This window comes from Cupressus sempervirens, chromosome 7 (assembly GCF_028749045.1).
Source record: "Cupressus sempervirens isolate cs-2001-9-10 chromosome 7, ASM2874904v1, whole genome shotgun sequence".
Classification (NCBI taxonomy): Eukaryota; Viridiplantae; Streptophyta; class Pinopsida; order Cupressales; family Cupressaceae; genus Cupressus; species Cupressus sempervirens.
Window position 1 is genome coordinate 463,026,813 of NC_143124.1, and position 72,089 is coordinate 463,098,901.

Below are 72,089 nucleotides of genomic sequence, written 5' to 3' on the forward strand. Positions count from 1 at the left end.
TATATATATGATTCATTTATGGGTTATTCTTAGTGCGAGTTTAATTTTCCAATGATGAGTAAATGTTTACTTCTTGCTTATTATTTATGAAACTCCGCTATGTTGAAGTAATTAGATATTTACATTATATTTATGTATATGTTTATACTAACATGCATGCAGATGGATTATGCTCTTATATCAGTTTGTATTGAGCCCCCTTGCTGTGTTGTGTTTTGTTATTGTATGTTTTCTAGGTGCTTCGAGTTTTCAAGTAGCTAAAGATGCTTATTGAAGTTCTTCTTGAATCATTATTCATTTGCTTGTAGGCTCCATATTTTTGGACATAGGCATTTAAGGATGAGATTGTACTTCATGATTGTACTAAACTCAATATGTTTTAGAATCTTTATGGAATCATATTTGGATGATGTTTACTTGTATTTTGAGGTTTTTAGATTGAGAATGGTTCAATCTGTGTACTTGTACTTGTATTAAGTGGAGTTAAATAATAATAAAATATTGCATACTTTGTACTTGTTTTTGGATTCTTTAATTTTGTTATTGTTAGTAATAGTGTTACATATTTCATTATAAATTGAGAAATCCTAAAGGCACACTCAATACTTATTTTAGGATAAGGTAAAAAAGAAAATACCATTTCCATGTGGTAAATCATTAGTTAGATCACTTTTGTGGTGATGTGAACTTGGACACAAATTTTATTTGATCATGGAAAATATTAATGTTGAGGGTTTAATGTGAGTTTCAAAGGAATAGTATTAAAAAAAATCTATTTAGTCAGTTCAAGAACCTGGATAGATTATCTTGATGATTGGTTTTTGAGGAAAATTTGAGGATATTTTAATAATGTTCAGTTTTTCTCCTTTTGACTCCTAATAGGATTCAAATAGAATTAAAATCTTCTAAAAAGGATTCAAATTCTCCTAACAGAGTCCATGCTTTCACTAGCCACTTTTATATATTTACATCATCTTATGACCATCATTCCTAATAGAGTTTTCCCTCTAAAAAAAGGATTCCAAGTTAACATATCTATTGTTATTATTCATTGCTATCTTTTAATGGTGGTTGTATATATTTTTTACATGTTTTATTACTAATAAACATATTGAGAATTATTTTGGATGCATAACTTATTTACCAACCCACCCACCCTCTTCTAGTTATCTTGCTAGACTATAGATTATAAGAATTGGTATCAGAGCATTAGGTCCATTAAACATAAGTTTAGTAGATTCAAGAGATCCATGACTTCTTATTTTAGCAAACAAAGTCTGTGGTTTGATGGAATCAACAATGAAATCTTGAAGGAGAGGAAGAAGAATCACTTTTTGTGCATGGGTCTATAATATTGGCTACTTACATTGAATAAAAAAAAAATTGATAGGTCAAGATAAAATTTACTCTAGTGAATAGGGTTAAAAATATCTATTCTACAGAATATGGGTTCTAGAGAAGAACTTTTATCATCTCTTCCTAAAAGGGGTAAAATCTTTAAGAGTTGTACATGAAGTTTGGATTACTTTAAATATGATATGTGAAAGTGATGAACATGCTAAAAAGGATAGATTACATAGTTTTATATGTTATTTGAAGATGTTAAAATGTCAAAAGATGAAACCACAAGAACTTATTTTAGTATAATGTCAAAAATTATTGCTACGATCAAAAGTTATGGAGGTGAAAATATATAAAATGAAATTGCATGGAAGATATTGAACTCCTTGGAACTTGATTTTCATCAGGGGGTCTAGATGATTGTGTTAGCATGAATTTTGATGATATTCCTTTGGGGAAGTATCCTAAGAAATTGAGAGTATTGATATGTTGCATTCATGATTGTTTTTGTCATTGATGTCAACATAGCAATAAGTCTGTAATGATTGATAGAGTAGAAGACAAAGATATTAGTTGTATAGGAATTTTTTTGATTATCTAGTGATGAGCATCCATGGACACTTTTGGTATAGTGTTTTGATGTGAATTTTCAATGGACAACATGTAAGTCGAAGATGTATGAAAGTTGTACCTAATTTACAGAGAGCAGTAGAGAGACAGAGTGCCTGAGAAGTGGTTTCTAATGTTTTCATTATATTTTTTGGTAGTGATATAATTTTTTGATGCACGAGTAGTTAGTGACTTATGATAGTCCGATGATGACATCAATGAATGTGCAAGTCCTAGTGTCACACTTGTGAGAAGTTGTATAGACTATGAGCCAAAAGTGTTATTTTGTAATTGTAAATTTATTAATTATCTTATTATAATTAATTGAGAAAGCCTCAAGGCTAACTTAAGGAATTATTTTAAAGATATGTGTTATAAGGGAAAGATTTTTTTCCTTTTTTGTAATGTGTAAGAAAGATTGAAGTGTATGTGAACTCTGAAAAGGAGCTAATTGTTTGTTGAATTTGAGTAAGTTGTCCAAGGCATTATTGGATGTGAGATTTGTGATCTAGTTACAAGATCAGAAGGAGTAGAAGTGTTATTGATAGGACAAGAAAATAAAAAAGTAGTATTATTCATTTCCATGAATATTCTACAAGGAATAATACATAGATCATTTGGTTAGGGGCTTCATTGACCTTTCCCTTGAAGTTGTTTGGGCAATGGATTCAATTGTGTTACACAACTCCTAATAGGGCTGGTACAACTCCTAAAAAGGGTTGGAATATCCTAAGAAGGATTCAAAGTCTCCTAGTAGGGATTGATGTATATTGAATGTTTTTATTGACTCCTAATAGGGTCCATCATCTTGTGGGTACCATCCCCACTAGGATTTTCACACTAATCAAGGGTTTTTCTATTTAACATATCTGGTGTCATTGTGCATGAGTATCTTGTTGTATTTTCTGATTATATTACTTATACTATTAAATTTTAATAAGGTTGATAATTTTGATATAAGTTGGATATTTGATTCACCCCCACCCACTCTTAGTTATATTGGTAGACTATATATTCTAACAATTAGTACCATATAATCATGTCCTTGAAGGATAAAATGAACAACTTTGAAAGATCAAAGTTTAACCTTTTCATAAAGGAGAGTCCTAGATTTGATGGGGCTAACTATGATAGCTGCAAGGAGAAGATGAAGATGCATCTGCTATGTGTGCGTTCAAGTTATTAGCTTTTCACTAAAATTGAAAAGACAATTGTAGAAGAAGGGATTCTTAAATAATGTAGTGAAGTTGAGAGAGATATCTTCATGTGCAAGATCATATCTAGAGAAAATTTACAATCATCTCTTATAGAGAATGATTATAGTTAGGTAAAGTCAATTTAAACATCTCATAAGATTTCGATAACTTTACAATTCATTTTTGAAGGTGATATAGATACAAAAAGAGTAAGATTATAGAATTGGAGATGTGCATTTTAGGATGGTAAAATTTTGGAAGATGAATCCGTAAGAAGCTATATTGGTACTATATCATAAATTATTGTAGGAATTAAGTCATATGATGGAACCAAGGAATAAGATGAAGTGGTGTGGAAGATTTTGAAAACATAAACACTGCCATTCAAGCAAGTAGCTCATATGATTGAACTACTAATCCTTTGTAATAAGGAGTTTTCTAGAGGAGACATTTCTTGGAATATTGGAAGAAATAGAAGTATGTTTGGAAAAATCAAGAGATCTAACTGGAATTGAAACAACCTTCAGTGCCCTAAATGTTTGGTCAAGCCTAGCTAGAAGTGTAAGTGCACATGGAGATTTTTCTAGAACTAGTAGAACCAGATCTAATGAAGACAAGAAGATTGAAGAAGGTATAGAACTTCTTGTGAGAAGAGAAAAAGATGGTACGAATACCTTTAAATGTTGGACTTGTAATGAGTTTGTTCATTATGCATCTAAATGTCCTAAAAGAGAGAAAAAGTATAAAGGAAAGTTCAATCCTAGGAGACCTAGGAATTGCTTATATGTTAATGAAGGAGAAGAATCTAATGAAAAAGTTTAGAGTGAAAGTGATGATGAGATAGGATTTTTAGATATTAAGGAAGACAATCTTTATAGAGACATTAGAGAAGAAAAGTCTCTAGTTTCCCAAGTTGAAAAGAAATCTAATTGGATAATAAACTATGGTTGTTCACATCACATGACTAGTGGTATAAACAAGTTATTTAAATACAAGAACTATGATGGAGGTATTGTTAGAGTTGGTAGCAATGCAACTTGTCATATTTCAAGGATTGGATCCATTACTTTAGATGGAAGAACTGACACTGACTATGTTAATTTTGTTAATGGATTAAAGCATAATTTGTTAAGTATTGGACAATTGATGGAAAATGGGTATCAATTGCAATTCACAAAAAAATACTTGCACTATTAAGGATAAATATGGTAACATGATTCGAAATAGAGCTAGGTCTAGAGGTGATGTATTTTAGTTGAATCTCATTGAAATTGCATGTTTGGTATCTAAAGTGGATAAAACATTATTATCACATAGGAGATTTTGTCATATAAATGTTGATAATATTGTGAAACTTAGTAGCATGTTCATAGTTAGAGACTTTCCTAAAATAATAAATCCTACTAATGTTGTTTGAAAAAAATGTATTTTGGCTAAGTAGATGAAGGTATCATTTCCTATCAATAATTTTAAAACCACAGAGAAGCTCAAATTTGTTTACACATATCTGAGTGGTCCCTCTAGAACAAGAGGATTCTATGGTGAAAGGTATTTACTGATTATTGTTGATGATTTCACTAGAATGACATGGGCAACATTTATCAAAGAGAAGTTTGAAGCTTTTGTGAAGTTTAATATATTTAAGAATAGATTTGAGAATGGATCTGGTGTTAAGATAAAATGATTGAGATCAAATAGAGGAGGAGAATTCACCTCTAGGGAGAGTTTAATATGTTTTGTGAAGAGAATAGAATCAAGAGACAATTATCTTCACCTAAGATAATTCAATATAATGGGATTGGAGAAAGAAGAAATAGATCAATAGTAGATGAATCAATAATGATATTTTTTGAAAATGATGTATCCAAGACATTTTGGAGAGAAGGATTCAATGCACCAATATAAATTTTGAACAAAATATAGATAAAAAAAGTTATGCACAAGACCCCTTATGAATTATGGTTTGGTTATTCACCATTAGTTAAGTATTTCAGAATATTTAGAAGTGAGTGTTATATTAAGAGAGATGATGATATTAATAAGTTTGATGCATGAAGTGACGAAGGTATGTTTCTTGGCTATTCATTGAAATGAAAAGTATATAGATGTTTTAATCATAGAATCAAGACAATAGTTGAATGTGAAAATGTAAAGATTGATGAAAATTTTGGAGCTAAGGAAAGGATATTAGATTACAATTTTGATGAATAAGAAGATAATTATGGTATTGTTAGAAAAAATATAGATGTTTTCTTTAAGACTAACAATGATCTATAGAATGATGTGCAAACTATTGAGCAAAGAGGAGAATAAAGATCTGAACCAAGAGATGATATAAGAGTACAGTTGGAAACTCCTACCTCTAATAGAAAAATGACGAAGACTCACCCTCTAGAGAAAATAATTTCAAGAAAAGACAAAGTCATGATGACAAGAAAATCGAGTTAATAAGGAGATATGTTTGATTTCTCAAGTTGAACCTAAAAATGTAGATGAATCCTATAAAGATGATCATTGGATTTAAACAATGAAAGAAGAACAAGATCAAATTGTGAAGAATGAAACATGGGAGTTAGTTCCTAGACCTAAAGATAAGAATGTTATAGGAATCAAATGGGTATTCATAAATAAGATGAGTGGACAAGGTGAAGTTGTCAAAAACAAGGCTAGACTTGTATGAAAAGGTTACTCATAGCAAGAAGGCATAGACTATGAGGAGACATATACCCCTATATCTAGAATAGAAGCATTAAGAATGTTCTTGTTTTATGCAGTGAATAAGAAGTTCAAATTATATAATATGTATGTTAAATTAGCTTTCCTAAATGGAGAACATGAAGAAGAAGTATATATTGAGTAGCCTAAAGGTTTTCCTCTAAAAAAAGATACGTATATGCTATGTATCATAAAGAAGGCTCTATATGGACTAAAGTAAGCACTTAGAAGCTAGTACACAAGGTTGTATAACTTTTTTCAAAAATTGGATTTCCTAAAGGTATGATGGATAGTAACTTTTATTTGAAAGAAATTGAGAATGATTTTTTCATAATAGAAATATTTATTGATGATATCATATTTGGAGGTAATGATGAACCAAGTGGTAGGTTTTCTAAAGAGGTGAAGAACAAGTTTGAAATGAGTATGATAGGAGAAATGAAGTTTTTCTTAGGATTGTAGATTATGCAAAATAGAGATGGAATTTTCATTTCACAAGCTAAGTACTTGAAGGACTTGTTGAAGAGATTTGGATTGGAAAGTTGTAATCCTTTTAGTACACCTATAATAATTGGTCACAAGTTATCGAGAAAACATGAGAAACTTACAACTGAGTAGAAGAATAACATATCCATGATTGGAGGTTTGCAATATTTGACTCAAACTAGACCAAATATAGAAAATATAGTTAAGATTGTAGCTAGATTTCAAGATGTTCTTAAAGAGTATGATCATGGAATAATAAAGAGGATATTCAAGTATTTGGAAGGAACATCTAACTATAGAATTTTGTATGTTAGATTGAGTGATTTAAGTCTATATGCATATATTGATGCGGATTGGGAAGGAAGCATGGATTAAAGATAGAGTACTAGTGGTGTAGCATTTTTTTTTGGAGGAAGATTGGTTTCTTGGCTGAGAAAGAAACAAGATTGTATCTCACAGAGTACAATAGAAGGAGAGTATGTAGTAGTGATAACTAACTACAATCAAGTTATGTGGATGAAGTAGATGCTAAAATATATTGGAATAAAATTTAGAGAACATATTACCATATGCTATGATAAACAAGTACTATAATTATGTCTAAGAATCATGTATTGCATTCTAAGACTTACTATATATCTATTAAGTATCATGTCTTGAGAGAATAGATAGTAGAAAAAGAGACTAAATTGAAGTATGTGAGTACTAAATATTAGATTGTACATATATTTATGAATCACTTACCTAAAGATACTTTTGAGTACTTGAGAGGTATGTTTGGGGTTATGCCCCTACCTACTTTTGAGTAGATGATGTAGAGATTGCATTAGTGTAGTAGCATAAAGCACTATTGTTAGAATGGATTGAATGTTGATGCTTCTTGTATGGGGGAGTGACATATGAAGGGATGAGATAACTAGGGCCAATGGCACACCTAGCTATTCAACCACTTGCAAGAATAAACATAGGGGAAACATACACCAAATAACAACACACTCGAGATATAGAGGAACAAATGGTTTCACATATTAATTCAAATAAATAGATGCATGCCCATTTCTAAGGCTTTATGGATTACGGTCATGTTACAATCAAAATTAAACATCAAATCTCAAACTTCACGTCTTAGCTTTCTTCTACTTCTATTATGCTTCTACCTTCTAAATTTTATTTACCTAAAATACTACTAAAGACCTCTTTAAATACATGCACATCCATAAGTTGACATGTTGCAATACAACAAAAAAACTCTCAAATTAAATGCTAGAATAAGGCACAAGTTGAATCTCAACAAATACCTATAAAAAATAAATGCAAATATTGGCTCCAAAAAGAAACCACACATAGGGAACTTGGCAAATAAAGAGAAAGAAAAATATTGCAATTTGGCAAAAACAACAATGTTCAAGAACCAAAGGAACTTGGTACCCAAACAAGCTTAGCAACTAAATGAACTTGGTACCTAAATAAACTTGGTGACCAAAAGAAAATTCAGCAACCAAGGAGACCTTAGAAAGAAAAGAATGCACAAAAACCATAGGATGACTCGAAAAGCAAAGAGCACTTGGTAACAACTACACCTGAAATCAAGCAGAAAGCTCAACGTCCACTATATGCTTGGTAACAACCATGAACTCGGCAATTCAAGACATTGAAACTTGGTAGAAACTAAGAAAGGGAGAAAACATGTAGGACAGCTATGCAACCTAGGATACTCCTGCATCAGAGAACTAAGGTTGAGAGAAATGATTCTCTTGAGTCATTGAGATGTCACAACCTGAGCCAAATCCAACTAAGTTTGGGAAATTTGTGTAGCATATTCCATTAGTTTATTTGTCCTCTTTATCAAATACTTAGAGTAATCATTTCATCCTGTTCTTTTACTAAAACTTTGACCCAACATTTTTTCAATCTCTCCAATCTTATTCTTTGGATAATCATTTGATATAGAAAATTCATCATCTACCTCATGATACTTGTATAAATTAGAAACACTAGATATAGGAGATATATCCATGTCATCAGGTAACTCGACTTCATAAGCATTACCACTATAAAAACTCTTCAATATTTTACATGGTCCAAACTTCTTCATCTTCAACTTACTGTATGTTCCAACAAGAAATCTTCCTTTCTCACCAACTTCAAAAATATGATTTCTTCTAGATTTATCATCATTCTCCTTATCCTTTTGATTACTTTGATCCAAATTTAGCTTCACTTCCTTATTCAAAGGCTCCATGAAATTAGCAAACTCTTCCCTTGCTTCACTTCTCTTTTCTTCACTAGCAATATCCCTGAAATTTGATACTTCTCTAGGCTGCATTCTACTAAAAATATTAAAAGGTGTCTTCCCTATTCTCCTATTCATGGAATTATTATATGCAAACTCAATATGTGCTAATATTGTCTCTCAATTATATGATTCATTTACAACTAAGCATCTCAAAAAATTACCCAAGCTTCTATTCACAACCTCTATCTTTCCATCTATCCATGGTTGGAAAGTAGAACTATACTTCAACTCAGTTCCATCTTCTTCCATAGAGTCTTCCATAAATAATCAACAAACTTACTATCTCTGTCAGAAATAATACTTTTTGGTAATCTATGCAATCTCACAATCTCCTTAAGGAAAATATCAAGAACATGCTCAACCTTTGATGTGTTCTTACAAGGTATGAAATGAGCCATCTTAAAAAATCTACGCACCAAAAAAAATATAGAATCATACCCCTTCACTCTTTTAAGCAATCCAAGAACAAAATCCATACTAATGTCACCCCAAGGTTTCTTAGGAATAGTAATAGGTGTATACAAACCAATATTTTTACTTACTCCTTTTGCAAATTGACAAACTCCACAACCTTTACAAACCTATGAACATATTTGTACATCTACACGAAATGATACCTTTCTTGTAACAAAATCAATGTCTTATCAATTCCAAAATGTCCACCCAAACCACTACTATGTTTTTCCTTAATCAAACTCCACCTCACTAAAATTTTAGGAATACACGACCGAATACTTTATTGAATAAAATATTCATCATACATACTTATGTGATCTATTACATTTGGTACTCTACACTCTCTCCATGCGTCAAAAAAACTAGAGTTAGTATTGTACAGCTCTTTCATTTCGTCAAAAACAAGAACTTCAACTTTTATCTATGTCATCATAAAATTTCTTCTACTCAATGTATCAACAACTTAGTTAGTGACTCCACTCTTATGCTTAATCAAAATTGTAAAACTCTACAAATACTCAACCCACTTCATATGTCTTTGATATAACTTATGTTGACTTCCCAAGTACTGTAAAGCTTTATGATTAGTATACAACACAAAGTCCTTAGGAATCAAATAATGTCTCCATTTCTTCAATGCTTGAACAATAGCATTAAACTATTGATTGTACATAAGATACTTCTTTTTAACTCATTGAACTTTTCCCTAAAGAAAGAAATAGGTTTACCTTCTTGACTTAATATAGCTCCCATTGCACTACCACTTGCATCACATTCAACTTGAAATAGCTTATTGAAATTAGGCAAAGCTAATACAAGTAACTTAGCAACCTTTTATTTCAAAGTCTCAAAACTATTATTGGCTTCATGTGTCCATTTGAATTTATTTTTATCTCCTCTCATTGTCTTAGTCCTAGCATTGTAAAGAAAACTAAAATTCCTTATAAACTTTTTGTAAAAACTAGTCAAACCATGAAATGACCTTACCTCTCCCACATTCTAAGGTCTGTGCCATTTCAAAATTTCTTTAAAATTCTCAAGGTCCATCTTTAAATATTTAGCTAAAATCACAAATCCCAAATGCACAATCTCCTCTTGCATAAAAGAACACCTTTTTAGATAAATCATCAATTTCTCATCTTTCAATCTCTGCTATACTTGTCTAACATGCTCAAGATGTTCTTCCTTAGTCTTACTAAATCTTAGAATAGCATCCAAATAAACAATCACAAACCTACCCAATAATATTTTTAGAACTTCATTCATCAACCTCATGAAAGTACTATATGCATTAGCCAAACCAAAAGGCATTACCAACCATTCATACAAACCATCTTTTGTCTTAAAAGTAGGCTTTCATTCATCACTTTCTCTGATTTTAATCTAATGATAGCCACTCTTCAAATCAATCATTGTAAAATAGTTTTCTCCACTCAAAAAATCCATTATTTCATCCATCCTTGGCATAGGAAACCTATATTTCATTGTGATCTATTAATAACTCTACAATTAGTACAAATTCTCCATTCTTCATTCTTCTTAGGTGCTAACATGGTAGGTACAACACATGGACTTAAACTTTCAACTTTCTTTGATCAAACCTTTCTCTGACAACTCATGCACTTGTTTGTTAATTTCTTAATTCTCTATAGGTGTCAATCTATATGGTACTTTATTCAAAAAACTAGCTCCAAGAATCAAATCCATACAATGACTTATACTTCTCATTTGAGATAAACTATTAGTTATATCCTCTGCAACAATGTCCTTATACTCATTCAAAAATTCTACAATTTCTATTGGTACTCAATCAATACTACTAGTTTTTTCTATCACTCAGTCACTATTGACTAGCACTCAGTTAGCACAATTTTCTGCTACTTAGTTTCTTTTGGCATAACTTGGTCTCCTAGGTATTATAGAAAAATAGATGTGATTCATCTTCATTTCCATTTCAAATTATTTTCCATTAACCATGGAAATTCTCATAGAAACACACCTATCCTCATTTGGATTTCAATCAAAGGCAACAACATTTTCTTGTTCTCATTCAGCCAACAAGATATGACAAGAATCCATAGGCATAATATATCAAAGTAAAGTCAAATTCTAAACTTCACAATACATTGTTCACCTACCAATATCTTATTCTAATCTTTGATTCATGAAACATGATAGGGTTTAGGATGCTCCAACCCTTGCAACTACAACTTTGTAACCAATTTTTTTGATGCCAAATTTGTAGAACTTCCACTATCAATGATCACCTTGCAACATTTTCCAACCATCTTACATCTAGTATTGTAAATACTTCTCCTTAAGATAGGTTTCCTCATCATTTCCCTCATTACATAGGGTTATCCTTATCATTATATTTTCTCCAGCCTTGTGTACACTCAGTGAACCCTTGATGTCTCCTTGTACCACAACATTTCTATTACCTTTCCCACTTTCAAAAGTTCTACACTCAAAAGATCTATGTCTCTCTTTACCACATCTAAAACAATTGCCATGAAAACCACCTCTCAAGTAAGAATTACCTCTTCCATGGTAAGAACTAGTACCTCCTTGGTAGGAATCATGTCCTTTCCACTTAGTCTTATGTTTATCATCATTATTTCATTGAGATTTTCCCTTATCTTGCACATAATGGTCTGATTTGCCACCTTATCCATAGGATCTACCTCTACCTCTTTGATTTTGTTCATGCTTATTTATCAAGATCTCCTCAACTTTCAAGGCATATTGATATGCTTCCTCCACACTTTCCAATTTCACAAAACTTATCTCATCTTGAATTATAGATCTTAATCCATTTATGTATCTTGTAATTTTCTCAACATCATCATCCATATGTTTGGATCTAATGTCTAATATATAGAATTCCTCAGCATACTCCTTCCCAGTCATGTCTCTTTCTCTAAAATTATGCATTTTTCTCAACAAAGTAACTTGGTAATTAGTAGGAAGAACCTTACTCTTTACCTTGTCCACCATCTTTTCCCAAGTCATGACATTTTCATTTCTTCTCCTTTGTTTATTAGTTTGGAAATGCCCCCACCACAGTAAGGCATTTCCTTTCAACCTTGTAACTTTAATCTCCACCATCATATTATTAGGAGTGTTTTTATACTCAAAGAACTCCATTTTTGAGATCTAATCTAGCACAACATCGGTATCCAATTTTCCATCATAAGGAACAACTACAATAGAAAGCTTTGAATTTTCCCTAGACAACACTCTCAACAACCTTTCCTTATCTTGATCTTCTTCATGTCCTAGAAAGAAAATTGGTGCTACTACTTCATCATCACTCACATCATCAAGATTCACTCCTCTCCTATAGGTTGTCTCTAAAACATCCAATCCAGTTGCAATTTGTCTCAATGTATCCAACATGACACTGTCATCATTTCTTTGATCTCAAACCATCTTTACAATCAAGTTCCTATAAGATCATAACCCTCTGCAAGTTATAGGTCTAATTCTTAGATCTGGAGCCTTACAACCAAAATTAACTTAGGATACTATATGATCCAATCTCCACAAGGAAAAAATTTTAGTTCTTATACCACCTAACATAGGGAGGTATGAGATAACTAGGGCCAATGGCACACCTAACTCTTCAACTACCTGTGAGAGTAAACACAATGGAAACATACCAAATAACAAAAAACTATGGAGATAGAGGAACAAATGCTTTCACATATTCATTCAAATAAATTGAGACATGTCCGCTTGTATGACCTTCTAGATTACGACCACATTACAATAAAAATAGAACTTCAAATCTCAAACTTTGCATCTTAGCTTGCTTCCAATTCTATTACACTTCTACCTTCTAAATTCTATCTCTCTAAAAATCAACCAAAGACCTCTTTAAATACATGCATGGCCAAAAGTTGGCCTATAGAAATACAACCAAAATAAAATCTCATATTAAATGCTAGAACAAGCCACAAGTTAGCTCGCAACAAATACCTATCACAAAATTAAATGCAAAGGTTGGCTCCAATAAGAAACTGCACACAAACAACTTTAAAATGAAGACCAAGCAAAATACTGCAATTTGGTGAACTCAACAATTCTTGAAAACCAAAGGCATTTAGTACCCAAACAAGCTTACCAACCGAATGAACTCAGAAACCAAATGAACTTGGCAACCAAAAGATAACTCAATAGCCAATGAGAGCTCAACAACTAAATAACTCTTGGTAACCACAGGATGACTCGACAACCAAAGAACACTTGGCAACAACTTTGAGCTCGACATCCACCAAAAATATTGGCATCCAATATATGCTTAGCAACAATTGTGAACTAAAAAATGGAAGATATTCAAACTTGATAGAAACTTAGAAAGAGAGAAAATCTATAGGATAGCTATGCAACCTAGGATCCTCCTACATCAAGAAGTATCTGTGATGAGTTGCGTAATTAGGGAGTCTTGGTATTTGGTCTTGAAAAGTGTCTTTGGACACTTGAGCAGTTTGAAGACTTGGAGTAGAAAATTTACATAATGAAGCCTTTGTCATTGATATCAATAGGGGAGAATATGCAAGAAAAACACCTCCTTAGTAAAGAAGGAGGAATATCTCTGTAGCGGATATATGCAAGATAAGGAATGCTTTTGTATGGTGAGTTGTTTAGTGTGAACAACTATTGCAGATCATAAAGGAGAATAGGAAAAAAGAAGTGTTACAGAGGATTTTACATTTGATCGATGAAGAGGATTTGAAATGATCACAAAAATAGTAGCAACAACAACATGGTGTTATTTTGTGTTCTTGGAAGTTAGATGTTTTTCATCTATGTTGTCATCAATGCCAAAGGGGTAGATTGTTAGCATGAATACTAATGATATTCCTTTGGGCAAGTATCTTAAGCGTTGGAGGGGATTGACAAGTTGCATTCATGACTATTTTTTTCATTGGTTTCAACATAGCAATAAGCCTTTAAAGATTGATAGAGTAGAAGACAAAGATTTTAGTTGTATGGAAAATGTTTTGATTGTCTAGTGATGTGCATTTATGGACATGTTTGGTACAATGTCCTGATGTGAAGTTTTAATGCCTGACATGTAAGATGAAGAACATATGGAGGTTGTATCTAATTTATAGATAGTAGTATAGAGAGAGTACCCAAGAAGAAGTTTCAAAATATTTTGATGTGTGATTATGACTTATGATAGCTTGTTGATGATGTCAACAAATGTACAACTCTTAGTGTTGCATGTATAAGAAGTTGTATAGACTCTGAGATGACGGTGCAATTATTATTGTAAATTAATTATTTATCATATTATAATTAATTAAGAAAGCCTCAAGACTAACTCAATGAATAATTTTGAAGATATGTTATAAAGGAAATATTTTTTCCTTATTTGTAATGTATAAGAAAGATTGAGGTGTATATGAAGTGGGAAAAGGAGTAGAGTGTTTACTGAATGCAAGCAGAAGGAATATAAGTCTGATTGATAGAACAAGAAGAGGAAGAAGTAATAATAATAATTTCTATTATTTTGAAAGGAATAATGTAGATATTTAGATAGTAGGTTAATTGATATTTCTCTTGAAGTTGTTTGGATAGTAGATCTAGCTATCTTCCACAACTCCTAATCGGGTTAGAATCTCCTAACATGGATTTAAAGTCCCCTAACAGGGATTGATGTGTACTAAATATTGTTATTGACTCCCACTAGTGTCCATCCTCTAAGAAGGAATATTTATATAAGTAAATTATCATGTGGATACCATTCCCACTAGGGTTTTCTCTTTGATCAAGGGTTTCCCTAGTGAAAATATCTAGTATCATTATGCATGAGTATCTTGTTGTGGTTTTTGATTATATTTCTCATATGGTTAAAGTTTAATAAGGTTGATAATTGTGATAATAGTTGGATAGCTAATTCATGCCACCCCTCCCCCCACCCCCAACCCACTAGTTATATTGGTGGACTATATATTGTAATAGATTGAACAAGTTATTCCTTATACACCTAATTTTACAAGAGATACTCTTCTTGCAAGGATGCATACATATAAATTGTTGATAAAATAATATGAAAAATGATGTAGAGTAGAAACTTGCTCCAGCATACAAAGAGACAAACTGATATTGACATGAAGTTTGAGTACAAGTGGATATTATGCTCATAGTAACCAATAAGAAAAACAAGAAGAAGATTTTAAATATTTATGAAGGAATTTGCTTGCTTATAAAGATAGAACCTAAAGGTAACAAAATTCTTGGTTTTTGTACATGTAAAGAACTTGGTCATTATTTTTCTAAGTTTCCTAAGAGAGTAAATAATTTTAAGCCTAGAAAGCCTTACAAGTCAAGATTATCTAAGGATTTCTTCTTTGCTATTGAAGATGATGAAATTGATTTTAATATGGTAAATTTATTAGATGATAGTGATGATGAAGATGATGAGATATACTTTTTTCATATTAAAGTGTAAAGAATTGAGTAGAAAATAAAAGAGGAAGTAAAAGAAGAATAATAGATTGAAAAGAAAAACCTTTATAGGATTATAACATATGACTACAGATATGAATAAATTTCCCAAGTTCAATAAATATTATAGAAGTATACCTAAAGTTTGAAATAATAAAATATATTACATAAAAGTAAAATAATATATTACTCTTAATCGAAAGGTCAAAACTAAGGTTGCTAACTTTGTATATGGACTAAAAAAAAATATTTTGAATGTTCAATAACTTGTTGACAAGGAATATAAATTGCAACTCAAAGAGAAGGTGTGCATTATCAATAACAAGAAGGGTACATTAATTTGTACTAGTACACGAATAAGAGGTAATGTATTTTAGTTGAACCCTATTGAAATGAGATGTATTTTTGCTAAAGAAGATGATAGTTTGTTACTGTTAGGATAAACTATGGAAAGAAATAAAAACTACATGAAAATATAACCAATAACAAAAAAAATAATAGATCACACAGAAATGAACACAAGGCACCAAGATTCAATGTGGTTCACCCAATCCCTGGGCTACATCCACCAAACAGCAAGTCTAATCTTATTACAATCTAGTGATTACAACTTGATTATAATCCATAATCCCTTACAGCTCAATACCACCGCAAGAACCAATTTCACATCATAACATAATAAAAAATACCTAACCTTAAACCCTTTTATACAAGTATTTTATTCATTTTAGGGTTACAACATGTCAGCCATATGTCGGCCATAATATGTCAGCTACATTGTCGGCCACAGTCCAAATTTTGTTTAACAATCTCCCACTTGGGGACTGATCAGGCTCCACACTAAACAACAATCTCCCCCTTGGAGATTGATCCTGTACCAATACCACTACCACATGGGGCTCCCACTGGATCAAACCACCCTAGACTCTATTGTTCTTTTATTCATGGTCAATCTAAAAGACCAACTGAAGCTGAAGAGGAGTTTAGCTTCTCCCTTGTTACAACCTTTGTCAACATATCTGTTGGATTGTCATTGGTATGTATCTTCTCTAGCTTTAACTGTCCATCCACCAAAACTGATCGAATGAAATGGTACCGCAACTATATGTGTTTGGACTTAGAATGCAGAGCTGAATTCTTAGCAAGACGAATGGCACTCTGACTATCTGTGAACAAATAATTATCCTTCTAAGGATGTCCCAATTCTTCCAAGAAGAACTGAAGCCATATCATCTCCTTGGCTACCTCTGTAGGAGCAACATACTCTACCGTTGTAGTGGATAGAGCATTAATCTTTTGTAACCTAGAAACCTAGCTCACAGCTGCCCCACCAATAATAAAGACATAACCTGTAGTACTCTATCTGGTATTAATATCCCCTGCCAAATCTGAGTCAACATAGCCTTGTAAATTAGTAATAGAGCCCCCAAAGTGTAAACACATATTGGATGTTCCTCTGAAATATCAAAGAATCCACTTGATAGCATTCCAATGCTCAAATCCTTGATGACTCATATACCTGCTAATGACTCCCACTGCATGTGCAATATCTGGCCTAGTGCATACCATAGCATACATCAAGCTTCCTACAGCTGAAGCATAGGGTACCTTGGACATCTTATCCTCCTCTTCTTGTGTCTTGGGACACATCTCCTTAGTCAATTTCAAATGACCATGTAAAGGTGTGCTGACAACTTTAGCATTCTCCATAGAGAAATGTTGCAACACCTTCTCAACATAATCAGCCAGAGATAGCATCAAGGTTCTGTTCTTCCTATCTCTACAAATCTTCATACCAAGGATTTATTTTTTTGCCCCCAAATCCTTCATAGTAAATTCATGTGCTAACTGGCATTTCAGCCCCTTAATATGATCCATGTTAGACCCAGCTACAAGCATATCATCAACATATAGACATAAAATAATGTAGCTATCATCATCCAACCTCTTAAAATAAACACAATAATCTAAATGACACCTATTATAGCCATGCTCATGCATAAACCTGTCAAATTTTAGATACCATTGATGAGGTGCTTGCTTCAAGCCATATAAACTTTTCTTCAATTTGCACACTAAATTCTCCTTACCGTTGACCCCAAATCCCCATGGCTAGGCCATATATATTTCTTCATCCAAATCACCATGAAGAAAGGTTGTTTTAATATCCAATCGCTCTAAATGAAAATCTTCAGTAGCCACAAGACTTAAAACATTATGGATAGAAGTCATTTTAACAATAGGAGAAAATATCTCATCAAAATCAATTCCCTTTTTATGTGCAAATCCTTTTACAGCTAACCTGGCCTTAAATATTTTCTTACCTCCTTCCTCTTCTTTCAACTTGTAAACCCACTTATTCTGTAAAGCCTTTTTACTTGCAGGAAACTTACACAAATCCCATGTCTTATTTTTTAGCAAAGAGTCCATTTCATCTTTCATTGCAGACTCTCACTGAATCTTAGTATCCACCTACACAGCTTCATCATAACTTTCAGGTTCACCAGCATTAGTAAGTAAAATAGAATACAAAGAGGGAGAAAACCTTTGTGTAGGTCTAATTTGCCTCGTTGACCATCTAACATTTACTAGTGTGTGTGGTATTTTTTTTTGCAGTTGTTGCACATCATGAGAAATGGCTGGAACATCAGCTTTTGGAGTATCATCCAGCACTACATAATCATCTTCTTTCTTCTAATGTTGCTGCAACAAATCTTTGTACAACACTTTCTCATTGAATATGACATCCCGACTTCTAAAAATTTTAAGATTTTCAAAATCCCAAAGCCTATAACCAAATTCATTAATGCCATATCCAACAAAGACACATTTCTTTGATTTAGCTTCTAGATTAGTTCTATTTTCAGAGTCTATATGAGAAAAAGCTTCACAACCGAAGGTCATTTGAAAAGAATAACTCACCTTCTTACCAGTCCATGCTTCCTCTAGAATACCACAGCCCAAAGGAGTAGAGGGACCTCTATTAATCAAATATACTACAGTATTGATAGCCTCCACCCACATGTGTAAGGGAAACCCAACATGCAACCTCATGCTCCTTGCGCGCTCTATTATAGTCCTATTCATCCGTTCAGCCACTCCATTTTCCTATGGAGTCCTTGGAACAATTTTCTATCTACAAATACCATTAGTGGAGCAATAATCTTCAAATTCATGACTACAATACTCACCACCATTATCAGATCTAAGACATTTTAATTTCTTACTAGTCTCATTTTCAACCAAGCATTTCCATTTCTTAAAAGTTTCAAATACATCAGAGCCACCAAGGGAAGATACCTGAGCTGGTCCCCATACATCTATATCCACAAGCTCTAATTTCTCCTATTTGTTTTCCTTCCCAGTCTTTACAAAACTCACTCTCTTTTGTTTTCCATACACAAAACTTTCATAGAAATCCATATTCACATATTTGAGACCTGGTAAAATTTTCTTTGAATGAAGTACTTTCATACCTTTCTCACTCATGTGCCCAAGTCTATTGTGCCACAATGTTGTATTAGAATCTACAGCAGCTATTTGTTCTCCCTGCTCAATTGCAGTAATTGTTCCTAAACATTCATTTTTCTCTTAAACAATCAAAGTAGAAGGAATAATATGACCTATACAAAGATATAAGGTGCCTACTTTCACACCTTTTGCTACAATAAGGGAAAATTTTGAAACCTTCCAATTTTTATCATTAAAAGTAACTACACAACCCTCATCACCAAGTTGCTTGGCTAAAATTAAATTTCTACTCAGCCTTGGAACATATCTTACCTCATGTAGTAGCCAATAATTCCCATTCTGCAACTTAACCTTAATTTTTCCCTTTTCAACAATCTGACAGGGTTCATTATCCCCCAAATAAAAAAGCCCAAAATCCCCTTGGACATAATCAATGAAATAACCTCTATGAGGTGTAGCATGAAATGAAGCACCAGAATCTAAAACCCATGAATCATCAACACTCTCTTAAGATAGAAGCAAAGCATCCTCTTCAGATTTGTTACTTACCATATTTTCCTCCTTGTCTCCATCTAATTTATCTCCTTCATTTTTCTTTCGATTCCAACAATCTTTCTTTTTGTGCCCTGGTTTCCCACAGTACCAGCAATCATTTGGTCCTCTCAATTGAGACCTCCTCCCCTTTGACTTTTCTCTTGATTTCCCATGATTTCCAGAGTTACTTCCTCTTTCAGTCTTTTTGCCCCTGATTTGTGCATTCAAAGCACTTCCTGATGTAGATCCACCTGAGGATTTCCTATGAGTTTCCTCACTCAAAAAAACACCGATCACATCATCATATTTTAGGGTACTAGATCCAGGAACAAAATTACTCACTACCATTACCAAACCATTCTAGCTTTCAGGCAAAGAACAAAAAATCAAGAGAGCCCTAATTTCTTCATCAAAATTGATACCCACAGAAGATAACTGACTAGTAATAGTATTAAACTCATTTAAATGATCTGCAACAAATCCACCTTCTACATTTTTCATATTAAATAAATGCTTCATGAGAAATACATTGTTTGAAGTGGAGGGTTTTTCATACAGTGTCGCTAGGTTTTTCATTAAAATCTTCTGTCATCTTTGCTTTTGTAATATTAAATGCCACCGATGGTGCCAAGCATAACCGAATGAGCTCCGAGTGCCTTTCTATCCAAAAGATCCCATTTAGCCTCTGACATAGTTCCCTGATTCTTGGCTTTCCCTTCCAATGGCTTCCATAAATCCTTCTGATATAGATAGTCTTCCATTTGCATCTTCCATAACTGGAAGTTTTGCCCATTAAACCTGTCATACCTCAGCTTACCCTCATCTGCCATCTCTCCCACTCAACTGTGAGACTCCCACTTAACCGTGAGACTTTCTTGCAGAGGATAACTGAAAGACAACCTCGCTTTGATACCACTTGTTAGGATAAACTACGGACAAAAATAAAAACTACATGCAAATATAACCAATAATAGAAAATATAATAGATCACACAAAAATGAACACAAGGCACCAAGATTTAATGTGGTTCACCCAATCCCTGGGCTACGTCCACCAAACAGCAAGTTCAATCTTATTACAATCCAGTGATTACAACCTGATTATAATCTATAATCCCTTACAGCTCAATACTGCTACAAGAACCAATTTTGCATCATAACATAATAAAAAATACCTAACCCTAAACCCTTTTATACAAGTATTTTATTCATTTTAGGGTTACAACATGTCAGCAATATGTTGGCCATAATATGTCGGCTACCATGTTGGCCACTATTTATGAAGTATGTATAGTACTTTCCTGATCAGTCATCATAATCTAATAGTTATGGCATATCAAATTTTGTCATATCAACTTTGATAATATTGTAAAGGTTAGTACTAAATTTGTAGTTAAGGATTTTCCTAAGAATGCGAAACCTACTAATATGATATGTAAAGTGTAATGCTACTCTAAACAAAACAATAACTAGAAAACCAAGAACAAGCATAATGCATGAAAGAAAATTTTTATTTATTTATTAAATCAACATATTACAAGAACAAGTATAGTGATTGAATTATTTTCAATTCATAGACCTCAAAATATAACTATATATCATCTAAAAAAATTTCCATAATGATGTTAATACATAATGAGTTCTATACAATAATGAAGAACAATATTATTCAAAGATGCCTAAGTCCAACATATGTACTTTACAATTATCAAATTCAGTTTCAAGAAGTAACTTCAATAGTCTTCCTTAGCACTAGTTATTCAGCTTGAATACCTGAAACATACACAAAGAGGTCTCAGTACACACTGAGTTAAAAAGCATAGTCCTCTTACATACATGTCAGAATAAACATATATAAAACCATAATGCAGATATTTGAACCACATAACATAGTGCAATTCTAAAATTTATTATGCAAGAAGTAACATCTTCTTAACAATGCAAAATTAGACTCGCACTAAGAATAATTAGTTAATGAACCATATATATACTGAGGTGTCATCACTATGGTGCTAAGATACTGCATCTATATATGGTAAGCCCATAGACAACACATAGTGGGATTCTCTATAGTACTCATGAAATGATGCAATAGAAACTTGCCTTGTTCTCCGTACTTAACCTTACTGGTTTAATTCATAGGTAAGGCCAATTATCTTTTAATTATAATTAACCCTCCAAATTCATCTTAAAATTATCACTGAATTAATTAACTGAATTGGATAAATTGATATTCAGCCACCTCGATATACGTTCATTATAGCTATCCTTAAAATACACATCAATCAAATATTCTAAGAATGCACATTCAATGAATATAGTCAGATTTCACATGACATTACATTCTTCATCTTTTAATATCTCATCTTCTACTACCAAAATTTGAAAGTAAACTCAGGTTATTATAACAATAGAAATAAATACTATAATATTACGATCTTATAAATATAATTAAACTATTACATCAGTTTAACGATACTTACCAGTCGTAGTACTATACTACTTATCTCTACTTTTATAACAAACTAAGCTATTCCTTCAAATTGGTCAAGATAATTTAAAAAAACACATGATATTCTTAAATTAATTGACAAATCATCAAACATATATCATAAATCTACTTCACAAATGAAACAACTTCCATTTCAATCATAAACTGAAATATATTTGTATAAAAAGGATTCTATTTCAAACAAATTATCTCAAAACAATCCCTAAATGCTATTAAGATACTTCATAGCCTAAACTAAACATAATTGAATCCAAATGTAGCCAATGCTTTAATAAAAGATCCTTTGCATTGTCATTGAATATTCAAATGTCTATAGAAGTTTTACCACTCTTTGATAATAAGTCACCACCCAGCTATAACCATAACAGCATATAAAAATATAATATCTAAGATCCATTCAACATGCACTTCACAAGAATGCAAAGTAACTTACATCTTGCCAATAACCAAAAGTAATTAGGATGCAAATCCCTAAACTATAAGAAGCACACAAACTATTCACATAATGACCTTGTTGATATTACAAGAATCTATCCTTGACCTTGTTTATAAAGATAATGTCTTATTCATTTTTGAATAGTTTCACAAACATACTATAATGATTTATGACTCAATTCCAACATATATTATTGATTAATTTATGTTGTCACAGGGAGTTTCCTGTTTGAATCGAGCTTTCTTTTTAACTGGTTGGCAAAATGTCATTTCCAAAACTATCACATATTGTCTACTAAGTTACTATTTTTAATACATAAATTAACCAAGCTACAAGATTCAAACACACTATTTTCCTTTAAAAGAAACAATAACATAACCCTCGTTTAACCATTTATATCATAAAACAAAGTAACTATGCCCTAATCAGTCATGAGTTTGCAACCAAATTTAAGCTTGTGACTGTGGCCGAACCTCTCATATCTAAATATTTTAAGATATGGGTTCCACAGAGCTCGGCCCTATCAAAGCTGACAACCCATAAGAAATCTTAAACACTTTGCATACATACTGTCGCAAATATGAAACCTTGACCAGGTTCAACTTGGTGATATAATGTATGGTTAGGGAAAAGCCCAAACAAATATATACATAAAGCAACACCTAACTTAGTTTATCCATAAATCCACATTCAAAGATGGGTACATGTAGAGCTAAACATTGCACATAGTGCCATGCTCTGCACATATCCATCCTTGAGTGTCAATACACAAAATGTAAACTCATAACCATTTACAACATGCCAATAGAAATAAAATTGCAATTGTAAACAGAAAGAGAGAGTACGGTAAGAAATTGCCCCCTACTTGTAATACTGAAGATGGAAGATTTCTCTTCAATCCAACTCGATGCCAAAGCCCCAAAAGCTAAATCCAAAACTAGTAAGCAATCTCTACAATGCCAACACACATAACTCGCAGATGACTTCACAATGGGGTGAAGCCGAGGAACCCAACAAATCAACAGATAACTTCTGAGGATTAACCCCATCGAGCTAAACCCAATATGCAAGTTTCCCTTCCAACCAACACCCATAATAATGTCGATATCTCAGCACACGATCACAGATGTAAAACCAAACAGAGCAATGCGGCCTAGTATTTGGCCCATAATCTGCAAAAACCCAACTCACAACATGAAATGGCTGACTAAACCATTGGTGCCATAAATCCCCATAACAAGCATTCAATAAACCAAATGAATCACAGTGTCGTGTATTTGACAGTACCAAGTCCACTGCCATGAATTTGGCTTTCAACACTATGACTATTTTTTCCTCCCTCAAGGCAATCAATACCCATTTAGGGTTACCTTAATGCTTAAGAGGTAATTAAACCTTTAAAAAAAAAAAAAATAGAAATGTATATGCCAAACTCCACTTAGGGTGTTAGATCCTTTAACAAAAAAAAACATATACATACACACACACACACACACACACACACATATATATATATATATATATGAAATGAAAACGGCGGTTCCCTCAAATAAAAAGTTAATATGAGTCATGAAAATGAAACCATCTCAAGGGTATACACAATATAAGTATTTAATCCCTTTACAGTCACGTATAAGAAAGTACAATGAGGAATTCTGAATGCATATAGCATATTACCATTTAAATGTATTTGCAATGTCAAGTTAATCATACAATAAGAAATAGAATGCAGTATACAACGAGTTTGAAACATTATAAACATAATCGATACCTAATCAACATGCAAAAATTTATATGCCAGTTCAAATTGTAAAATCCTAAATCACATTCACTGCTAACAACCTAGTTCAAAACAAAAAATACGTTCAGCATCATTCTCATCATTCAAAGATAGTAATATAACCAAATACTTCAGAATAACAAACATAACAACTGAAGGAAATCTTATAACAAAAAGGTCCTAATTTGCAAAAAAACCCGAAATAGTGGTCAGGTATGACATAAAGAATTTATTTTGATAAAATAGAAGAAATTTTCATATCCAAGAAAGATATTTATTAGTTTAGCTAAGTTGGAGATTGTGTATAAAGATTTGAGTGGTCCTACAAAAATTAGAGCTTTTATGGTGAAGGTCAAAGTTATTTTATGCTTCTTATTGATGATTTTATTAGAATCATTTGGGATGTATTCCTTATAGATAAGTTTTAATCTTTTGTAAAATTCAAGATATTTTTAACATTAGAGTTTAGAAAGCATCTATTTTGAGGATTAAACACTTTAGACCTAATAGAGGAGGAGAGTTTATTTCAAATAAATTTAACAATATTTGTGAGGATAATGGTATAAAGAAACAACATTTAGCCCCTATGACTCTAGATAGAATAATGAAAAGGAGGAAAAAATAAGCGATAAAAGTAGCTAGAGAAATTATGTTTCAGAATAAGGTATCACATGTATTTTGGAGTGAACCAATAACTATTATAGTATACACTATGAACAAAGTAAAAATTATATAATGCACTCGTAAGACACCTTACGAACTTTGGTTTGTACATACACCTACTATGAACTAATTTATAGTAGTTGGATGTAAAGTATACATTAAGAGGGATTATGATATTGGAAAGTTTTATTCTAGAAGGTATGGAGGATTTTTTCTTGGTTATTCATTGAAATAAAAACATATACACATGTTCAAACTAGAGATTGAAGACCATTATTGAATGTGCTAATATGAGAGTTGATGAAAAGTATAGAATTCAAGAAAGGATACTTGTTTATAATTTTGATGAAGAAACTAATCAAAAGATGAAAAATATAAATGTTGAGAAAGAATTGTTTCATGAAAGTGGCATTGATTAGCATGTTTCTTTACAAGGAGAAGCTCAACGAGAATATAGATCTGAACCTAGTGTAGAAAAAATAATTAAGCAAGAGACACATAATAGAAATGTGGAAAAGAATCATCTTGTTGAATAAATAATTGAAAGTTCAAGAATAAAAAATTTATGACAATAAAAAAAAGTTAGTGAATAATTGTATAAATTTTCCCAAGTTGAAACTAAGATTAATGATGACTACTAGACAAAATGTATGAAAGTGTAATTAGAGTATATTAAAAAGATCAATACTTGTGAATTGGTTCCTAAACCTAAAGATAAGAATTTTATTGGAAATAAATATGTATTTAGAAACAAGATGAATGAATGTGATGAAGTTGTAAGAAACAAAGCAAGACTAGTCTATAAAGGGTATTCATAACAAGAAGGAATTGATTTAGAATAAAAATTTGCATGTGTTTCTAGATTAGAGTTAGTGAGAATTCTTTTGGATTATGTAGATAATAACAAATTTAGTGTATATCAAATGGTTAAGTCATCTTTTCTAAATGAATAAGATGAAGAGGAGGTATACATTGAACAACATGATGGCTTTCATCTAACAAATGAAAAAGATAAAGTTTGTAGATTGAAGAAGGCATTGAATGGATGACAATAAGAGACTAGATATTAGAATGAAAGATTACATAAATATTTGCTAAATTTAGGATTTGTGAAAGATATTGAGAAAGAATAAAGATAGTTTTCTATCTGTTGTCATGCTTGGGGATGAGATTATTTATGGAGGTAATGATGAAGATAGCAAGATACTTTTAGAATAAATGAAGAAAGAATTTGAGATGAGTATAATTGGTGGGATAAAATACTTCTTGGGATTATAAATTGTATAGATCAAACGTGAAATTTTCATATCTTGAGCTAAGTAGCTTTGAGATTTGTTAAAGAGATTAGGATTAGATAATTTTAAACGTATTTAACACCTATGGTAACTAGATATAAGCTATATAGAAAAGATGAATCCCCTGGTGTAGAATAAACAAATTATAGATCTATGATTGGTAGATTATAAAATTTGATGCACACTAAACTTGATATAAATAATGTTTTCAAAATTGTGGTGAGATTTCAAGAAGGTCCTAAAGAGACACAACTTGTAGCAAAAAAAATAAGTTTCAAATTTTTAAAAGGAACTCCTGATTATGATTTATGGTTATATAGTTAGCATTGTTTCACTTTAATAGTTATATTGATGTTGATTGGGAAATAATTGTAGATCATAGAAAGAGAATATGGCAGATCATTCTTCTTGCAGGAAAGATTAGTCTCTTGGTTAAGAAAGAAATAAGATTACATTTTATAAAGTAAAATACAAGCATAGTATGTAATAGTAGAAAATAATAATAATCAGATTATTTAAATGAGGTAGGTGTTGAAAGACATTGGAATTGTGTTTACTGAGCCTATTATTATATATTTTTGTAACAAAAGTATACTGAGTATATCAAATAATCACATTTTATATTCAAAGACAAAACACATATTTATCAAGTATAACTTTTTGAGATAGAAGATTGTAGAGAAAGAGATTGGATTGGAATACCTTAGCACAAAGGAATGGATATATATTTATAAAAACAATTGTAAGGATACATTTGGGTATTTTAGATATATGATTGGGGTTATCCCCTAACCTAATTTATAGTAGTTTATACATAGATTGCATTAATCTAGTACTATTTTTTTAATTTAGTCTAGATGTTTGATGCCTCTCCCATGAGGGAGTATCTATACTTTAGTTGATTCATTAAGGACTCTTGGTACTAGTATTTAATAATCTTGTTGGATATATCATTGAGAGATTTAATATATTATTTGGAAATTATTAAACATTAAGAGTTTACATAATGATACCTTTATCATTGATGTCAATGGGGGATAGTAGCACAAGAAAAAACATTGTTTCAATATATTCCCTATGAGAAAGAGTAATACATTTAAAACATTAGTTGATGTCAATAGGTAGAGAATATTATGTATTAGGGAGATTAGCACATTTTTTAATAGATATTGGTTACTATATAGTTGTGATTTGAACATTAAAAACAATCTTTACCATGTGTCTAAGATTAAGATGTATGCTTTCATTCATGGACAACATCAATGGGGGAGTAAAGGCTGATGAGAAATAAATATATTTTATATTCATGGCACTTAAATATTTTTCATCTATAATTCCATAAATTTTAATGGTGGATATTTATAGCATGAATTTTGATGGTATTTATTTGGAGGAGTATAAAAACATTGTAGCGGACATGATTCAGTGCTTATGTGTTGCATTCATAATAGTATTTTTGTTGATGTCAAGATACACTGTATTGTACACATATTACATAAGTTATAGAGGTAGATGCATTTGGAATGGTCAATAGATAATAGGTTTTATTATGTGCTCTTAGACATACATTAAATAATATGTATGGATGTTATGTTATGTGTGCACAAAGAGACATAGAGTTATGATGGAGCTTAGTGACTTTTTGTCAAGGTAGCTTGTAGAGAGAGTTTTTGCAAAGAATGTACTACTAAATTAACTATATCATTTTGCTGAGATGGAACTATTTTCAACACATTTAGAGGATTTTTAGATACATGTTCAAAATACTTTGTTCTAGATTTTTTTTTATTTTTTAAACACATTTTGAGAAAACTTATGAATTTTGTTTAACGTGTTTGTTCATATGAAGCTACCTATTGTAGAAATAATTATAGAAATAATCTAATTGTAATGTAACATATACATTTATATCTTAATAATGTCTTATATTATTCATTATAAAATGATAAATTCTCAACTCAAAACTCATTTTAGGATTGGGTATAAGGGAAAGGTCATTTTCTTTTGGTAAATATTTAGTGGAAGTATTTTTTTGGTTATGTGAAGTTACATGAGAATTCTATTTGATTAGAGTAGTGATTGATGTTTAGGATGCACTACAAGATTCAAAAGAATTCTATTAGTTAATAAGATTCTATTTATTTAGTTTGAGAATGTCGATAGATTATTCTAAATTATTTTTGGTGAATACAATCTGAGGCTATTTTAATAATGGGTTCAATTGTCCTCCTTACAAATCCTACAAGGGTTGGCATAGCTCCCAATAGAAATTAGATTCTTCTAACAAGGATTCAAAGTCTCCTAATAGGGACTCATGTGTATTGATTATATTTTATCATCTCCTAACAAAGTCCACCCCTTCATAAGGAACTTTTATATTATTACATCATCTTGTGGTTATCATTCCCAATGAGGTTTTCTCTCTAATTAAGGGTATCCCTAATTAACATATTATATGTTTTTATTATCCATTATCTTATATTTCTATGGTTTCTATATCTATTGTTCACATATTTCAGAATTAATAAATATATTGGCAATCATTTTAACTTCATAACTAATTCACCCCCATCCCCTCCCACCCCCACCCTACTTATCTTGATGGACTTTACTTTATAAATGGTAATAAATATATTTCAATTTTGGACATTTAGACATACATAACTTTGGAAAATGAAAGATGTTTAGATGGAAAATATAAATAAGACATTTAGGTAGCAATATTTGTTTTCAATGTTTCTACATTAATTTACCTGATATAAGTTTTTTAATAGAAACTTTGGAATATATAAGCTATTTGACTTTTCTTTTCTTCTTAGTTGTTTGGAATATAATTATTCAATGAGATAATTTGGATCCCATATATGGTTTATATGGATTTTATCCTAATGGACCCACGTGTACTTTTGTATATTACTTTTTCTTTTGAATCAAATTTTACTCCTTAATTACATGTTCCTTGAATGAAATAATTTTATCATTGAATGGATGCATATTTTGAACTTATGAAACTTATGCATGACATGTAGAATATTTACAAGAGAATTTCTATTAATTGATAGATATGAAGGATGAGGGGGTCTTTTGGATAGATTTATGTAATTAATCCATAGGAAGGTTTTCAAAGACATGTCTCTTTTAAATGTTGGTGTATGAAAAGATAATGTATGTAGGGTTACGAGGACCTAATATGGATGGAATACAAGGATTAATACTATAATTTTTTTTTGATTAGATAAACAGGTTTTATAGGGATCCTAAAACCCAATAGTTAAAACATATAAGTCTGATAATAAGCGAGAAATCCTAGCCAAAAAAGTATAAGTTCAAAGGTTGATAATAAGCATAAAGCCTAGCCAAAAAGGAGATTTCTAAGAAAAGACCAAGAAAAAAAGCCAAGAAAAACCACGGGTTAAAGCCAGACCAAAACCCAAAAGACAAAGAAAAATAAAAGAATAGGTGAGAGTTATTCTTCGCTCTTTCGCTCCAGCTCTTGCATAACCTTAGAAGCCTCGAACGCTAGTTGGTTCTTCTCCACTTATAGCTATTGTGCCCTTTGGTCCCCCTAGTCTTGATCAAGAATGGTGTTGTCCTTTTTGGAGTCATCCTCTATTCTGGCTTCATCCCTGTCTTTTCCTTCCTCATCATCCTGTGTTTTTGTATCTTTGATCCAGCCCATAAGAGAGATGATGTTTTTGTTAATGGAGCTTAAAAAAGAGAACATCTAATTTGCAAGGTTGTGATTGTAGTTCTCCAGGTTGTGTATCCTTCTTTCTGCCAGACTGAGCCTATCAACTGAATCCGTTCTCTTGTTAGCATCCATCCCATTCCTTGTTGCCTCAATATGTCTCACCTATTCTTTGACCTCCTCCAACTCGTGGAAAATCCATTTGATTGATCTAAAATTGTCAATCATATTGTTACGAGCATTGTTCAAGAGGTTCATCCCTATTTCCTTGGCTCTGTCCAAAATAGCCACTATCGCCGAGTCAATGAGTTCTTCTAGTCGCTGTTCCTCTTGATTTTCCATGAGGATTTGGGGATTCATGGCCTCCCTAAAGATGCCCATATAATTTTTTGATAGGGAAGACATGTTCAAATTTAGATGGATCAATATTGGATTTATAATGGATTTATAATAGATACCAACATCTTGATAGAGTTATGTAAAATTATATAAAAGGATACTAATTTAGTCTATTCATGGACCTAGAAAAACAATCATCAATAGTTCATATTTTTGAACACCATATTAGAAAATTTATACTTGTTACATTGAAATCATGCTATACCTTCATATTAAGGTGGAGGAGTCATGCAAAAAATAATATGATCACAAAGTAGATTATATCAAATGAAACTAGAGTAACTAGGTTAATATGTAGTGATGATTATTGCATCTTGAGAGGAATTAGAATTACAAATGGGTCAATATGGATAATGACAATTAGATGATGGAATATACATATATTTCTATGAAAGAGGATAATTTCATATTAAAAAAATATTTATTTTTATTGAGGGTTATTTTCTCTTTATTTTTAGTAAGGTCATTGGAAAATATAGAATCAATGTTATGATTTTTCTTAGTTTGACATAAATAAGGAAAGTGACTTTGAAAATATGACATGTTTCTTCAATATTTGGACTATCGTCTTGATATGAAGCTAGTTATAAGTACTAGACTTTATAATATTGGATATTTGTAGGAGATTTATTGATGGAGTCAATATTTTGAGACAATAGGGATAAATATTGAATAGGTTATATAGATTGGGTGAAGTCATATGGAAGATTAAAATCTAGACATTCAAGTCATAAGAAATACATTTATCAAGAGTAATACTATCTTGAATTTATATTTTACAAATTTCTTAAGGGTCAACAAAAAATGTTTTATTATTATATTTTTTTTTAGGATGATGGTATGGTTTTAAGTTTCAATATAAAGAGAAATATAAATATTAAGAAAAAATGAAGCTACTCATGGGGCTTCTCTAGATGGAGGTACATGATTTTAATCATGCTTGGAAGTAGTATATTATTTCTATATAGGTGGATCACTATGATCTTCAATATAACTCTACCATGGTTGATGAAGAATTGGAAATTTTTGCTCCAAGTTATAGAATTTATTTTTTGTATAATACTCACAATGATTACACATAATAATACATCCAATTTGGTCTCTTTAAGAAATGTGATGATACTTTTCTCAAGAATATATTTGAAATACAATTCAAGATATTTTCCTAAATCTATAAATTTCTTAGTCAATGGATATTTTAGACCATGGTTACATGTACTTTTTGGAGGAAATAAATTTTATTGATATTTTTAGTTTGATTTTCATCAATATTTTGCTCAAAATTTTGTAGCTCTTAGTATTTGAATTTTTTTTCATTTTTTAGATCGTGAACTGATTTCTCAAGAGGGTTGAATGTTTTTTTATTGAGATTAAAGTTTATACATGTTTTGAGCTTTGAGATCTTGAATTTCTTGATCTAATGTGTCCATTGGTTTTTCTCTTTTTGGAATCTTGAAGTGGTAAACATTATTAGTTTTGGCCTTTTCTTATTATATTTTCTTCTCATATAATTATAAATGTACAAATGAAACAATTAAGAAAGAAGAAAAAATCCTAAGGATCATATTTGATGATTTGTCTTATTTTTTGTTTAGGTGGGGAAGATAATTTGAAATATAAAGCATCAATTCTTTCATAAATAAGAAATGATCTTGAAATATATAAACTATAGGCTTTAAAAGATTAACTAGGAGTATCATTTTTATACTCAAAGATTAAATTGAGGCATAAATATTTGGATGATAGTGAACAATATAAAATAGTTTATACATAATTGTAAACCAAATCTCTACCTTATCCTTCCAAAAGTATAATTTTCTTTAGGACATATCCAAGATTGGAAAGATTTCAATTCCAAAAAGCATAGATTTCAATCCATCCCATTTTAATTACACTTCTTTGAATGTGAGAATTGAGATCATCCCTTAGAGTAATTACTTCTATCTATAAGCCCCCTAAAAAGAAAATTTTCAAAACTAATCATTTATGGTCAACTTAAGCTCCTTGCTAGGATGCAATAAGTAAACATATGTGAGGGAATACTGAAGCTTAAAATATATAAAATTATGTCCAAAATCAAATGTGTATTGTCTTATTTTTTATGCCTATTTTAATATAAGGAAGACATGCCAAACAACTTGATCCAAATAAATTTTATATTTTATGATGAAAAAAAACAATAATGATAACATATTAAACTATAGATATGAGTGTTTGCAATAAGTGAACCTTAGTGTCATGATTTCCATATTTTTGTATGTCTCATTTGATCCCCTATGATAAGCTCGAAGATAGCTTTACATCCTATAACAAAAAATATAAAATTATGACAAACATAATAATTCCATAATAAAAACTATAAAAAGAGTGATTTTATGTGACAATAAAAGTCATATTACATCACTTAAAAATGAAACGATCATTTTTTTCAGCATTTTTTTCTCTAAAATAATAAATGAAAAGAAAATTTCCCTCCCAAAATTTTGATAGACTTTCAAAAAATTAACAATTAAAAAGAATTCCTCAATTTTTACTCTACTGTGTTGATATATTGGAAATGGCCATTTTTTTGAAGAAATAACATTTACTACTTACTTTTGCCAAAGTTAAAACACAAAGACTAAATTACAACTAGAACTTTGATATAATTCTACAAATGTAAAATTTCCAAAAAAAAACCATGGCTTGGAAAACTAGAATCTAAATATTAGTGAAAAAATGATAAATAAAATTTCTCACACAAAACTGGTGAGATTAATCTATGTTTTCAATGAAACACTCCTTATACTATCTACAACTTGCAAAATAATTTAAGTTCTTATGGAAGAATGTATAAAAAAACAAAATAAAAATTTGCTAGCTCTTATTCCAATGTAAATTTTAGACATATAGCAATGTGTTATACAATTTATAAATTACTTACTAAAAATTATCAAATAGATTGCAAAGTTTAATCCTCTTCTTGAATAAGTAAAATCCTAGAGCTTTTTTCAGAAAATCTATAGGATTTGACAAATTTCTTTTATAATATTAGAAACAACTCCAAATATATAGGTGTGTTCGGTAAATACATCAATTGTGTATGCCAAAACATTAATGATGTAATTGAGCAATCTTTTGTGACCTCAATCAATCCACGTCATAAAAAACTAATTCAAAAGTGAAGCAAACATGATTTAAATATAGTTTTTTGTAAAGAAGACATAAACATGAAACTAAGACAAATAAAATATACCCAACACATTTTAAGGTACACCTAAGTCCATTGCTCCCCCATGTTTAAGATCTTTTATTTAGATATTGGGTTATTTCAAATTATTAGCACATGAAGGAGTGAATATGAAATAATGGAGACATGATTAATTCATGCAAGTTAATTCTATGTAAATGATAATGAAAATAGCTATAATCTCTCAAAAATCAAAACTAATATAGTATAATAAGATAAAATAAGTTCTCCAAATGTGTATGATAGCATAATTGTTCAAAACCTTACTCAATTTAGATGTGGAGGTGAGATAATGTTTTATAAAAATCCTCATAAAAATAAATAGGTGAGATTCCAAAGATATAATTTAAATAGTAAATATTAGGCAGTAGGTTGTTTAAATACTTTAGAATAACTGAGAGGGGGGTTAATCAGTTGTCCAAGGTCCAAATGCATAACCAAAACTTTTCAATACTGCAACTTATCCTTATGGAGAATAACTTTGCAAAAATGTAAACATGCAAAATCAAGAAGTCAATAACACATTTTGACACTAGGATTTTATGTGAAAACTAAATTTGGAAAAACCCACTAGTAACATGCTATCAATTTTCCCTCTTCTAAAGTGAGCTCTATGAGGAGCCAACCTTGTTAAAGGTTACAATACACATAGTTAAATGTGACTTGGTTAAAGAATTTCAATCTCCCTAATAGGAGTGATCCATGTTAGAGGACTTTGGAACATTCCATTAGAATGTAAACCTCTTAAAGGATTTACTAATGACTATTAGATCAACCTTAATCCAAAGTAAAAAAATGGACTTGATTTGATATTAATAACAACTCATTTAAAAATTAGAAATCTCACATTCAATCCCCCATTCTACTTGGCATCTATCCTCTTCATCTCTAACATCTTGTTCAACATTCAAGCATTCATCCTCTTCAGCCTTCTTGCTTTGTATGCCAATTGCAAACTCTTCTATTCAACCACCATACGAAGTAAGATCATTGATTTCTTGTCTTCCTTAAGTTCTTGCACATGACAACTATTTCTTGTATCCTATTATCTCTATAAATAGAGAATTTAGATCTTTTGTCACTTAGCCACAATTTTCCATACTATCACATTAGGTAATATTCAATGAATCTACCCACTTTTTCATTTTATGCCTTCTAGAAACTTCATCTTCAATCCTCTTTGAATTTTCCTCAAAGTAGCTTAAATCTTGAATTTTATGCCACTAGCTCATCGAAATAATCTTCCACGTGCTTTACAAAATTCAAGAAATCAACTTTGTCATCTTAGATTCATTAAATGTTTCATCTAACTCTTTTTACTAGCACTTGACAATAACACTCTATTTTCTTGGCAAACATTAGGTTGGTCGGTATTCACTAGGTATTTGCTAGTGCTCAATACATAAGAACTATCTTCACTCAACACCAACTAGATTTCTCTTCCTCGACTCATACTAACTATATTCACTCAACTTTCACTATATTATGCTTGGTCTACACTAACTTTTCTTGGATTGCATTGTTTACTTGGTCGGGCTTGTTCTACATTGTTCTTTACTTAGCTTTCTTCTAGTCTTTGCTCAAGTATACTTTCATTATGTCCTCAAGTAGATAATAAGTACACTATATCATCAATTTATTGCTTTTTTTTGGTGCTCCTTTAATATACCAAATAAATAAACCTTTCTTGAGGTTATCTTCTTATTCTTTCTTTTCAAATCCTCTTCATCAATCAAACAAATCATAGCATTCAGACCAATGTAAGAAATTGTATTAATAACAAGTAGTAGGTTTGACATCAGTGATCAAATAATGGTTTTTCCATTATAGCTTTAATTAATCTTCTTCACTTCAACAATCTCATTTTGAAAATCTCCCTGTTTGGCATTGATGGCAAACCAATATTAGAAACACTATCAAAAATTAACTTAATACCTTGTATTGAAAAATATTCCTCTATCAATATGTGTGTTTTACTCTGATCTCAAATTTCTCCTTCAATATATTCTCATTAATCTCTCCCTCTTTCTCTTATATTTCCCTTCACCTTATATTTCTCTATTTTTGATATCTCCCTCTTTGACAACAATGCCAAAGACTTCTCATCTATACATGTAGATATAATCAAATCTAATTCTCCCTCTATCACCATGCATGTATCAGTAAATCTCTTGTTTCAACTCCTTCCTTATTTTAAGAAGATCCTAAATTAAGATCCACTACATAATTTGTAAAATATGTCATTCAACTCAGTTGATGTAGGGCACTACTCTTGGTTCTTAAGTAGCTTTGGATAGGGTTATCACCCCTGGTTTACCTCTAAGATATTCATGTGCATCCTTAAATCATTTCTAAACATATCAACTTTTTGTTCTTTTGTATTCACATATTCCATTTTCACTTCTTTTTCTTGAACCAACTCTCTCAAGTAATGATACATGATTGCAATGTGCTTTGTATTTGTACACATTATACGATTCTTTGATATGTTTATAAAACTTTTATTGTCATAGTAAAGTGCCACAGGTTTAGTAATTTCCTCCTTCATTCCTTTGAGTAATTCTTTGATCCATGCCATAGTTATACAATTCACTACAATAGTCACATATTCATCCTTAGTTATAGATTGTGATATACAATTTTTCTTGTTGTTGGTGCAAGCTACCAATCTCATGATAATTAAAGCATATGATGTGTAACTTACCTTTGTATTTTCCTTTACCTTTGTGAAACTTTCTAGCTAGAAATGCTTCTAGTTCTTCTAAATCTTCATCATCTGTATCACTATCACTAGTAGTAGGTTTAACCTTTTTGTTTTTTCTTATAAGTAAGGCTCTTTTAGTGTTAGCTTAGCTTTTAAAGAAGATTCAACATTATTGGACTTCAAATTATCAAAATTTGAAAGTTCAAAAGGAATGAGACTACCAACCAGTTCTTGAAAGCCAAATTGCTACTAGGGGCACATCTCACTTCTTTTATATTAGAGACTCCAATAGCATAGTGTTGATATATCAATCAAGTTTTTAATTAATGACATACACTTATTCAAATTTTGTATGGCTACTGAGCTCATTGAATAGTCTATAGTTTTTTTCATGTAATTTAGTAGCCACCAAGCTCTACAGTTGCTACCAAGTTTTCTAGACTAATTCTAGTAGCTACCAAGCATTTTAGTGGTTACCAAGTGTATTTAGTTAGTGTGAAGCCCAATAGTTCAAACCGAGAAGATTAAGTCTAATAGTTCAACCTGAGTAGTTCAGTGGTTACTAAGCATTGTAGTTTCTACCAATTTTGTAGTTCATGTAACATGAAGCTAGTGTAAACCAAGCTTATATGTTTACCGAGTGATTCAGTTTATGTCAAGTTACACAATATCTACCGAGTCACTAGTGTAGACCAAGTTCAAGACTACTTTGAAGTGATCAATATGGACCAAGATTCTATGTCTACTGAGTGTATGATGATGCTAAGTAATGACAATGGGCACTGAGTATTAGAACTTTAGCAAGTTAGTCTTCAGAATCTGAGTGTATTCATATGGCCTGACTTTGTGATATATGTGTTAACCTATATGATGGATGACTTTGTAATTTTGTAATTTGGTTTGGTATATATGTAATCTATTATATCACATCCATATATGTATGATAATGAGCATTTAAGAATGTGAATGTGAATAGTTGAAGTTAAGAAATAGATAAAGAGTGAATTGTGAAGGTCATATCAAAGGAGGAGCAACAGAGATAGATTCATCACAAAAACGTTATCAGTACAATCAAGGAATCTCTTTCAGCAATCTAGTTGTAAGTCAAAGATCTACTGTTTCATCCTAATAGGTGAACTAATCAAAATCCTTTCACAAGGTAGACTTTTTATTCTTTCTTAAATCTCTTAATAGAATGCATACTTCATTGTGTGTTTGTAAAACCTCCAACATGGTGGACCTAACAGTCCTAATTGCTCCTCATAAAGTATATCATTAGAAGTGATCAATATAAGCCTTAATAGGCCAACTTTTTGTTGTAGTATTGAAGTTTTGTGGGTTTCATCCCCACCCCAGTTTTACTTTCTATTTAGAAGGTTTTCGGGTCACCAAATCATTGTGTTCAAGAGTTGTGGATGCTTTTATATATTTTGGTCTTGCATGCATGCAATTAGATCATATATGATGAATTAAATGTTAAATGATTTATTGGATTTAGAATTAAAATTGGTAGAAGTTATTGATTCACCCCTCCCCTCTCATTAACTTAGCACAATATTGAATATTTCAGACACATAGATATGTAGTAGGGTTGTCAATACTTTTCTAATAATAGTATAATTGTCAATCTATCCATCAAATCCTTGAATTTCATTAATAATATCTTTGATCCTTGCACAATACTAGACTATAGTCTCACCATATTGCATTGTCATTTCATCAAATTTTCCTCAAACACTTTTTGATTTGGCTCTTAGCACATTTTTGTCTCCTCCAAATATATTTTGTAGGGCATCCCACATCTTCTTTGTAGAATCATATTCTTTCATGTCGTCAAACTCTAAGTAGCTTAGGGCAGATGCAATCTCTAACATTTCCTAATTGTGTTCTTTCATCTACTTGAAATGATCAATAGTTGGGGCTCTACCTAGATCAACATGTTCAATAGTGATATTTGACTATGCATAATCTCGAAGACCTCCTAGATGTAGCTTCATCAAACTTTTCCATGCAAGATTATTTTTTGTATTTAACTTGGGCACCTCCTTTCTGTACATCTTGATCTTAGCTTTAAGCACCTTCAAACTTTCTCTCAAGCACTTGGTGCTCTAATACCAATTGTTGGAATACTTTCAAATAATTAAGAGGGTGGGTAAATAAGCTATCCATGTTCCAAATGTATAAATAAAACTTTTCAGTACTATAACTTATCCTTATACATGCATTGATCATTCAATATCTTAAACATATGCATATTGTTGTCATATGTCAAAATAACTTTGCAAAAATGTAAACATGCAAAATCACAAAATTAATCACACCTTTTGATACAAAGATTATACATGGAAAATGAACTTGGGAAATACCATCAGTAACATGCTACAAATTTTCACTCTTTTGAAGTGAGATCTATGAGGAGCCAACCCTACTAAAGGTTACAATGCGCACTATTAAATGTGATCTACTTAAAGAATTTCAATCACCCTATTAGGAGTGAGACTTGTTCTAGTGGAATTTAGAACATTCCATTAGAATGTCACCTTGTTAAAGAATTTACTAATGACTATTAGGTTAACCTTAATCTAAAGTATTTATCTAAAAGGATACAATTGTTAGAGATTAATAGTGGGACTTTATCTAATAACAATAGCAACTCACTCAAAAATTTTAGATCTCAAATTCAGTCCTCCATTCTGTCTAGCATTCATCATCTTTGTCTCTAATAGCTTGTTCACCCTTCAAGAAATCATCCTCTTAATCCATCTTTCTTTGTATGCCAAATACAAAATTTTCTATCTAGCCACCATATGAAGCAATACCCTAGACTCATTGTGTTCCTTAGGTTCTCACACATGTCAATTGTTGCTTTAGGCCTACTATCTCTATAACTAGAGAATTCAAATCTTTTGTTACTTAACCACAATCTCCCATTCTAGGCTTATGTAAGATTCAATGAATCTACCCACTTTTCCATTTTATTCCTTCTAAAAACTTTCTCTTCAATCCTCCTTGAATTTTGCGTGACATTCTCATCATAATATTCTTCCATATGCTTCACACAAGTCAAAAAATCAACTTTTTTGGCTCAGATTTGTTAAATCTTCAATCTATCAAATTTTCTTGGCAAACATTGGGTTTCTCTACATCCACTAGGTCTTTAGTGGTGCTTGATACATACAAACTATCTTCACTTGACACCAACTAGATTTTTGTTTCTCCACTCATACAAATTTTCTTCAAATGACTTACACTTTTTTCTACTCAGCTTGCACTAACTTTTCTTGGCTTGTACTATTGACTAAGGCATGCTTGGCATACACTTTTCTTTACTTAGCCTTCTTCTATTCTTTTCGCAAGCATGTTTTCATTATGGCCTTATGTAGATAAACAATACATTATATCATCAATGTCTTTCTTGGTTTTGGTGCTCCTTTAATACACCGAATAACTCAACATTTCTCTAGGTTCTCTTCTTATCCTTTCTTTTCAAATCTTTTTCATTAATCAGAAAAATTATAGAATTCACAACAAAGTAAGCAATTGTCTCACCAACAAGTAACAGGTTTGACATCAATGACAAAAATATGATTGTTCCATGATAGGTTTCATCAATCTTCTTCACTTCAAGAATATCATTTCAATGTAGGTAGGGGATAAATTGAACAAAGAAGATTAAGTGTCTAATGCAAATGGAGGAATGATACTAAGTGGTAGGTAGAAAATATTATTTCTCATTAACATATCACATGTTGCATTAGATTTACACATGTTTGGAAATATGAGGGGAGAAAGGTAAATGGATTAGTTAAATAAATAAAATTATATATTTGATAAGTGGAGGAAAATTTCAATAAAGTGACAAGTGATATATGTACCTATGAATTTAGAGTTGATTTAGTTAATCAAAAAATAAATAGTTATTTAATTAATATTAAAAATGGAAAATATGAAGATATTTAAATTCATAAAATATCATAGTAGAAGAAGATCAATAAATGAAATATCTAAATAATAATGTTTTTAAAATAATAAGAATAGAGTCCAATGAATTAAGTAAATAGATAACAATATTTGCTTAGTTATAGAATAATTATAGTAAATGAAATAAATAAATAAAATATTTAATTAATTAGTTAGCTAATGATGCAAGATCCTACAACACAATGGTAAACTACAAGGCTCTTGTCAAAGAGGTCTTGGGTTTCAATCTACTTGTGCTTAATAAATAATAATAATAATTAATCACAACACTAATTAATCGTGGCTATGTACTCTTACCAATCAAAAAATATTAGTTAGCTAATGAATATTTTCGATGTCTTAAGTGTGCATATTCCTATTTTATGAGATTGTGTAAGAAATTATTTCATATATAGATATTATGTATGTTTTAATAACATTAATAATTAAAAATTGTGGAACCAACAAAAATGGAGATAAAATGATGAATATTGATAAACTATAAGCTAAGCCTAAGATACTATTGTATATCTCTTACCCACATTTTATTGTACTAAATGATATGCAATAAGTCAATATAATTTTATAGTAATCTTTTTTATTTTTATTGATTAAATATTATGTCATTTTTTATCGATAAAAGACAACTGTATGTATTTTATTAATTTTAGAATATTTACATTTACCCCATTCAAGTGCAAGAACAGGGGGAAAATGAATGAGGTTAAGAAATTGCTTGGTGCTTTCCAAGGCCAAAGTCCTATATACATAAAAATATCCAAGAGGGATTTTGAAGAGGGCATTCCCTATTTTATAGAAAATCTAGAGGGCATACCCTTGCTAACATATTTTGTGGAGCTATTTGCATCAATTGAGCTGAATACTAATGATTCTCATTTATAGTAAGAAGAAAATAATTCAAAACATTTTTTGGAGAGCTCTAACATAAAGAGATAGGAATAATTTCTTTTTCCATGATTATTCAAGACATAGCTTTCCTTGGGTGGAATTTGACTAGAAGATGACCACCTACACAAAAAGGTGAGGCATCTTGCACATGTTGGAATATTTAAATGGGAAGTGTACTTCTAAGGGGGAGGTGCATGCACATTAGAAAACATGAAAAAAAGCATGCATCAACACATAACTCAAGAGATTTGGTAACCCAAAAACCCTCCAGGAATAAGAAGGTAAAACTAGGGTGGGGATGACACCCATAAAAATTACTATAGCAATATGTTCAACCACTTTTGATGGTCTTCCCTATGAAAGGCCTACCTTGTTAAAGGTTTTACACTATGTCAATAGTGACCTAGTTAGAGGATTTACAAAACACTTTACATGAAGTGTCAACCTGTTAAAGGATTTACAATAGGTTTTTAAACCCACCTAATACATAGGATTTTCAATCACCTTCTTCAAAGGTTCTCCTACCTAGCTGTTAAGCTAACCTATCAATATAGGATTTCAACATCTAATACAATGGTGAAAAAGTATTAGAACATTTGACCTGATAGAGTGCAATCTTCAATTATTGGGCTTAGGTACTTGATCAGCTCTTCCTATTTTGATCCTTGCTTGATCTAGTCTCTGTATGTATTCTTTATTCCTTGTGTTGTTCTAATCAACTAGATATGAAATTGTTGCGTTGTTCCTCTACCTCTTTCCTTCTTCACACTAAAATTTTCCTATAATCTCCTCATATAGTGTTCTCATCCTCACTTGAAATGGAGTATTTGACCTCCTTTTTAAATAAAGCAAAGACTTAGGGTTAGGTATGGATCTACGATCCATATTGAATCTCAAATTCTCGCTCATACCTTGCATTTTTCTCATTGGTTGCATGCCTTCTCCATTGTTTTGATTGGTTGCATGAAGATCACTTACAGAATGTAAATGATTCATCCTTATCCTTTTTATCCTTCAAAATCTCTCTAAGTCGGCTCCAAAAATGGTTTACATCTTAGTTTGTGAAGGCAAAAACTATTATGTTGATTCTGTGTTACTTGGCACATATTATATTACTAATGCTCAGCACTTGACTGTTCCTATATTTCTTGGCACATGTTACATTTATGTATTGCTCAGTGCCTATTATACTCTATGTTACTTGGCACATGAATATTTCTGAATCACTCAACACATACTACACTCTATCTTACTCGGCATCTATTACTTGCTCGACACCTTATAAGTTTCTGACTTAGTAACCACTATTACTCACTCGGCATACATAGTATACTTTCCATATATGGTGAAATTGGTTAAGTGTGTTAACACTTGAATGTCAAGACCATTCTAAAACCAACAATCTCCCCCTTTGACATGAGTTTCAAAAACACTTAAGTGATCATTGCTATTCTATGCTTATGAGTGTCTTATCTACAAAATTTCAAAAAAAATTCAAAATACCTTAACCCTCCTTGATTTTATTTGTGCCTTATCATTCTTGTAATCAAAATTCTATGCTAATTGTGCCTAATACTCTTTGTCTTCTATCTTGTACCTAGATTCTATACCTATGTCTCTGTATATGTTCTATGAGAACTTATGGAATTTCAAGATTTGCATCAGAGCTATTTTCCATATGAGTGCTAAAATTTCAAAATTTTGTGTCTCCCTCTCTTGACTATCAAAATTTATAGGTATTATCCCCCTTTCTTATATCTTGAATATCTTCCTTAAACATATTTTTGTGTCTCCCCCTTTGTTGATTCTCCCCCTTTTTGAAACTAATGTCAAAGGGTTCTAAGGAGTAATACCATATTAAGCCAAAAAAATTGTTGTTTACCTCATTTATTATTTTTAGAGTTGCATCCCAATTTTCCAATGCAATGTACAGTGAGTTGTGCTAGCTAGCAATCTGTGCAACAAGGTGTATAAGTCCATCTAGAGTAGAAAGATTTGGATCTTTCTTTAAGACTGTTTCTGCATATGCTTGCTCCTTTTGGAGGACCTGTAAGTGTGGGCTTATGGAGGACTATATCTGCATCAATTTAGCCTTAATATTTGCCTCCTTTGCTATTAATATAGAAAATACCCTTTGTGTGCGAAGCATCTATGCAAAATGCTTCTCACTCTGAGCTAGATCTTTGGGTAATTGCATGCTAGATATTTTCAAGTTCATTTCCAAGCTCAATATTCTTTGATAGTTTCTTGTATGGAATTTGAAAAGTCACACAACTTCCTATACAATGAAAAATAAATTTCAAGAACAATTTTGGCCTTATCTATTATCTTGGCCAACTCTACCTGTTCAAGTGCAATTCCACTTGATATCTTCTCATTAACCTTTCCTTGAAACTTTCTTTTTGACCATTCCATTAATTTTACATTTGTATCATGGTCTTCATTAGTCACTTTATCAACTATATCTGATAGTTGTTCTACTATAGGCCTTGTTTCATCTAGTGACTGCAAGCTAAAGGCATCCATGAAGATGTCCTTTATCTCATCCAATGCTTGCCTATACTTGTATTCTCTTCTCAATACTTCTTGTCTCTTTCTCCTATCCAATGCACCTTGTATTTCATTTATCTTTTTTATGGTGAGGGTGTTGGATTCATAGGAGGGAATGATGATCTCTTCATCAAGTTCAAGATCTCCATAGTGAAGTATCCTAGCTAACTTTCTAGAGCTCGAGCCTAGTGTTTGAACTTGCAGTGATATCATTTTAGTGCTCAGCTTCTGAAGAGTCTGAGTGGGAGTACCAGATTTTGGTAATTCAACCAATTTTTGTATTGTAGCTTGCTCCATATCTCTTCTCTCTTCCTTCCTTTCTTTTTATTTTCCTTTATCTCTGAAAATTGTTGGGGGTGAACCTGTTGATTGTTCTTGTTTTCCTATATCTTCCCCTATTGCTACACTTGGCATCTGAATTGCATCACTTACTGCTTTTGGTGGAGATGGTGGTGGAAGTAGTAGGATTTTAGTAGCAAGGTATGTAAAAGGTTGTTCCTTTGGCTTCACCTTTTATATTTGAGGTGTTGCTACTACTCTTTGTAGTTAATCTACACTCACCAATACTAGGCTTGTACATAATTGTGCTTATAGAGTAGATTGGTGGAGAATCTTAGAGAGATCATCTACAATGAGTGGATTGATGTTCTGAGTTGTCTTGTCGGTAACATCCTTTATGATTACTACCTCTACAGGTGTAGTGGTTATGTGAGGAGGGCTAAGAGGTGGCATTTGTGCATCTTGCACACATTTTTCTTCTTATTCATCTAATGTCTTTTCCTCTCCTTTAGTGGCATTCTCTTCTTCTTCCTCCTTATTTTCTTCCTCTTCTACTCTTCCTTCCTCACTTTTCTTTTCTTTTTCACTTTTCTTCTCCTCCACTCCCTAATTTATCTCTTTTTCTTCTTTTATTTTTGAGATAGCCTCTTCCTTGTATTCTTTGTCAAATACATCATCAATTGACTTGTATATTGACTTCCACAATTTTGTGGATTTATTTACAACATCCTCTATCTTATTTTGGAGAATGCAAAATGGTTTATTTTTAGGAGACAATTTTCTATTATGCCTTTTATTTTCCTTAGCTATTTGACCTTTAGTCAAGTCTGGCAGTGATGTATTTAGGGTTGATTCTCTTATCTCCTTCTCCATTTGTAGACAAAAATGTGACTTATCTGCAACTATCTTGTAGAGCTCCTTGGGCATTCAACTATCTAACTCTAGAGGTGTGTGTTTGTATTCAGCCATCATTGCATACTCTAATTCCTCTATTTTATTTTTCTCTTCTTTATTGAGCTTATTAAAGTCTATAGTCTCTAAAAAATTCAATTTTTCTTTAATAATATTTACACATAACTTATCAATGGCTAACTTTGAGGGATGACTTACCACTCTAAACTAAATGTTCTCATCTGACTCTATTCTTTCTTCATCTATGTCTAGCTCGGCAACATATTTCCTTCTCTTCCTTGGTTCTTCACCAGTCTATATTGTAGCTTTCTTCTTCTCTTTTGCTTCATCTTTTGCCTTTTTGAGTTGTAGCCCTGGTGGTAGCCCTTTTAGTAGGCTTCTTTGCTTTGACTTCAATGGGCTTTGTCCCTTTCTTTACCTTGGGTTGGGGTGTAGGCTAAGTTTTAGCTTTCCTTTTTGTGGCTTTAGCTTTAGTGGGTGCTTCCTCAGCACCTTCTTCTTTGTCCTCTCCTAGGCCTTGTGTCAGTTCTTCTAGTTCGTGCCCTTTCTCTCCTTCTTCCTCACTATCACCTTCTACTTCTTCTACCTCCTCTTCTCCTACTTCACCTTCAATATTTGCCCCAAATGTCTTCTTTATTTTTTTTACCATTTTATCTTTCTTCTTCACTATAGATGTTGTCTTCAAACCTATTACCACTCTATATTTGACAATATCATAAGTGCCAAAATGAGGAGCATTTTTGTCAGTCTCTTCTGCAAGTAAAGCAGTGATTGCAGCTGAAGCTTGGTCTACTTCAAGCTCATATCCAAGTGGCCTAAGCCATCTTACTCTAGGTATCACAGCTTGGATGTAGGTGTAATCTATGTCAACTAGTAAACAAATGTTATTTACATGTTTCTCAACCAATGATATTGGTATCCTTGACCTTTGTTTCATGGACTTCTTGAAGTCTTCAAAGTAGCTTTTCATCTAAGTATCAAAATTGTCTCCCATTTGCTCAATGAACTCCTTCATGAGATAGAAAAATATGTAGACCAATACTAATCCAAATTTGCATTGAGCTCCTTTTGATTTCCTTATGGCTCCCAAATTTTCATTGATTTTTTGTAGCATGAGCTCTGCTAGATCATAAGTGTGGTCCTTCTTCACAAGTGTGTATGCAACATCTACTACTATGCATTGCATGCTGTTCAATCTACTTGATTGATAGAATTTATGAGATATGATTCTAACAGTGAAATCAAGTAAGAGATTAGTGATGGTATCTATGGTCATTCCCCTGTTGTTCCATTTGGGACTGGTATTTTTCTCTATGGCCTCTTTTTTGTCACTTCTTAGGGTCTTGGGTCGATCTAGAGTTGGAAATCCAATAACCCTATGAACAATTTTCTTTGTGATCTTCAATAGCCTTGTTTCTAACCAAAATGATCCATCATGAATTTGGCTCAACACTATACAAATCCATTTAGTCTTAAATTCAATGGGGGGAAACTAGGGCTTTAGTTAAACCCTTCTTCTCAACAATTTGAAACTCATCCTTCAATATACCCTTGCCATATAGTTTATCAAAGGTATTGAAAATTTTTAGGTCACCTATGGCTCCAATCTTATAGATATAACATTTCTTGACATCTTGGACCATTACTACTTTGTCTGGAATAACTAATGAAGCACTAGCTAGGTCATTTTTATAGGCAACTTTGGGTATTGGCCTAAATTTAGGTTGTTTAACCTCATTGCTAACAATTTGAATCTCATGATTATCTTTTCCCTTTGTGGTTTTTGACCCAGATGCCATCTTGACTTAACAAGGGTTTAATATTTAAATAAACTTTTCAAATACTGCATAGCTCAACACTTGATGAAATACCTTTAAATCAAAGAGTTTGGGTTCGATTACTATTGAGATAGATGAAAATTGCTGCAAAATCATTTTTTGGTCACATCTTCACTCTTCTTGTTTTTGTTTTGTGTTTGAATGGCTTCAAAATGAGTGATTTTCAACTTTATTAGGTTCAAAACCTAGCATTTATTTCATAGTGCTTACAACTGTACACTCGGTACTTGAAGGATTTAGTATAACTTGACTCCATTGTAATTCTTTTACTCAACCTCCACCAGACTTCTACTCCACTCGGCTTCAACTATCAGCTTGGTAGCTTTTGGAAACTCGACATCCATTGGAGCTCGGCATCTTTTGCAAAATTTTCAATTTTTAACTTGACATCTTTTCTCATGCAGATTTCTTCTTAGTAGTTCTTCTTTGTTCTTTTGGGCTGATGTATGATACATCTTTATATATATATCAGCCCCATGCAATTGTCTTGTGCTTTAATTGGGTGAAATGTGATCACTTGACCTCTTGGGTGAAGTGATCTCTCCATTGGATGTACTTGATCCATCTCTTCTTTGCCATGTATTTTTCATTTCTACCCTGATGTGTTCCACCTTAACTTTTTCTTTACCCTTGTTGACTTCTAGCTTGGGTGCCTTGGCCTTTGTTGGGCAATTTCTAATAACATGTCCTATCTTCAAACAACTAAAACATGTGATTAGGCTTAACCATCTACTGTAATTTCCCTTGAAGTGTGTTCTTATGTAGTTCTAAGGAACATGACCATAGTTCTGACAATAGTGACAACTTTGTCTGATATTGTAATCCCAATTGTAATGGTGTGCATAGTCATTTCTCCTTACAGGCTGATTAGGTGTCCACATAGGATTTTTCTACACTCAAAAGCTCTATGTCCATACTTTTTGCAATTCTAGCAGTGACATTCAAACCTTGATGTCCTCATGGTTTTGGTTCTATAGTCTTGTGTTGAGTGTCCTTACATGTTACACTTGTGACAATAACCTTTGTTTTTCGATGTGTCCTGCTGATTGGTCTTTCTACTCCTAAAAAAATTAGCAGTGTGCCCCTTTTTATTATAGAAATGACAAGTAGGTTTGGTGTTCTTATGTTTGTTGATCCTTTCTATTGCATCCTTGGATGATTCTCCTTTTTCAGTATGAGTGTAACCAAGTCCTGAAGTATCATTACTAGCCCTTGGTGATTTCAGTAATTGTTCAAAGTACTTGATAGCCTCATTGGGTTTGTTGTAGGTTTTTTCTATCTCCTTTTCTCTCTTCAATTCATGTTGCAATTGTTCATTCTACATCTTCAAGGTGGAGATCTAAATGTCCTTCATGTTTAGCTCATGATGAGCATTCATCATCTGCCTTAAGGTGTCTAGCTGCATGTTTGAGATCTTTTCAAACTCAATTGTCTTCTCTTCTAGTCTATTGGTGAGATTTATTTTGTCATCTTCTATCATAGCCTTTTCTTCAATAGCTCTTTTATATTGTTCAATCACTTCATACAACATTATTTCTTGTGATTCTTGTTCAATCTTGAGTAATCTAATTTCTTTATCTTGTGCTCTATTCTTCTCCATCAATTTTGCTATTGTTGCACCCAATTCCTTGGAATCTCCATTGGCAAACACTTGTGTGGCATCAATCTTCTTGTAATGTATGTAATTGTTATCTATGGCTATCTCCTTTCTTCTCTTTAAGGATTTTCTTAGTTCCTCCCTAGCTTCCTCTACCTTGTGTAGAGCTAGATGCACATCAATCACTTGATTGTCAATAATCTTCCCAAGTTTGAAGACTTCCATCTTCTAACCTTTTTCTCCAAGTTGTTAGGCTTCTCCTTGTGAGAACTAGTGCTCTAATACCAATTGTTGGAATATTCAAATGGGAAGTGTACTTCTAGGGAGGTGGGAGGGTGAATTAGAAGTAACTAGGTTTTATCCTTTTAAACCCTCGTCAAAAAATAACAAAAAGTAATGTTCATGCATGTAAATAGATAAGCAACCATGAAATAAAAGCATACATCAACAAATAACTCAAGAGGTTTGTTAACTTAGAAACCCTCCAAGAATAACAAGGTAAAACTAGGGTGGGGATTGTTGGTGTGATTTTTTATAGTATAGAAATTTTTTTATATTTGGGTGAAAACTCAGTTATGTCTTTGTTTTGTGATGCCCTTGTTTTTAAATTTTTGAAAAAGGTATTTTCTTCAATTTTTGGCAGCGCTTTTTATCCTAATGTTTTATTTACTTCAAAATGCCCTTGGTAAACCTTTCATGTACCTCTAATTGCAATTTTCCATTTGAAAGGATGTCAATTTGAAGTGTTGTTCAGTCACCTTTGATCTATCAGAGATCAAGGGTTAGCGTATCCCCGCATTATAGAGTTGTAGGTCTTTAAGCAATGCGGGGAAGCGCATTTGCAACACGTAGCCCCTGATGTTTTATGAGATCCAAAACATCGCAAAAGCTCTTGTATGTCAGCTTTGTCAGTACTTTTGCACACATTTTGTTTCTCTGTGATATCATTGGTGGATTCATTGGCACAGCTATGAAGATTACTTACCAAGCAGTATCACTGTCAATCTTATCCTGATCAATGGTTGGCGCATCCCCACATTATGAAGATGCAGGTTTTTAAGTGATGCAGGGAAGCACAATGGTGACGCATGGCAAACTGGGGTCAGGTATTAGTATCTCAATATGTTACACTGCAAACAACTGATGATGTGTAATGCTAGGTATGCTCAGAAGGATTTTTGGTTGCTTAATTAAGGTGAGAGTCTTATCACCGTTGATCCTGTCTTGATCAACGGTTGGCGCATCCTCGCATAACAAAGATACAAGTTTTTACGTAATGCGAGGAAGCGCATTTTTGATGCGTGTCCATGATGACGTCAAACACTTGCTTGCTCAAAAGAAGATACGGTATCTGCTGGCATGAAGTGTTGTCAGACAGTATGAGCTAATATGGCAGTTTCCTATTGGTCAGTACAGCTTGTTGGTCATGAATACAAAATGGATTATTCTGATCATCAATCTTGTCCTGATCGACAGTTGGCGCATCCCTGCATTATGAAGATGTAGGTTTTTAAGTAGTGTGGCGAAGCAAAATGGTGACACGTAGCATTTTTCTAAGAAAGACTGTAAAGCTTGTTATTTTTAAATCAGGACCGTACGATCTGATAAAATCTACATATGGGATTCAAATTTGAGTGCAAATTGCGGGCAACGGTTACTGAGAGTAAATGTGTTCCAGACCTGGTTTGTGCAGTTTTAATTCATAAAAAGAACCCATGATTTCACTATTAATGAATCACCAAAGCACAGAAAGAAAAGGGCATTCAAGATTTCAGAGCTAAGGCACAGAATTTCTCGGTTAATACTCCAATAAAATTGTAGAAGACATCATATAGTGTAGAAGTGCGATTTCTGGCGGGTAAGTGCTCTGTGACTTTCTGAGTAAAATTTGAAGCATTCTCCTATTGTGAATTTTCCAAAGTTTCATTAAAAATACCACCCCAAAAAGAGTTTACTGGACAAAAAGATTATCTAAAACGTTCATTGCATGATGATTTTCTCAAAAAATTCCCCTTATCAGTGCATGAAATAAAAAAGGGAAGGGGACTCAATCCAAAAAACCCTAGATTGGTTGTGGCAGAAGGATTTTATGACAAAGCTAATTGGATAAGGGATGCCCAGGTTTCTATGGGAGGTTTGGAGTTGTTTAAGAAATGGTTTTCAAAGTGAAAATTGGTCACTCCTATGAGCAATGTATGGGAATATGACATTGGAAAATTAGTAGTCCCCAATGTCTTCTTTGATAGTGATTTATTGATGGACCTGGCAAAGAGGTATGATCCTATCACAAGGTGGGTAAAAAATTATTCAGGGGTCAACCTTTTTAGGGTTTTCCCTAAGCTATTCAATGAGGTTTTCAACCTAAACCCTAACCACGTTGTGCATGAAATCATTGATCTAGATGATTTGCAAGCTACATATGACGCACAAAAAGTGTACTTGAGAATAGGGCCACTACAGGAGCATGCTGCTAGGGTTGGTAATTTGCCTGTGATCACAGCCAATACTCCAGAGCCATTGTTAAGAAGACATTTCAATCTGAGAGCTCAAGCACTATATTTTTCTCTTTGCAAGATCTTGGGGATAGATGAGGGTGATCAAATTCTAGGTTCTGTGGTCCTTATAATTGCTCAAACCCTTCAATTTGGAATGAGTACCATTCTAGATTTTGCCACTTTCCTAGCAAAAGAGATTCACAACGGTCTAGTTGAAATAGCAAAGGGGAAAGTAAACAAACCATTCTGTTGGTATTCATTGATGATGCATGTATGTTTATACAAAGGATATACTTTCTTCTCCAAGGGTATGGAATTAGAAACCACAAAGGATGGAGAAAGGAATCCAGTGTAGTTATGGAGTGTGGATATGACTTCAGAAGCCACTGACGCTAGTTATGTAAGATTTGACAGGTATTTTGCATCAAAGCTTAGACTACTTTTAAGAGGAGATAGCCCTAGAATCCCACAAGCATTATTAGAATTGGCCAGACCAAAGGACCATGCTAAAGGGCTACTTGTCAGTCACAACTGGGGGGATATAATTCCCTACAATGTTTCAATAGTAATAAGAGTTTATGGTTTCTTAGGAAAACCTCATGTGTTACCTTTTCATGTACCTTTGAAGATAGGGATAGTCGAGCTCTTATGGCAGATATGTACTATAGTTGAGAGGGAATTGGTCAAGAAGGGCACTTTCTTTCCAATGGTTACTATAGTGCATGATTTTGTTTTTGTTAAAAAGGGGTGGAAGCATTTAAATTTGTTTTTGAATAAATATAACATGGCAGAATCTCACACCAGATTCATTGACCCTGAAGGATTCTATGATCTATTAAGAGAAAGGGTGAGAGCTTCCCATATGGTACATCGGGTTTGATATTTGAAAGATATAATCAAAAATATTTTCACATTGCAGGAGCAAGAATTAAGGAAAGAGAAATGGATAGTTTTCTGTAAAAACCTGGAATTCATTAATGCTTTTGACCCCTAGTACGACCCATTTAAAGATAAGAAATAATGGGGAGATAAAGTACAAGCATTAATGAATAATTTTTCTATAATAATTTAGACTATGAATGAAAAGAAAGATATATTTATTAAGACACACCCAGACAAGGCAGCAAAAATACAAAGAAGAATGAGTGGTAGAAATGTGGTAACTCCTGGCCAATATACATTGCAAAAAAGTGTAGGTTATGTCATGGTTCAAAGTGTGCAAGAAGTACCCCCTCATAAGGAGCCAAGGTCAAGAAGTCCATCTGTAGCCAGCTCTCCAAAAAGACAAAAAATAGAGTAGGGTTCTTCTTCTACTCAAAAAGAACAATACTCCCCAAGCCAGTCTCCAATCTAGATAGATGATGAAGCATCTCTAAAGGAATAGCTTAGAAAAATGGGAGGAGAAGGGGATGTGATTGTCACCTCTACAGACCTGGATATGGGAGAGCCACAAGAACCTCCTACACCTTCCTTGGACCAGACCATTGCTGATTACCAAGGTAAGGAAATTGACCCAATTGTTGCCCAGGCTTCTGAAAGATTTATTAATGATGAAAATATTGTAGGATCTAGGGATTTTGCTCAGTTTTTATGGAGATTAAATATAAAGAATTTTGAGAAAGCTTGTGAGAAGATCAAGGCTGAGCAACCAAATAAATCTGACCCAGCTATCAAGGAAGAGGTAAAACCAAAGGTTTTGAGTGATTTTTCCCGGTTAACTCCTAAAGTTGGAAGGCAAATAGTTAGACAATCAAGAGTCCTCCTTCTACTAGAATGTGATATAGCAAATGCTGTTGTTTTTTATTTAGTAAGAAAGCAGAAGGATGTTAAACTAACAACTGCTAAAGAAGTACTACAGGCTCATAGAGGGGTCAGATTTAGTGATGACCACCAAGCCCTTGTTTTATGGTCCATAGATAAGAGAGAAAGTACCAGGATGCATGAGTTTCCCACTGCAAAACATACTGGTACATTGATAGTAAATAGGGCTGGTGAGGTAAGTAGTAAACAAGTAATGGGAATGGCTTCAAAACTGCTAAAATTGGGTGGTGTTGTATCTAGACAAGAAGAAGATAAGTTTACCCAACTCAATGCTAGGTTTGAAGAAGTTCTGAAAGCATATGAGGAAAGGGGTATACAGATACAATCACTAGAAAAGAAAATGACTCAAATGGAGAGGGTACTTGGGAAAAGAAAAATGGGAGAATCCAGTGCACCTACAATTGCATACCCTTCATAGCCATTGGTTGGATCTAGATCAACCCCTATTATTGAAATACCTGACACCCCTGAAAGGCCCCAATTCTATACTGTAGAGGATTTTGAAGAGGAAAAAACAAAATTGCATGAGTTGCAGATGGAATTGAGAAATCAATATGAAGAGAAATTAAATCAGGGTGTGATATATTTGAGGGGTAAAATACAATGGTCAACCTTTTTTGATCAGTTGACAAGAATTGCAACCCTCATAGATGAGTTGAATAGAGATAAGGATAAACTAACTCTTCCTGCACAAAAATTGAAGGAGAGAAATAATGATATTACAATCATATGTCTATCTGCAGTCCAAATGCCTTATCATCAAGTTGAGAAGATTTTTGTTTTATTAAATAAGCTAGAGAATTTTGATGATGAAAGAGATTCTTTACAGAGAAGATTAACTTTCTATTTTTTCCAATATATGGCTGAAGAATTCACTTTATTTCCTTGTGCTTTAGAATTTGTGTATACAATAAAGGAAAAGGAAAAGTTGAAAAGGGAGTTAGATAAGTTATTTAATCAAAGAATAGTAAACATCATGAGTGAGACTGGCCACTGAGTCTGGGCAAAGACAAATGAAAAGCTAGTAAAAATACAGTTATTTTATACTGCTATGAGAAAAGAATTTGATGATTTAGAAGAAAGTGCAAATTTTTTAATAATGATACAAAGAGAAGCTCTAAGTTTTGATTGGCTAGATGATGATGCTTTTAATAAATGAAAAAATCAATTTCTAGAACAAATGTTAGAAGATGATGAGGAGGAAAATGTAAAAGTAAAAGTCACCCTCATAGTTAATAATGAGGACATGAAAAATCCCCAGGTTGAAATAAATTTACAGGTAACTAAAGCTGATACATCACTTTCAAACCTCATGGCTATTTACTCTGAGGATGAAGAATAACTGAAGAATCAAATCTTATTTTCTTGTTTCAACAACTGAGAAGCATAACAAAAAGGGACCCACCAAGGATTGTTCGGTGTATTAGCTTTTCTATTATTTGTTTTTGTCTTTTGTGATAGACATTTGTTAGTATCCTTTAGAAGACACTTGTCACTTTCTTTAGCCTGAAGCTTGTTGCATCTCACACTATTTAAGTGAGATAGAATGGTCTGAATTCTATTCCTTCTAAGTATTGTGCTTAGTCTAGTTTTTGGTCAAAAATTTGAAAGTAAGTTTTTAATGTATTTTTCTGTCAATTCTCTGAGAATCCATGAATATAGAATGAGCTGTGTTTCTTTTTGAAGGCCATTTTGAGTCTACTATAAAGGATATACCATTTTCAAAGGAAATGAATACAAATTATGAACTATCCCCATATCATTTCTTTTTGAATTTTGTCTCCTTTTAAATACTTAGCTACCTTGATGTTGTATGAGTAAAAGCTTGTGCAATTGAATGCAACCTAGTTAGGTTGTATATCCATTTATCATTGTTGTTAATTCAATGGATTAAATAAAGGCTTTGATGAATGTGATGAGATTTCCTAGCTATTGAAAATGATTTTTAATGATAAATTCTGATAAGAATTGCTGATAGAATTTGTTGTAAAGCAACAAATTAGATCTAAGAATTTGCTATAGACTCTGAACCCTAATGGATTAGGCACTGATCAAGTTATTTCAGCTGAAGGAGAAGTATATTATAAATGGTTTTTCAAATGCATCATCAAATCAAATTTTACTTTTATTTCCTGTAGATCTTCAAAGTTGGTCAACACTTGTCTGCATGGAATGTTTTATCTTTAGTTAGCCATTGTTGTTGAAAACATCTGCAGATCTATAGAAGAATTCTTGGGCATATCTATTTATGGGATGTGTTTATCGAGTTAGTAAGAATTATGTATATGTTTGAGGATCTTGAAATGAGAATCAAAATGAAACAAAAAATAATCCTCATGCATTTGTTCCAGTTTTGAACCATCCCTGGGTACACCCACCCTGGTTTTGCAGAGCCAAAAGAGTAGAAAACCATCTATGGTTTTGTTGAAGTTGGGTCCAAATACCTTGCATATGCAATTGTTAATAAGAATAGGCTAGTCTTTAGATTGTGTATGTACTGTCATTCTGGTATTAAGCATTTTTGTCGCTTACTAGTTTTAGTACTTTTTAAAACACCAATAAAATGGCGACTCTGCTGGGGGACTTGTCCAACACATCTGTGAAAAGTACTGCAGTTTCTTTGGTCCTGCTATGTACGTGTGTGTCATGTGATCTATGTTTTTCCAGTGGTTATAAGGGAATCTTTTAGTGTCAAACCTTGAGAATTTAAAGAAGATAGAGCCCAAGTACCATTGCTACACACTGACATATCCAACCTATCCAAGTGTCTTATCTAACAAGCAAGAGTTGCAGTCTTACGACATTAGTGATTGGTCTATCTATGCCACATATTTTTGTTTCTACTTGTGTATTGTTTTCCTTCAGTCAGCAAAAGTTTCATTATATATTTTCTCGAAATAAGGTGGCGACTCAGTCAAGGTTTTGAAGCTAGTGCCTATTGTAACAAAAGGTGAATATGGCTGACAAGATAAAAAACACAAGAGCTTACATGAGAGCCAATCCCAATGTATCAATGTATACTGATTTACCCCAAGGTGGTAGGAAGAACCAAAATAAGAAAAAGACAGATCCAAATCCCACTTGGAAACCCAGAGGTAGTGCATCTGTCAATTCCCATTATCAACCAGTAATAGGAAGAGAGTCTTCTTCATTTAGCTCTAAATCCGAAACTACAAGACTCTTAGGAGGCATTTTCAGCACCCCATTAACAAATGAAGAGCTAGTAAAAATACAGTTATTTTATACTGCTATGAGAAAAGAATTTGATGATTTAGAAGAAAGTGCAAATTTTTTAATAATGATACAAAGAGAAGCTCTAAGTTTTGATTGGCTAGATGATGATGCTTTTAATAAATGGAAAAATCAATTTCTAGAACAAATGTCAGAAGATGATGAGGAGGAAAATGTAAAAGTAAAAGTCACCCTCGTAGTTAATAATGAGGACATGAAAAATCCCCAAGTTGAAATAAATTTACAGGTAACTAAAGATGATACATCACTTTCAAACCTCATGGCTATTTACTCTGAGGATGAATAATAACTGAAGAATCAGATCTTATTTTCTTGTTTCAACAACTGAGAAGTATAATAGAAAGGGACCCACCAAGGATTGTTCGATGTATTAGCTTTTCTGTTATTTGTTTTTGTCTTTTGTGACAGACATTTGTCAGTATCCTTTAGAAGGCACTTGTCACTTTATTTAGCCTAAAGCTTGTTGCATCTCACACTATTTAAGTGAGATTCCAAGGCTAAAGAATGGTCCGAATTCTATTCCTTCTAAGTATTGTGCTTAGCCTGGTTTTTGGTCCAAAATTTGAAAGTAAGTTTGTAATGTATTTTTCTGTCAATTCTCTAAGAATCTATGAATATAGAATGAGTTGTGTTTCTTTTTGAAGGCCATTCTGAGTCTACTGTAAAGGATATACCATTTTCAAAGGAAATGAATACAAATTATGAACTGTCCCCATATCATTTCTTTCTGAATTTTGTCTCCTTTTAAATACTTAGCTACCTTGATGTTGTAAGAGTAAAATCTTGTGCAATTGAATGCAACCTAGTTAGGTTGTATATCCATTTATCATTGTTGTTAATTCAATGGAGTAAACAAAGGCTTTGATGAATGTGATGAGATTTCCTAGCTATTGAAAAGGATTTTGAATGATAAATTCTGATAAGAATTTTTGATAGAATTTGTTGTAAAGCAACAAATTAGATCTAAGAATTTGCTATAGACTTTGAACCCTAATGGATTAGGCACTGATCAAGTTATTTTAGCTAAAGGAGAAGTATATTATAAATGGTTTTTCAAATGCATCATCAAATCAAATTTTACTTTTATTTCCTCTAGATCTTCAAAGTTGGTCAGCACTTGTCTACATGGAATGTTTTATCTTCAGTTAGCCATTGTTGTTGAAAACATCTGCAGATCTATAGAAGAATTCTTGGCCATATCTGTTTATGGGATGTGTTTATCGAGTTAGTAAGAATTATGTATATGTTTGAGGATCTTGAAATGAGAATCAGAATGAAACAAAGAATAATCCTCATGCATTTGTTCCAATTTTGAACCATCCCTGGGTACACCTACCCTAGTTTTGCAGAGCCAAAAGAGTAGAAAACCATCTATGGTTTTGTTGAAGTTGGGTCCAAATACCTTGCATATGCAATTGTTAATAAGAATAGGCTAGTCTTTAGATTGTGTATGTACTGTCATTCTGGTATTAAGCATTTTTTTCACTTAGTAGTTTTAGTACTTTTGAAAACACCAATAAAATGGTGACTCTGCTGGGGACTTTACCAACACATCTGTGAGAAGTACTACAGTTTCTTTGGTCCTATTGTGTACGTGTGTGTCATGTGATCTATGTTTTGCCTATGGTTATAATGGAATATTTTAGTGTCAAACCTTGAGAATTTAAAGAAGATAGAGCCCAAGTATCATTGCTACACACTGATGTATCCAGCCTATCCAAGTGTCTTATCTAACAAGCAAGAGTTGCAGTCTTACAACATCAGTGATTGGTCTATCTATGCCACATATTTTTGTTTCTACTTGTGTATTGTTTTCCTTCAGTCAACAAAAGTTTCATTATATATTTTCTCAAAATAGGGTGGCGACTCAGTCAAGGTTTTGAAGCTAGTGCTTATTGTAACAAAAGGTGAATATGGCTGACAAGAGAAAAAACACAAGAGCTTACATGAGAGCCAATCTCGATGTATCAATGTATACTGATTTACCCCAAGGTGGTAGGAAGAACCAAAATAATAAAAAGATAGATCCAAATTCCACTTGGAAACCCAGAGGTAGTGCATCTATCAATTCCCATTATCAACCAGTAATAGGAAGAGAGTCTTCTTCACTTAGCTCTGAATTCGAAACTACATGACTCTTAGGAGGCATTTTCAGCACCCCATTACCAAATGAGAGAGTTTTTCAAGACAAGGACGTATCTACTATGGGAATTGCTTCATTAAGACCAGATCTTGTAGCAGATATGAATTATAGGCTAGGATTTAGGAGTTCATCTGACAAGCCTTTTAATCCTAGAGTAGCCCCATATGTAGAACCAAACCTTATAGATTTTGATGACTTTGTTGATTCCGAAGGAACTTCTGCAGATCCTAAAGAAGTGCACTCTGAAATAGAATTTTTGAAGAAATGGATTGTAGAGGAAGAAGCTAAACACATTCATCTTGAAAAGGAGAAGGAGAAAACCACTTTAGATGCCATAATAGAAAGAGATGCTCTGCTAAGAAGGATGGTTGCTTTGAAAGAGAAAAATAAAAAATTAGAAGAGAATACCACAACTCTCCATAAGGATGTTTTTGGAGATGTTGATAATCTAAGAGCTAAAGTTCAAGAATAGCAGAAATGCCTAAATCAAAGGTAAGAACCAGTTATTGCTCAAGTTCAAGCCTATAAACCTATTCAAGTTGATCCTGTAGAGCCCACTGCAAAAGCTCCAGATAAAGGGAAAGGGAAGGCTATAGGAATCCAAATAAATGAGCCTCAAGCTATACCAAGAAAACCTATACAACCCTCCATGTCTAAATTAGATCTAGATCTTGAGAAGGCTCGAAAATAGAGGGAAGATCTTGCAAAAGAACTTGAGAAGGTTGAGAATGAAGCTCAAGTTGCAAAAACTAGAAGGAAAATCCAATTCATAAAGTCTAATTCTGAATTGGCTTCATGGCCCAATTTGTCTATCCCACCTACAAATCTTGCACTAGTTAGTGCTCCCACAATTTCAACTTAGGGAATACCCCAATCTGCTCCTACCCCATCTTCCACTATTGGCACCCAGCTCCCATTTGTCCCACCACAACAGTCCCAAGCTGCTCCCTTGAGTCAAGCTAATATAGCTAGTACCTCAAATATTCCTGGTTTCTAGAAGAAACCTATATACCTAGAAAAGTATAGACAAATATCATTTGCTGGTATTCCTGGTGCCCCCCATCCCATATCATTTGATTTAAGGGATAAAGTGGTTAATTTTTCTAGAAATAATCTTGTTACTGGTGAAGAACATCTGAGGATTTTCATTGACATGTTGAATTATTATGAAGTTGAACACGAAGACATGGTAATCAAATTGTTTGTGCATTCACTAATAGAGGATGCAAGGGATTGGTTCAGGAGATTGCCTAATGACAGTATTACCTCATGGAGTGATTTGGAGAAGTTGTTCAAAGAGCAATATGGGGACAATACTAATGGAGGATTCATGTTGAATGAGTTCAACAATATTAAGAAGAATCCAAATGAATCCACATTTGATTTCAATATGAGATTCCAAAAAGGTATGTACAAACTTTTTCAATTTATGAGGTTAAATGAAGACGTCTGTCTCACAACCTATTTCAATGCTTTTCATAGAAAAATGGCTTATCAATTGAGGGATAAAGATCCTAAAACATTAAGAGATTCCTATAGAGTTGTAGTGAATATAGAGAATAATACAAAGGCATCTGGCAAACTAGGTAGGAGGGATGATCCTAAGCTTTTTAATCCTAAAAACAATAATAAAAGGGAAGGTGACAAAACTCCAATAAGAAAAAAACCCAAAGAACCTACTCTAGGCCAAGTTTTAGAAATGCTCAAGGAGATGAATCCCACTAGTTTCAATAAGCCAAATGTTGTTGAAAGACCCCCTGTGAATAACAACAATTTCAATAGGTAGCCTAGGATGCAGAATTACCCTTACACCACTCAGTGGAAAGATGGTAAACTAGTTCCCAACCAGACCCAAATTGTGAAGGATAAGGGTACCCCAGACCCCCTGCAAAGGAACATTGTAAATATGAATGATGATGTACCATGGTGCATTATATGCCAATCACCTCATTCTTCTAATTATTGTGTTGTTCCTTAGTCATTCGCCCAATCTCAAGGAGTACAAGCTGAAGAAGAAACTAAAGAGAAAAAATTTGATGATATAAGCTGCAATATGGTGAGTATGTGTGATGATTTGATAGATTCTGATTCAGAAGAGCCTGAAAATGATATTACTAGCCAGAGAATTGCTTACCAGCTACATCATTAGCAAGTGTTTTTAGATGATGAAGGGTATGATACAGATAAGGTATGCAGTACATTTTTTGATGTAGGTCTCACAAGTTTAAGAATGCCCTCCAAGGAGGAAATTGATAGAATTATAGCTGAAATGATTTCACAAGTCCATAGTAATTATAATTTGAAAAATAGAGCAATAAATAATGATGCAGGAAGGCCATCTAGTGTATTTATCAAAGACATTACTCATAAGATGAATGATCAAGACAAGAAAGTCAATGTAGATGTGCCTAAAATCAAGGAGAGCAAGGGTAAGAAATGGGAACCAAAGAAGAAGGTTAAATTTCAGATAAGTGAAGCAACAAAACTAGTTGTACAACCAAAGAAGTCAGAACTGGATGTTATCAAGAAAAATGTGGTGCATACTACTAAAAAGACTCTGATTCTAGGTACTACTGTAAAACCTACTATGGTTGAACCTGTTGATATGATATCCATGCTATCTCAAATTACTGTAAAAGTGCCCTTGTCTGAAGTTTTTAGAATTGAAGAGCATAAGAATAAGGCTTTGTCATGGTTGGGTGGAATAGCAAATAATAAGGTTATTGTAGATCAAGCTGTGTCCCAAAAGACCCCATTAGTAATAGAGGACAGCGATATCATATCCCAGATTCCTCAAATGTTTCTAGATGATTCCTTAGTGGCATTCATAGAAGATATTGATCCTTTTTTCCTCAGTCTAATCATAAAGGGGAAGACCTTAAAAAATTGTATGATAGACTCAGGAGCTTCCAAAACTATAATGCCTTTCAAAGTAATGGAAGCCTTAGGATTGAAGGTGGACACCAAGCAGGGCAAATGCAGAGGGATGGATGCTAGGGAAGTCCTAGTCATAGGTACTATAAATGCCTTACCATTCAAACTGGCTGCATATCCTGAAGTAGAATTAACCATGTCTGTCCTTGTGGTAGATATACCTCCACACTACGGAATGTTACTGTCCAGAAAATGGAGTTCTGCCATGGGGGAAGCCTACAATGTGATCTTATTTATGCCACTTTTCATATAGGGGACAAAGCTGTCAAGGTAAATAGGGAACCAAGGGTTAACCACATCTTAGGTGAAGAAATTGACAAAGACACCACTTGTTTCCTAGATACTGGGATTAATGCTTTCAGGGCTGAATTAATTATTTAGGAAGTTGAAAATTTACATGCTATCATCGAAAATGAAGTTGAATGTTGCATGAATTCACCAAAATTATGGACAATGTTCTTTGATGGGGCTAGTTCTAAAGAGGGTGCAGGGGCAGGTGTAGTCTTTGTGTCCCCTGAAAATAACACTTTTAGGTATTCATTCACCTTGAAGTTTGCCTGCACTAATAATATTGTAGAGTATGAAGCATTGTTGCTAGGACTCAAAGTTGCCATACATCATAAAATTAAGAGATTATGTGTCATAGGGGATTCTGAACTAATTATCTCTCAGATCAAACGAACCTACTTATCCAAGAATAGGAGATTGAAACAATATAGAAATGCAGTCTGGGATCAGATCAAATTCTTTGATGCCTTTGAGATTTCATGGAGAGATAGAACCCAAAATAAGATGGTTGATCTGTTGGCAAATGTAGCCATCAAGCCAAAAGAAATATCATTTGCAGAAATCTCCCAAATTGAGGTGCAAAACAGACCTTCCATACCTGACAACATTGAAAATTGGTAGGTTTTTAAAGATGACAAAGATATTACAATTTTTTTGTTAAATGAAGACAAGTACCACAGTTAGGAGATAGATTGCAGTGGAATGATTGAAACCATAAATGGGAAGGAAACCATTTTTGGTCAAGAAATAATGCAATTGAAAACAAATAAGATGCCGAAGGGGTTAGTAGTCTTGGAAAATATTTTTGATAGCCAAGACAGAGTAAAATTAGGAGTAAATGACCCCAAACCCCAGGAGTTAGAAGAAATAAACTTGGGTACTGATGAAATTCCTAAAAGGGTTTATATTGGCCAAAATCTGTCTGTTGAAATTATGAAAACATTGATTGACCTACTTAGGAAATACAGACATGTTTTTGCTTGGTCATATGATGACCTTAAGGCTTACAGAGAGGATCTTTTCCAGCATGTCATACCATTGAAGGAAAATGTAAAACCTTTTAGGAAAAAATAGAGACCAATCAATCCTACCCTTGCCCCAAAAATGCAAGAAGAACTGACAAAACTGAGGGATGGTGGGATAATCAAACCGATCAGGCATTCCACCTGGGTTTCAAACTTGGTTCCTGTGAGGAAGAAAAATGGAGATATTAGGCTTTGTGTTGATTTTAGAAATTTAAACATTGCATCTCTGAAAGACAATTATGGCTTACCTAATATGGAAGCCATGTTACAACAAGTGACTGGCTCTGAATTGATGTCAATGATGGATGGTTTCTCTGGATATAATCAAGTTCTAGTAAAAGAAAGTGAATAGTTCAAGATAGCCTTCACAACCCCTTGGGGAACATATGTGTATGTGAGGATGCCTTTTGGCTTGATTAATGTAGGAGCTACCTTCCAAAGAGCCATGGATGTAGCATTTCATGAGTATATTGAAAAATTTATGGTTGTGTACCAGGACAATCTTATAGCGTATTCTAATAAGGCTGAAGATCATTGCAAACATTTGGAAAAAATCTTTATTAAAGCCTTGGAATATGGAGTATCTTTAAACCCAAAGAAATGTACTTTTAGGGTCACAGAAGGAAAATTATTAGGACACATAGTGTCTAAGGATGGGGTAAAAATAGATCTTGAAAGGGTAGTAGCTATTGACAAAGTCCCCAAACCAAAAAATGTGAAAGGAATTCAGTCCTTTTTGGGCCAAGTCAATTTCTTGAAGAGATTTGTTACCAATTTTGCTGAACTCAGTAGACCCATCTCAAAGATTCTCAAGAAGGGAGTCATTATAGATTGGAATGGTGAACCTTCACAAGCATTCCAGGATATAAAAACTACAATAAAAAATGCTCTAGTGCTGAGGACCCCAGATTATGCAAAGCCCATGTATATTTTCTCTTTTGCATCATTCCATACTGTAGCTGCAGTCTTATTATAGAAAAATCAAGAAGGATATGAGCAGCCTATTGCCTTTTTCAGCAAGTCACTGCAGCCTGCTGAACTGAAGTATGAAATAAATGAAAAGCAAGCATATGCTTTGGTAAAGGCTGTAAAAACTTTCAAAAGTTACCTGGTAGGTGCTACTATTATCGCTTTTGTACCTAGTGCTGTAGTCAAGGATATATTCTCTCAACAGGAAGTGTTAGGTAGGAGGTGTAGATGGATCAATAGAATCTAGGAATTTAACATTGACATAAAAATAACAAAGTTAGTAAGAGGTCAAGGTTTGGCCAAACTCATGGTCAAAACTAATCTAGAGGCTAATCAGATAAATCTGGTAAATGATGATCTCAGAGCTGACTTATGTGACCTAAACTAATGTGATTGGTACACCAATATCATATATTAATTGCAACATATGGAAGCTCCTCCTTATCTGCCTAAAAATGAAAAGAGGAATACTAAATTGCAAGCCATCAGGTATATAATTGTCCAAAATAACCTATGGTGGAGAAACTTTGAGGATTTCTGTTGAAGTGTGTTAATAAAGAAAAGGCAAAAGAGGTTTTGAAAGAAATGCACGCTGGAGTATGTGGAGGACACTACATGGCCAAAACTACTACACATAAGATAATGAGGGCTAGATTCTGGTGGCCTTCTCTATTCAAGGATGCTCAAGTTATGGTTAGAAAATGTGATCCTTGTTAGAGGTTTTCTGGAAATCTGAAATTCTTAGGAAACACTCCATTGAAGCCAGTTGAGATTCAAGCACCTTTTCAACAATGGGGTCTAGACTTCATAAGAGAGATTTTCCCCAAGTCTAGCACTAGCTATTCTTGGATTCTGGTTGCTACTGACTACTTTACAAAATGGGTAGAGACTATCCCCACAAGAAATGCGACAAGTAAAGTGGTAAATAATTTCCTGTTGAATAATATTATTTCTAGATTTGGATGTCCACAGAGAATTGTCACGGATAATGCTATGTGCTTCAGATCTGAAGAGTTCATCAATTTTTGTGATAAATATGGAATGACAAGGTCATCATCTGCTCCATATCATCCACAAGGGAATAGACAAGCTGAGTCCACAAATAAGAGCCTGTTGAAGGTCATTAAGAGAACCTTGGATGACAATAAAAAGGCATGAGATTCCAAGTTACAGTTGGCAATATGGGCTGATAGAGTAATTGTAAAGAAAGCAATTGGTGTAGCTCCATTTGATTTAGTGTACGGGATTCAAGCCAGAATGCCTCAGAACAACTTGATGGGACTATACAATTACATCCAGTTATATGATGAAGATACTATAGATGAAATGCAAGAAAGAATGGATGAATTGGTAGGACTGACCGAAACTAGAAGAGAAGCATCTTTAAGGAACCAAAAGTTGCAATTGCAAGTCAAGACACTCTATGACAAAAGAACTGTAAGCAGAAAATTTTAAAACGGAGATTTAGTCCTGATGTGGAATGCCAGAATTGAGGATAAAGGAAAACATGGCAAATTTGATCCTCTTTGGTTAGGCCCATATCTCATTGAAAATACTTGGGGTGAAGATTCTTATATACTCAAAGATATATTTGACAATATTCTTGAATTTCCAGTTCATGGACAATTCTTGAAGAGGTATTTTTCTTGAAAAATACTTGTTTTCTTCCATGAACAGTAGTTTTAGGGTTTCCTGTCCTTTTTTTTTTTTCTGTAAATATCGTTGTGCAGTCTGGTTCCTTGTTTTTGTGTGTTGCTTTGTGCTCTCTGAAGAAGTTGTCATCTTATGAAATATGTGGTCTGCTCTCCCAAAGTTTCTGAATTCTTGCATAGACTCAGGTAGTCTATCATCCCCAGACAGAGCCACTGTTGGTGTGATTTTTCATAGTATAGAAAATTTCTGATATTTGGGTGAAAAATTAGTTATGTCTTTGTTTTGTGACGCCCTCGTTTTCAAATTTTTGAAAAAGGTATTTTCTTCAATTTTTGGCAGGGCTTTTTATCCTAATGTTTTATTTACGTCAAAATGCCCTTGGTAAACCTTTCATGTACCTCTAATTGCAATTTTCCATTTGAAAGGATGCCAAGTTGAAGTGTTTTTTAGTCACCTTTGATCTATCAGAGATCAAGGGTTAGCGTATCCTCACATTATAGAGTTGTAGGTCTTTAAGCAATGCAGGGAAGTGCATTTGCGACACGTAGCCCCTGATGTTTTATGAGATCCAAAACGTTGCAAAAGCTCTTGTATGTCAGCTTTGCCAGTACTTTTGCACACATTTTTTTTTTTTGCGATACCATTGGTGGATTCGTTGGCACAGCTGTGAAGATTACTTACCAAGCAGTATCACCATCGATCTTATCCTGATCAACGGTTGGCGCATCCCTGCATTATGAAGATGCAAGTTTTTAAGTGATGCGGGGAAGTGCAGTGGTGACGCGTGGCAAAGTGGGGTCAGGTATTAGTATCTCAATATGTTACACTGCAAACGAATGATAACGTGTAATGCTAGGTATGCACAGAAGGATTTTTGGTTGCTTAATGAAGGTGAGAGTCTTATCACCATTGATCCTGTCTTGATCAATGGTTGGCACATCCTCGCATAACAATGATATAGGTTTTTACGTAATGTGGGGAAGCACATTTGTGATGTGTGTCTGTGATGATGTCAAACACTTGCTTGCTCAGAAGAAGATACGATATTTGCTGTCGTGAAGTGTTGTCAGACAGTATGAGCTAATATGGCAGTTTCCTATTGGTCAATATAGCTTGCTGGTCATGAATACAAAATGGATTATTTTGATCATTGATCTTGTCCTGATCGATGGTCGGCGCATCCCCGCATTATGAAGATGTAGGTTTTTAAGTAGTGCAGGGAAGCGAAATGGTGACACGTAGCATTTTTCTAGAAAAGACTGTAAAGCTTGTTATTTTTAAATCAGGACTGTATGATCTAATAAAATCTATGGATGCGATTCAAATTTGAGTGCAAATTGTGGGCAACAGTTACTGAGAGTAAATGTGATCCAGACTTGGTTCGCGTAGTTTTAATTCATAAAAAGAACCCACAATTTCACTATTAATGAATCACCAAAGCACAGAAAGAAAAGGGCATTCAAGATTTCAGAGCTAAGGCATGAAATTTCTCGGTTAATACTCCAATAAAATTGTAGAAGACATCATATAGTGCAGAAGTGCAATTTTTGGCGGGTAAGTGCTCTGTGACTTTCTGAGTAAAATTTGAAGCATTCTGCTATTGTGAATTTCCCAAAGTTTCATTAAAAATGCCGCCCCAAAAAGAGTTTACTAGACAAAAGGATTATCTAAAACGTTTAGTGCATGATGATTTTCTCGAACAATTCCCCTTATCAGTGCACGAAATAACAAAGGGAAGGGGACTCATTCCAAAAAACCCTAGATTGGTTGTGGAAAAAGGATTTTATGACAAAGCTAATTGGATAAGGGATGCCCAGGTTTCCATGGGAGGTTTGGAGTTGTTTAAGAAATTGTTTTCAGAGTGAAAACTGGACACTCCTATGAGCAATGTATGAGAATTTGACATTGGAAAATTAGTAGTCCCCAGTGTCTTCTTTGATAGTGATTTATTGATGGACCTAGCAAAGAGGTATGATCCTATCACAGGGTGGGTAAAAAATCATTCAGGGGTCAAACTTTTTAGTGTTTGCCCTGAGCTGTTCAGTGACGTTTTCAACCTAAACCCTAACCATGTTTTGCATGACATCATTGATCTGGATGATTTGCAAGCTAGATATGATGCACAATGAGTGTACTTGAGAACAGGGCCACTACAGGAGTATGCTGCTAGGGTTGGTAATTTGCTTTTGATCACAGCCAGTACTCCAGAGCCATTGTTAAGAAGACATTTCAATTTGAGAGCTCAAGCACTATATTTTTCTCTTTGCAAAATCTTGGGGATAGATGAGGGTGATCAAATTCCAGGTTCTATTGTCCTTATAATTGTTCAAACCCTTCAATTTGGAATGAGTACCATTCTAGATTTTGCCACTTTTCTAGCAAAAGAGATTCACAACGGTCTAGTTGGAATAGCAAAGGGGAAAGTAAAAAAACCATTCTATTGGTATTCATTGATGATACATGTATGGTTATACAAAGGATATAATTTCTTCTCCAAGGGTATGGAGTTAGAAACCACAAAGGATGGAGAAAGGAATCCAGTGAAGTTATGGAGTGTGGATATGAATTCAGAAGCCACTAATGCTAGTTATGTAAGATTTGATAGGTATTTTACATGAAAGCTTAGACTGCTTTTAAGAGGAGATAGCCCTAGAATCCCACAAGCATTATTAGAATTGGTCAGACCAAAGGACCATGCTAAAGGGCTACTTGTTAGTCACAACTGGGATAATATAATTCCCTACAATGTTTCAATAGTAATAAGAGTTTATGGTTTCTTAGGAAAACCTCATGTGTTACTTTTTAATGTACCTTTGAAGATAGGGATAGCCGAGCTCTTATGGCAGATAGGTACTATAGATGAGAGGGAATTGGTCAAGAAGGGCACTTTCTTTCCAATGGTTACTGTAGTGCATGATTTTGTTTTTGTTAAAAAGGGGTGGAAGCATTTAAATTTGTTTTTGAATAAATATAACATGGCAGAATCTCACACCAGATTCATTGACCCTGAAGGATTCTATGATCTATTAAGAGAAAGGGTGAGAGCTTCCCATATGGTATATCAGCTTTACTATCTGGAAGATGTAATCAGAAATATTTTCACATTGCAGGAGCAAGAATTAAGGAAAGAGAAATGGATAGTTTTCAGTAGAAACCTAGAATTCATTAATGCTTTTCACCCCCAGTACAACTCATTGAAAGATAAGAAATACTGGGGAGATAAAGTATAGGCATTAATGAATAATTGTGCTATAATAATTCAAACTATGAATGAAAAGAAAGATATATTTATTATGACACACCTAGACAAGGCAGCAGAAATACAAAGAAGAATGAGTGGTAGAAATGTGGTAACTCCTGGCCAATATAGATTGCAGAAAAGGGCAGGTTATGTCATGGTTCAAAGTGTGCAACAAGTACCCCCTCATAAGGAGCCAAGGTCAAGAAGTCCATCTACAGCCAACTCTCCAAAAAGAGAAAAATTAGAGCAGGGGTCTTCTTCTACTCAAAAAGAACAATACTCCCCAAGCCAGTCTCCAATCCATATAGATCATGAAGCATCTCTAAAGGAACACCTTAGAAAAATGGGAGGAGAAGGGGATGTGATTGTCACCTCTACAGACCTGGATATGGGAGAGCCACAAGAACCTCCTACACCTTCCTTGGACCTAACCACTGCTAATTACCAAGGTAAGGAAATTGACCCAATTGTTGCCCAGGCTTCTGAAAGATTTATTAATGATGAAAATTTTGTAAGATCTAGGGCTTTTTCTCAGTTTTTATGGAGATTAAATATAAAGAATTTTGAGAAAGCCTGTGAGAAGATCAAGGCTAAGCAACCAAATAAATCTGACCCGGCTATCAAGGAACTGTCCCCATATCATTTCTTTCTGAATTTTGTCTCCTTTTAAATACTTAGCTACCTTGATGTTGTATGAGTAAAATCTTGTGCAATTGAATGCAACCTAGTTAGGTTGTATATCCATTTATCATTGTTGTTAATTCAATGGATTAAATAAAGGCTTTGATGAATGTGATGATATTTCTTAGGTATTAAAAAGGATTTCAAATGATAAATTCTGATAAGAATTGCTGATAGAATTTGTTGTAAAGCAACAATTTAGATCTAAGAATTTGCTATAGACTCTAAACCCGAATGGATTAGGCACTGATCAAGTTATTCCAGTTGAAATAGAAGTATATTATAAATGGTTTTTCAAATACATCATCAAATCAAATTTTACTTTTATTTCCTCTAGATCTTCAAAGTTGGTCACCACTTGTCTGCATGGAATGTTTTATCTTCAGTTAGCCATTGTTGTTGAAAACATCTATAGATCTATAGAAGAATTCTTGGGCATATCTTTTTATGGGATGTGTTTATCGAGTTAGTAAGAATTATGTATATGTTTGAGGATCTTGAAATGAGAATCAAAATGAAACAAAGAATAATCCTCATGCATTTGTTCCAGTTTTGAACCATCCCTGGGTACACCCACCCTGGTTTTGCAGAGCCAAAAGAGTAGAAAACCATCTGTGGTTTTGTTGAAGTTGGGTCCAAATACCTTGCATATGCAATTGTTAATAAGAATATTCTAGTCTATAGATTGTGTATGTACTTTTATTCTGGTATTAATTATTTTTGTCGCTTAGTAGTTTTAGTACTTTTTAAAACACTAATAGGGATAACACCCACAAAAATTACTGCAACAATATGTTCAACCACTTCTGATGGTCTACCCTGTGAAAGGCCTGCCCTGTTAAAGGCTTTACACTGTGTCAATAGTGACCTAGTTAGAGGATTTACTAAAAATTTTACATGAGGTGTCACCCTATTAATGGATTTACAATAGGTTGTTAAACCCACCTAATATATAGGATTTTCAATCACCTTCTTCAAAGGTTCTCACCTAGTTGTTAAGCTAACCTATCAATATAGGATTTCAACATATAATACAATGGTGAAAATGTATTAGAATATTTGAAGGTCTAATAAAGTGCAATCTTCAATTGCTAGGCTTAAGTACTAGATATGCTATTCCTATTCTAATCCTTGCTTGATCTGATCTTTGTATGTGTTCCTTGTTCCTTGTTCCTTGTTCCTTGTTCCTTGTGATGTTTTGATAAATTGTATATGAAATTGTTGCTCTGTTCCTCTAAGTCTTTCATTCTTCACATTGAAATTTTGCTATAATCTCCCCATACACTATTCTCATCCTCACTTGAAATGGATTATTCAACCTCCATTTTTAAGAATGCAAAGACTTGGGGTTAGGTATAGATCTACAATCCATATTGAATCTCAAATTCTCGCTCATGCCTTGCATTTTTCTCATTGTTTGTATGCCTTATCCATTTTTCTAATTGGTTGCATGCAGATCGCATAGGGAATGTAAATGATTCATCCTTATCCTTTTTCTCCTTCAAAATCTCTCTAAGTTGACTCCAAAAATGGTTTACATCTTAGTTTGTGAAGCCACAAACTATTATGTTGATTCTGTATTACTCATCACATATTATATTATTGATGATCGACACTTGAATGTTACTATATTGCTCAGCACATGTTAGATTTCTAGATTGCTTGGCACCTTTTATACTCTGTATTGCTCAACACATGAATATGTTGAAATTAAAAGTAGAGTAACTAAGAGAGAGCGGGGGGTGAATCAGTTACTCACAAAAATTAATCCAGAGATCCCTTAGATGTCTTAAAGATCTAGTTACTATTGATACTCTCTAAACATAACAAAATTGATGTAACTTAGTAAATTAAACTATTACTTATCTTCAAGAAAACATGCATGCAATTGAAAGCAAAATGAACACGAGATACACCAGATTTAATGTGGAAACCCATTATGGGACAAACCACCAAGTAACTAGTCACCAATTTTTCACTCTTTTGAAGTGAGCCCTGTTAGGAGCCAGCCCTATTAGAGGTTACAATACACATTATTAGGTGTGACCCTGTTAGAGGATTTAATCACCTTGTTAGGAGTGGCCTTGCTAGAGGTCTTCAAAATAATTCAACTAAACTATCACCTTGTTAGAGGATTTATAAAATGGTTGTTAAACCAACTCTATTAAGAGATTTGAAATCACTACTACAATGGTTAGAAAGAAACAATGAATTGACCTAAACAAGATGCAACTGGATTTGCTAACTATAGGTCTTTGTTCAACATCATTAGGTCCTCTTTGATCAAATATAGCTTTTCTGCTCCTCAATGATCTCTGATCATCTTTTAGATTCACTTCCACAATAATTAGTCCTCATATTACATTAATTCCACACACATTTCCACTTCACACTTACAATTTGCAACTTGACCTCTTAATTATACCATTCAGATTGTCAAGATGGCCCATTTACATGTTACATTTACCAATAAACCATACATTAGTCAGATACAAATATTACTCTAAACAAATAAACATTATTTCATAAAATAATGAAATCCTTTACTACCCAACCCTGCTTGGTAAATACTGCTTCCAAAAATTTTCTAAGTTAACCTTCTTGACTCGGTTAACATTGTAATATCTATAAAATCCTTTGGCTACTGAGTTTACTCGGTAAGAACTGAATTCCTTCATGAGAGCTCGGTAAGAAGTGCTTCTGCCACATTTCCTTTGATGACCGAGTGAGCTTGGTAAGAACTGTTCACTCGATAGATACTACAAGTTTTATTTACTAACCTTTTGAGTTTAGTATATTCTATCCTTTTGCCTCATTGACCATCTGAGCTCAGTAGACATTGTCCTTTGCCTTGCTGACCTTCTAAGTTTGGTAGACACTATCCTTTTCCTTGCTAACCTTCTGAGATTGGTAGACATTGTCCTTTGCCTTGCTGACCTTCTGAGCTCGGTAGACATTGTCCTTTGCCTTGCTGACCTTCTGAGCTTGGTAGACACTATCCTTTGCCTTGCTTACCTTTTGAGCTCGATAGACTTTATTTGATGATTGATGTGACATTTGTGTGACATCAAAGACAACACACAATTGAACAATTGTATCCAACAATCTCCATCTTTGGCATTGATGGTAACACAACATGTCATAGCAGAATGAAATTTGAAAACAAGTCTTTTACTAACAGAATACTTCACTTTCTTCTTCAAATACAACAAACTCCCTCTTTCATAATAATCTCTCCCTCTTACACAAACTCTTATTATTTTGCAAATCTCAT